General features: G+C 40.9%; 1 protein-coding gene across 4 annotated transcripts; it reads right to left on the bottom strand.

Annotated features, from left to right (window-relative positions):
* Positions 1-34277: 34277 nt before the first annotated feature.
* LOC131251331 (protein EARLY-RESPONSIVE TO DEHYDRATION 7, chloroplastic-like) lies at positions 34278-62674 on the bottom strand. 4 transcript variants are annotated; one of them, XM_058252015.1, is made up of 6 exons: positions 61483-62672; positions 59949-59999; positions 59110-59276; positions 36666-36750; positions 36298-36400; positions 34500-34635 (listed from the first exon to the last, which is right to left on the bottom strand). In XM_058252015.1, the coding sequence occupies exons 1-5, from the start codon at positions 62439-62441 to the stop codon at positions 36346-36348; spliced, it is 1317 nt and encodes a 438-aa protein (XP_058107998.1). In that variant the 5' UTR covers positions 62442-62672; the 3' UTR covers positions 34500-34635; positions 36298-36345. The 4 variants fall into 4 exon arrangements, with proteins under 4 accessions (XP_058107996.1, XP_058107997.1, XP_058107999.1 ...); XM_058252013.1 differs by lacking the exon at positions 36298-36400 and having other exon boundaries at positions 34278-34635; positions 61483-62665; XM_058252014.1 differs by lacking the exons at positions 36298-36400; positions 59949-59999 and having other exon boundaries at positions 34278-34635; positions 61483-62653.
* Positions 62675-72089: the final 9415 nt, after the last annotated feature.

Here is a 72089-nt window from a genome sequence, read left to right as displayed (position 1 = left end):
TGATATAGCTGATAGTATTCATGGACTTACCGCATATTTCTGCATTACTCTGATATTATACACTTGGCACTCGCCTTACACACACTTTCACCACCCTCTAAGCTTTCTATAAGCTTATGCACGATAGATGCGTGCAGGTAGCGTTAGGTTGCAGCAGCGTTGAGCTTGGAGCGTGCAGCCGAGCTTCTGGAGTTTCTTTTACTTTCATTATATTGTATTTTCCTTTCATACGCATTGTATTTAAAGTTTTTGTTATAGTGGATATGTGGTGTTGTTGTTTTGTGACTTGGTTATACTTGTGGTTATGCTCCATTACAAAAAAAAAATCATACTAAAAATCCTCCTTGTAAGATCCCAGGATCGGAATCTGGCGTATGGGCGCTGGGAGCCGAGAATGGGGTAATACGGAGGCTGTCGGCACCGGATTCAGCCATCGGGAATTTTGTGAGCCCGTTTTTCGAGTTTGGGGCGTGACATCCCATTTGCTCAATCTATGTAAATTTCAGTAGTGTACGTGTCCAAGACGTTTGTGCCACAAACAGTCTCGTCTGTCTCGACCATGTAACATGATTGATTAGATGAGCTGGATTCACTAACAATATAGCAGTTTTCAGACGTTCTACGTCCAGTTAGTAGTACTGAACCCTTGTTGTTTAGAATCTCATAGCTTTGATTAGAAAACCATACACTGTGGTTATTATCACAAATCTGAGATATGCTTAGAAGATTATGTTTCAGTCCTTCAACATACAACACATTTTTAATCAAAGGAAGGTTATAGAGTTGAATCGTACCTTGGCCCATAATCTTACAGTTGCTGCCATCTCCAAATGTGACTGAACTGTCAATCATGTCTTTGAGATCAGTGAATAAAGTCTTGTCGCCTATCATATGCCTAGAGCATCCACTATTTAGGTACCACTTAGAATGGCTTGTTGCTTTGAAAGCGGTGTGGGCAACCAAGCAAGTGACCTTTGGAACCCATTTCATAACCATTTTGGGTTTAGGAGGATAGCAGGTCTTCATTTGATTGTAAGAGTTATAAGTATGACCTAGTGAATCAGACTTTAGAAGCTCCTTAAGTAGATCAACTATCTTTTCTGCCAAAGGACTTTGGCTTTGCTTTTTATAGTTGATATGTCTTTTAGATTTTTGAAAAGATTTATAGTTTTTAGAAAACATTTGATCTTTCCCTTTTGAGTTTAATATCTCTCCCTTTACAAACGTGGGAGAAGTATTCTTCAGTTTAAGAGGAACACTCTTGTCATAGCCCAGACCGAATCGATCGCCACATTTTCTCGATCCAGATAAGAGTTTTTCTAATTTAGGATCACCTTGGGAATATTTCCAGGTTTCCTTTAAACTCAAGAGAGAAGAGACTTCATGTTTTGGTTGTTCGTTTTCATATTTAAGATTTTCAAATTGCGAGGTTTTAAAATCTAAATCGCATTTTGTCTTTTCAAAACAGTCTGAAATATAGGACTTTTCTAAAACAAGAGATTCATAAATTTCTTTGAGTTTAGAAAATTTCTCTTTTCGAAGCTTCAATTTCACAGCAATTTTACAACTTTCCTCGTATAGGGCATTATAAGCATCTTGAAGATCAACTTCATTTTCATATTCACTATTCAAATTTTCTTCATTAGTCCAGTCATCATTATCTGAAAAAGTGAATTTGGCTAGAGTCATAAGGGCCTTAACATCACACCCTAACTCAATTTCAGAATCTTCTGATTCAGAAGAGACTTCAGAATCAGAGGTCTCATCCCAAGTAGCCATCATACTTTTCTTTTATGACTTGCCCTTATTAGGACATTTGTTAGCCAAATGCCCATACTCCTGGCAGTTGTAATATTAACTGTCTTTTAAAGATTTTCCAGTTTTAGGTTTAGGTTTCTTTTTATCAAATGCTTTTTGAAAATCAACCCTCTTTTTACTTTTAAAAATTTTACAAAATCTCTTTGCCGAAAGAGCCATATCATCCTCAGAGTTTTCTAAATCAGAGTTTAAATCATTTTCATGAAAACCATTTTTAGAAGTTTTTAAAGCAATAGATTTACCTTTTGGAGCTTTAAAGGTTAACTCATAAGTCTGTAATGAGCCAACTAATTCCTCAACCTTCATATTGTTCGTATTACGAAGTTCCTAGATTGCGGTTACTTTAGAATTGAACCGTTCAGGAAGTGAGCGTAGTATTTTAACACATATCTTGCTTTCAGTAATTTTATCGCCTAGACCCCACATAAAGTTTATAATGTCATTTAATCTAGTATAGAAGTCCATGAACATTTCATTTTCTTCCATACGTATTTCCTCAAATTTAGTTGTGAGGATTTGTATCTTAGATTTCTTGACAATTGAAGTACCCTCGTGTGTCATTTCCAATATATCTCAAGCATGTTTTGCAGAATCACAGGATATAATTCTTTTGAATTCATCTGGTGATAGTGCACAAGTAATTGCATTTAGTGCTTTAGCATTTACACTACTCTCAGTTTTCTGAAGTGTGGTCCAAGAGAAATACGGTGTAATTTTCATAGATTTTGAACCATCAATCCCGGTTACTTCAGTGGTAGGAGGGGTCCATTCATTCACTGTGGATAGTCACACACTTTCATCCATGGATTTGAGGAAGATCCTCATCCTGGCTTTTCAATAGGCATAGTTGGAGCCATCAAAGGGTGGAGGCCTTGTGACTGATAGGCTATCAAAATTTGACATCTTATATATAGCTTAGTTCGTTAGCTCAGGAATTAAATCCAAATAAAAAAGCAATAAGAGAGAGCTATTAGGCTTTGATACCACTTGAAATGGCCAAGCTATATGTCCTAGAGGGGGGGTGAATAGGACTATGCCAAATTAAATTTAAAGACTACGGAATACGAAACACAGAATAAATAACACTATACACCAATCACAGAATAGGAATGGAAAGCAACCTAAAATAAAGAAATAGAAACAAAAATTGTTCTAAGGACAACCTTACACCAAAAACCAAAGTTTATAGTAGGATAACCTTATTTCTAGAACAAATAGAGAAACTGAAGCTCAACGTAAGCGGCGGGTAAGAAAATCTCTCCCACTAACACAGGGCAAGACGAACAGAAGCGGACTAATACTGTAGTCTTCCCTAAGGGCGTCGATACTGTCAATCCCTCACTAGCAGACTCTATCGGCAATCCAGTTGATTGGTAAAAATCCTCAGACATGAATGAGTGCGAAGCACTGGAATCGAATAATAATCGGGCGATGCATGAAGAGACAGGAAGTATACCCTCAACGACTCCTCCGGAGGTCTGCGGGTCCTGCTGAGCCGCATAGAATCTAGCCTGAGCTGGCTGGGGAGGTGCCTGTCCCCTCTGAGGTCTCTGGTGCTACTGATGCCTCTCCTGCTGCTGTCTCTCCTGCTGCTGGGGCCTCGGCAGCTGAGGTGGTTGTGGTCGATGTTGATAGGGTCGCTGCTACGCTGGAGGCTGCTGTTGTGGTCATTGCTACGCTAGAGGCTGCTGTGGCCCTCTCGGCTATAGCAAATGAGGGCGGGGGCACTCATGTACGCGGTGCCTTGTCCCACCACATCCAAAACAAGCCTCTATAAACGGCTGCTCGGGTGGCGCTGGAGGTGCTGCTGGGGCTACTGATGCTCTAACAAGTGGGTGGCTCCTGTACCTCTGCGGTTGTCGATGCTGTTAGGAGCTACTCGAGGGGGCTTGCCTCTTCCGACCCCTCTAATCTCGATCGGCCTGCATGCCGGCCTACTCGGTCTCATAAATCTGAGCCCTCCGCACTACCGCTTGGAAAGTCGGGAGCTCATGTCCAATAACATTGCCTCGAAGACCGTAATGTAAACTGTTCTCGAAACTACGAGCCTTCTGCCCCTATCATCAACCAGATACGGCACAAACCTCGATACGCCACAAAATGGGTCACGTACTATTCCACGGACATATCCCCCTGCACCAAAGTCTCGAATTCTAGTACTCTCTGACAACAAATGTGGTCAAAAAAATACTACTGCTTGAATCGATTTATAAAATCATCCCATGTCCAAACATAATTAAGCCCTACAACACAAGTAATGGAAGTCCACCAATGCTCGGCCTCACCCTGGAGAAGAAACACTGCCAACCGGACTCGCTACTCTGTCGTACACGCTATGGTATCAAAAATCTTCTTCACATCGGAGCACCACCTCTCAGCTGCAGTCGGATCTGGCTCGCCCTGGAAATGCGGAGGATCGAGCTGTTTGATATCTCGAAGAAGGGCGCTCGCCCGCTCTTGCTCGGCCTGAGCTAGCGAAACAATTGGGTACAGGTACGGTTGGATCTGCACCGGTCTTAGGTGGAGGAACGACATCCTCAGGCTGTGGAGCAGGAAACTCTGGGGGTGGAACGGGAGCCGCAGGTGGTAAATCAGAAGCCTCAAGAAGTCGAGCGGGAGTCGATTGGGTCACTCTCCTATGCGGCATGTCCTATAGGAAGAATAAGGACGCCGATCAACCTTGAGAATCGCACAGGGAATTCAATCGGAAGGCTATGCACTCGAAACCTAGACTCATAGCAAACATGTGATGTTGTTCTTGGTTATTCGCAAGTTATGCTCTGATACCAACTTCTATCATACCCCAAACTCAGAAACAGGGCTCACAAAATTCTCGATCGCTGAATCCGGCACCGACAACCTCCATAGTACCCCATTCTCGGCTCCCGGCATCTATACACCAGGTTCCGATCCTGGGATCCTACGAGGAGGATTTCAAGCATGATTTTGATTTAGTATAAGTATAACCATAAACATAGCCCACGAACAATAACCACAAGAACACCATTACAAAATCCACTATGATAAAAAAAACTTTAATACAGTGCGTATGAAGGAAAATACAAGATAATGATAATAATAGAAACTCCAAAAGCTCGGCTGCACACTCCAACGGCGACAAGGCTACGGCTGCGGCCTGGCATCACCTGCACGCATCAATCGTGCATAAGCTCATAGAAAACTTAGAGGGTGGTGTAAGTGTGTACACGATATAAGCATACTCAGAATGCAAGGTCAGAGAAATGCGGAATCATGTTGATGAGTACATGAATGCAATCAGCCATACCAAGGCTATGTGGTACAAGATATGAATGCTATCGGCCATGTCAAGACCATGCGATGCGAGATGCAGTTCAAGTATGCTAATCCTCATCATATATCAGTACAGTTCTCATTCTGGATAATCACTGGGGTTTAGTACACTCTAAATGGCACTACCGCTCTCCCAGCCGCACAATCCAAGTGAGCATAAGAAATCTCACTATCCGCCTAGCCAATAGTCAGTCAATGCCTATCCGACACATCGATAGCGAATCTATTCACGAGCTGGTCAAACTCAGCCTAGTAATGCACCTACGCTCGGGCAGGTAAGGCCACACCCGTTTTCAACCGACCACGACACAGTGAGAGACGCGGCCTCCTGGTATTCAGCCCTCATGCGCTCATGAATCCACTCAGTCTCGACATTGGAGTCATCCTCTGGTACCATCGGGTTTAGAGATTTTCACCCAGGGACATCTATGGCGCCCCGATGCTAGAATCAGTATTTTCAGTATCCAATCCAACCACTTATGATGTGTCTATGGAGGTTATGGCCCTGATGTCGCTAGGGCATACAATAATCATAATCACACAAATGCAAGTGCATGAATCACCCTACCAGACATGCAACAATCCTGTGTGTACCGCGCTCATGTGGGACAACTCCGCCTATCAGGGAGCCCATAAACAATCTGCCCGAGGGCATATGCTATGATCAGTCACTCCTCACATCAGGCATACATATGATGCGTATGATCATGAATCGTGGATCTAAACATGTTATGTGGTGACGGGTTCTGTTCGTAACAAAGATGGGCCTAGACGGCCTATACACTACAAGTGTGAACCTATCATTGGGCCCTAGGGAGAGTCACAATGCGGACATTTAACCAGCATTGTACTTACAATGTGAGCGTCAAACCATCATTGCTCTCAAGGCTTAGCCCGCTATAAAGGTCAACATATAAACCATGGTGGATCATACTACAATGGGCCTTATGTATGTCATATTGGGCCTCGACCCATGGGCCTCCAATACAATTGGGCCTCGAATCATGGGTCTCATATATGTCAAAGTGGGCCCCAACAACGGGCCACAAATACATTAAGATGGGCCTAGTCACATGGGCCTCATATATATATCAAAGTGGGCTTCATATATATACATGAATCACATCAAAAGATTAACAGGACCACACACCAAATAACAGTGGCGACAATGATCTCCACCATTAAAATTCTTAAGGCCCACCATAACATTTATTTTCTATCCAGCCTGGTCATGAGGTCACACAGACTTGGATTAAGGAAAAAAAAGACGATTTCCTAATGATCCAAACTTTTGTAACAACAAAAGAATTTCAATGGTAGAAGCTTAATCCCCACTGTCCTTTTTACTAGGTGGTCCAATTGATCCTAGATCTGTCTCAGCCTGTAGCTCATGCCATAAAATGAGCTTCCAAAATGGTTGGATGGTTTGGATGCAAGACATGCATCATGGTGGGTCCCATAAGGATGGACAATGTGGAGAGAACACACATCATTTAAGGTCCCACAGTCCAGCGGTGTGGACGGTGTGGAAAGAATACATACATCATTGTGAGGTACCATGTGGGGCCCACCAAAATGTCTATCTGCCATCCAATCCGCTGGTAAGGTCACACAGACCCTAGATGGACAGGAAAATAAATTCCATAATGATCTAAAACTGTTGGACACCCAAAAGAGTTCCAATGGTAGATGTTCAATTTGTACTGTTTCCTGCCATGTGGGCCACCTGAGTTATACATACAGCTGATTTTTGGGGTGGCCCACTGCCCCAAAAGGGGCGCCCACCTAATGCAAGGTGTTGATGTTCAACACACATCATGGTGGGGCCTACAAGTGGGACCCATTTCCCTGGCCCCATTCACGTCCACGGCCGCACGAGCGGCAGTGTCCTGCTAACGTTGCAGCAGCAGGCACTACTGCATAAAAAAATTTTAGTAAATAGATTTCTCGTGATTTTTCATAGGTGGGGCCCACATCAGGTAGATCCGACCCAACCATCAACTCCTATGGCTCAATACCAACCCATCAAGCCCAACATTCGATGGGTTTTGGTGTACAGCAACATCAGGGTATATTTCAATGGTAGAAAACTTTGTTTGCTATGCTACAACCCACCAGAAATACGGAATGAGTTCATTTTTCGGCTCAACGCCTAAAATGATCTGAGGAAAATGATGGATGGCTTGGATTAAGTACATACATCAAGGTGGGGCCAGTAGGAGCGGTCCACTCAAACCTTCTGAACTAAGCTTGTAACGCCCTAAAAATCGGAGGTCGAGCATATCTCAGCTCCCGAGTTCCAAAACATCACTTATGCAACATATGTAATGATGAATGTATGTTGTCTGTATTAGTGCATAAAACATGAAGTAGATTAAGCCAAAATTGCAAACATAATCTAGGGACCGGTAAAATATGCAAGTGGAGGACTAAAGGAATATATATATATATATATATATATATATATATATATATATATATATCCCTAAGATATGTATGCTCTGCCAGGTCATAATTACAAGTGTTTGTTTCAAAATATAAGTATCAAAATGAACTAAACCATTATAAAATAAGCACTGAATCCTCGTAGCTCAGGACACGGCTCACATGAACCTGCCTGAGAACTGCATAAAGGAGAACGGCTCCTCATCATCCTCAAACTCCTGCTCTGCCTCGTGGGTTGCATCATCATCTGCATGCAGTAAAAGTTAACATGTTATCAATTCGATTAAGTAGTAATGATAAAGCAGTACAATCAAACATGTCCTAATTACTCTTGTTAATGCAAGGATGTATGTAGAAGTGATGCATGTCCTCGCCTGCACTCCCTCAGCATCTTCATCTAACGGTACGCATGACAACCTCCCGCAGTCCTCCACAACACCAAGGCGCATGCAATGCGGTGCATGAACATGATTACCAAGTTGTTATTAGTCATTTTCATACAGCAAGATTTGGGAAGCTAAGGTACCTTCCTTATATCGATTCCCAAACAATGATCCATTCTAGGGTCGTCAGTCCTAGACAATCTCATACAATCATATGGTTCTAGGTCGCTACAAAGGGCTCGTCACCAATCAATGCATGCCTAATCATACCTTAGTTGCTACACCAAGGCTCGTCACCTCAATGCAGTATCAAGGTATGCACGAGGTCACTACAAAGGGCTCGTCGCCAATCAATGTAGGCCGACAGCACGAATATAGTGTCCCATACTACCATAATCGGCTCACGAGTTTGGTTTGCTCACTGGTCACTACGGGGAGGCTCGTCACCCCAGCGTAAGCCGACAGCTCGACCACGGTGTCCCATACCACCATGCCTGGCTCATGAGTCTTAGCGGATCAAGGTACCAAGGTTAACGAGATTTGCACTGGTAAGTTTGGTACCCTAGATTCAAACAGTAACGTCCATACATGGTGAACATACATCGGGCCAATCGGGTTACTTGAAAAGCTCGACTGGCACGAGCGCACCTTGAGTTAAACGACATAAAGTGTGCAAACACTCCGTGTGGCCAAACCACTGCCGACAACCCTAATACGACTCAGGTTCGTCAAACACGTCCTACGTGGCGAATGAATCTCAGCCACGATTTCAAAGTTGTTACCGATTGCCTGGACCATAACGTGGCCCCATACACATTCAACCATAATAGCAAACATATTATAAGATAAGGGATAACGAGAATCCATACACATGCATTTCATAAGTAAAGCGGTAAAAGTAACAACTTGCATGGAGGAAATCATGCACATAATTAACATGGATAATTAGACTAAGCAATTCATGGAGGAAAAAGTATACATAAGTAAGGTAATTGGGATTTCATATCTCAACTGCCTCATGGTTCACACCTTACTAAATACAAACTCATTCAGACATTTTCATAAATACTTAGACTACACTTGGCAACATACATCACACATGTTGGCCATAGTACATATTAGGGCAAATCCTTTTGACAAGGAGTTGTCGCATAAATAACAATCATATTCCTATGACAATTAATCATGGCAAGCATAACGCCAAATTCCAAATGCATACAAACATTTCAACAAACACATGAATCACACTACTTACAACATAGACTATCGATATACGTAAAATGAAACAGATATCGCATTTGGCATGTGAAATGGCACCTACGTCAGTAATAAATCATTAACTGACATTAAAAGCTTTGAAAACCATAACCTATACAAATATAGTCTGCACCTTAAACTAGAAAGTGCGCAACGGATTAAATTTGGACGATAAGTCTTCGTCAACGACGACTAGATAACCTAAGTCATGAATTAAATTAGCTACAACAACACCTAGACTATCCTAAGCTCCAAAATAGGTTAGGGTTTAATTGACTTACCCAAAAATGAGATTAGAATTGCCGAGATAACGATTCAAAAGCGACGGGTTAGGTACGCAGAGTAACTGGAAGGAATTCCAAGATGATTCACCAACTTCTCTCTCTCTTCTTCTCTCTTTTCCTCTCTCTCTCTCTCTCTCTTAGCTAGGGTTTGGAAAATTTGTATGGAATTATAGGGTGAGGGTTTAAGGTCTTTATATAGGCCTAAAATTGATGGAATTAGCCCCAGGGCCAAGGTATACTTAGGTTATAACCAAATCGGGTCTATTTCGATCCAATGGAGCATTTCTAGAGGTCCTTTTACTGAATGCGGTCGGACTTAAGCTCACTAATAATGGATCTTAAGCAAGTTAAGTTTTTAGTCCAATCGGGTTTCCAGATCGTCCATGGCGGACCAATTTCAGTTCAACGGTTACCGAAACTCGATCAGGGGCACAAGCACTTTGACACGTGTGGGCCATCTTCCCTAATCTGAGGATGAATTTGGGTCAAAATCCAATGGTCAAAGTGCTTATAAATAGCGCGCAAGCAACACGACTCAGATTACTTAAATTCATATTTATTTTCTAAATAAATTCACCTTTCTCACACTCTTCACTCCGGACTCAAGAAAATCGTCTCAGGACATCATCTAAACTTAATTTTTGAGGTGATTGTCAAGTCCAACTAGGTGGTCATAATTGTCTAAGTTCATCACTATCAGACTTTCGACGTGCGGTCCAGGTCCAATACGAAGTTTCAAAGTACTCCCGAGAGCAACTGGGTTTAGAGTTGAATCCTAGGTTTCTAGGTAACGTAGAATTAGTGGTCTTACTCATTTTGGATCTTGTTGTTCATATTTAAAGTGGTTCAAGCTAATTCTACTGAGTATTCAGTTTAGTACTTAACCAAATTCTACCCTAATTATGGTAAAATACGGTCCTAGGGCCATTCTATGCCCCGTTTTTGGTACTTCTAGTTATTATATTATTTTAATTATTTTTTTAGTATTTTATCATCAATTTTACCCTGTCTCCACCAAATTTCATGAGATTTTGTGTTGTTGAAAAATTCTAAAAATTCCAGAAGCAGCAGCTGTCCAACAAGTGATTTTTGGATAGTTGTCACAACAACCTATTTTAAACTATATTAAATATTTTATTATATTTTTTACATATTATTTTATAAAACTAGACTCACTTATATTCAATCTGGTTTTTGAATCACCTAAATCGGAGTTATAACGGGAGAGATATGATTTTTCAAAATTGGATAAAATGCGCAGAAAAATTGTAGAAAACGGGCTACCCAATCCACTGTATGGACGAGGCCTCGCTAAACCGGTGAGCCCCTCGCCAGTCACTAGACATATGGGTGAGGGCTCGCCCCAAGGGCGATGTCCCCCCCCCCCTTCGGGGTTGCCGAAAACACGTGGGACCCACCCCAGGTCCCCCCGAATTGAGTCGTTTGGGCCCACGAGTCCGTTAAGGCATTATCGGGTCTCATTTGCAAACGGGAATGAGTTACGTGACATACAATATATGATTTTGGGGTAGGAGAAGCTAATCTATCCAATTAACCTATCTATTTTGTTATATTCTAAAATTTTAAGGGTCAAAAACCCATTTTATCCATTTAGTTACTATTTATGGTAAGTTTTAGTTTCAGTATTGTTCTTCATCATTTATACCCTAAGATTGGTGTGTATGATGAATGTTCTTAGAAAATTTGAAGGATAGGATAGTGAAAGGTGAGATCTCGAAGGAAAATGGTTAAAAAAGAACTTTACGCTTTGGGATTGAGCTTTGAGAGTGTTATGGTTGACCCATTGCCTAAGGACGTCTAATTCTAGGTTGGCAAAAATCCTCAGTGTTATAAAGCTAATATTTGGTTGTTTTCTTTCTTTATTTTGTTGTTGTGGTACATCCCCACCGTCAGCATATACACTTCAGGGTGGATCCACGTCCAGCGTCCCTAGACGTTGGACGGTCTGCATACAACTCAGGCATCACGGTCGGTCCCACGTGGACGTGGCCCACCATGAATATATATATCTACATATATAATATTAATATGATATAAAATACATATAATATAGTGTATGTCAGTGTGGGTATCTCCACAGTACTAAAAAAATGGATGGTGTGGATCACCACCTGCAATAGGATGGGCCACACTGTTGATGGACATCTATATATAACACACATTTTTGGGGCCCACTCCAATCATGATAGATAGAGAGAGGGACGTGAAAGGGGAGGGACCCCACCACTAATGGGCCCTCCCTTAAACAATGCATACATCATGTGGGTCCCACAATAAGTGGCCCCAAAATTTGAGATCAACGGTAGATCACCCACCTCTAGGCCTTCTCCTTGGTCCCTCAGTCTTCTATGCACCTATGCTCAATATTTAATGGTGGATAATGGAGTCTTGATGGTGGGGATGAGAGATGAGGAGGTGGGCCACACTTGTTGATTTGGGAAAGCTTGGGAGGGCTTGGACGTTTGGAGCTTGGGAGAGTGTTTTGAGAAATGAGAGAAAGAGAGAAAATGATATTTTAAAAAGGGATGGGTGTTATAAGGAAGGGAATGGGAAGGTATGGTTGTGGTTGAAAATTATAAAAAGAGGGATGGTTAGGAGAGAGAGAGAGTGTTAACTTATGGAAAAGGAGGGATGGGTTGTTGTACTTAGGATATGGTGTGTACTTGACTTAGGTAATTGATTGATTGATAGGAAATGTCATAGAGATTCCCTCGAAATTCACAACGCGCAGCATTTCTTCGGAATGAACGTAGGCCCATATCTTCTGACTTGGGTATCAGTTCGGTGCGCAAGTCATGGCGTTAGAACCGCGGCGACAATGCGGTCGCTAAGATACAAGTTTCGAATCGAGCCGACGTTGGTATGAAGGACTCGGCTTAGGATCATGCCCAAACGTCGGATACGGGTCGAGGGTTGCCGAAATTCTACCGGGAGGATCGTGGAAGCCTAAGGAATGGTACGGACTATGATACGGGTCTTACAACTTAAGTTCCAATGCATTTTCTAAAGATATTCGTGTTTCTCACACACTTTACTCAGGGCTCTAGTTGTAGGGTTCTGAATACTATTTAGGCTCGATTCCCACGTTATTCATCAAGCCCAATAAGACGGTCATAACCCTATAGTTTTGCGATCATCAGACTTTCGACATGCAGTTCATGTTCGATACGGAGTTTCAATGTGTTCACGAGAGCAACTGGCTTTTAGGATTCCTTATAGGTTTTTAAGTAGTGTTGAGTTAGTGATTCTGACGGTTTTGGGTCTCGCCACTTGTATATATAGTGGTTGGAGCTAAATTCAGGGATTAATTAGTCCTGCACTTAATTAATTTTCACCTAAATCTCTACAGAATACGGTCCTTAGGGATTTCTGCCTGAGGTGATACTCGGGTCTTTGTACGGATTTTTCTGAAATGTTACAATCTACCCCCCTTAAAGAAAAATTTCATCCATGAAATTAGTACCTTTTTATACTCCTCAAGGATCTAAGGGTAGTTCTTAAGGACTTCAACTTTCATTTCCCAAGTAGCCTCTTCCTCAGTGTGGTGTGTCCACAATACTTTCACAAGTGGGATAACTTTACTGCGTAGCACTTGTTCCTTCTTGTCAAGAATACATGTTGGTCGAAGTACATAGGTAGCATCTTCACTAAGCTGCACTTGCTCCCATTTGATAATATGAGAAGGGTCAGGAACATATTTCTTCAGTATCGATACGTGAAACACGTTGTGTACGCCTGCGAGTGGTGTGGGCAAAATGAGACAATATGCTACCACACCCACTCGGTCTAAAATCTGGAATGGACCAATAAATCGCGGTGTATGCTTCCATTTCTTGCCAAAATGAAGGACTCCCTTCATTGGGAAAACTTTTAGAAATACATGGTCCCCAACTTCAAATTTCAACTGTCACCTTCTGGTATCGGCGTAACTCTTCTATCTGCTCTGGGCTGCGAGAAGTCGACGCCTAATAATATAAATCTTCTCTAAAGTCACCTATACTAAATCTGGGCCAACATAACTCTTCTCACCAACTTCTGCCAAACAATGTGGTGCTCGACATGGGCGTCCATACAAGGCTTTGTAAGGAGGCATGCCAATGCTTGCTTGAAAGTTGTTGTTATAAGCAAACTCGGCATAAGGGAGATAGTCATCCCAACTGTCCTTGAAATCAAGCACACATGCTCACAACATATCTTCTAATATCTGATTTACCTGTTCCGTTTGCTCATCAATCTGTGGGTGGAACGCGGTATTTAACTTCAGTTTCACTCTCATTGCTTCTTAAATCCGTGTCCAAAAAATGGATGTGAATTGTGTGTCCCGATCCAACACAATCTCCATAGGAACCCCATGTAGCCGTACAATCTCCTTGATGTACAGCTTGGTTAAATCATCTGCTGAGTTTGAAACTCTAATTGGGATGAAATGAGACGATTTCATCAACCGGTCCATAATTACCCAAATGGAGTCGTGCCCCTTTTTCATCTTTGGTAACCCGAAAATGAAATCCATAGATATAAAATCTCATTTCCATTAAGCTATAGGCATGGGCTGAAGTAAACCAAGAGGTTGGCGATGCTCGGCCTTAACCTACTGGCATGTGAGACAATGGGATACACAATCTGCTATGTGGGCCTTCATGTTTTCCCACCAGTATGAATGCTTCATGTCTCGATACATCTTCGTACTGCCAGGATGCATCATTATCTTTGAATTGTGAGCAGCTTCTAGAACTTCCCTTCTCAAGTCATGGAGATTCGGGACGCACAAGCGGCCACGATATCGTAACCCTCCATCTGAGCCAAGTCTCCATTCAGATTCTTCGCTGTTAGTTGCTTGCTCCCTCATTTTCACCAATAGTTCGTCCTGTTTCTAAGCCACAATGATCCGATCATCGATAAGTGGTTGTACATGGATGTGTGCAATGCTCTCGAAAGGCTCCTCAACTGTAAGCTTCTATTCGTAATCTTGCACAAACTCTACCATATTGCATTCTTCTATCATCAGCAGAGCTATAAATTATATTGTCTTCTTGCGGCTCAACGCATCAGCCACAAGGTTGGCCTTGCCAGGATAGTAGGAGACCTCAAACTTGAAGTCTTTCAAGCTCTCCATCCAACGACGCTGCCTCATATTCAGGTCTCTCTATGTGAAGATGTACTTGAGGCTCTTGTGGTCGCAGAAAAGCTTGAACTCCTCTCCATAAAGGTAATGTCTCTAGAGCATTAATGCGAAGATGACTGCCACTAATTCCAGGTCATGCGTGGGGTAGTTTTCTTCATATTTTCTCAACTGTCGCGATGCATAGGCAATCACCATGTCCTTTTGCGTAAGAACACAACCCAAACCAACGCAAGATGCGTCGGTGTATATAGTATATCTGATCCCTTCCTCTAGCAATACTAGCATGGGTGCAGTCATCAACTTGTCCTTTAATTCCTGAAAGGCTGCTTCTGCTTTCTCGTTCCAAGTAAATTGAAGATCCTTCTAAGTGAGTTGCGATAACAGCCTGCCTATTTTGGAAAAATCTTTAAGGAAGCAGTGATAGTAGCCAGCCAGTCCGAGGAAACTCCTTACCTCTGTTACTGAACCAGATTGTTCCCAGTCCTAAACTACGGCCACCTTAGCAAGGTCCACGACTATTCCTTCTTCGGAAACCTAACTTCCTCTTTCCAGAAGTCGCATTTTCGGTATTGTGCAAACAACTGATTCTTCCTAAGAGTATCGAAGACTACTCGCAGGTGTTCTTCATGATCTTTCGACTCTTAGAGTATATCAAAATGTCATCTATAAACACGATGACGAATCCGTACAGATATGGCTAAAACACCTGGTTCATGAGGTCCATGAACACGGCCGCTGCATTCATAAGTCCAAATGACATCACGAGGAACTCGTAGTACCCAAAACTAGTTCTGAATGATGTTTTCTACACGTCTTCATCCCTGACGTGCAATTGATGATACCCAGACAGCAAGTCGATCTTAGAGAAATAAGGTGCCCCTTTCAACTAGTCAAATAGGTCATCTATCCTGGGCAGAGGATACTTGTTCTTGACCGTGACGTGATTCAACTTGCGATAATCAATACACAACCGCAGCGATCCATCTTTCTTCTTTACAAACAATACCGATGCTCCCCAAGGAGATACGCTAGGCCGTATAAAACCTGATTCCAACAGATCATCTATCTATCTCCTTAATTCCTCCATTTCACACAGAGGCATGTGGTATGTTGGCAAGAAAATGGGCATCGCACCAGGCACAAGGTCGATAATAAAGTCGATCTCGCACCGAGGAGGTAGTCCAGGTATCGTTCTGAACACATCCATGTAATCTTGAACTACAAGTGTGTCCCCAATTCTTGGACCATCAACATTCTCAAATAAGGAAGCATAACAACTTATGCGGTAGGGCCAACTGACTTGAACTGGAAAAGTAAAGGTCGTGCCCTCAGGTCCATGTGCCGTCACTAGTCGGGTTTCATAGTCGATCTCTACCTTCATTTCAGTAAGCCAATCCATGATGAAGATGACATCATAGTGATACAGTGGGGTGATGATCAGGTCAATGCACACCGTTTTGCTTCCTAAGTCTATCGGGCAACCTTTACAAAGCTTAGTAGCGTCGAAGAAGGTCTCCGTTGCGGTAAGGACTCTCACCCCAACCATAGGGATAGTGTTCAGCCCTAAGCCCTTGACTGTATAGTACAATATTAGCGAAATAGTGGACCCAGTGTCCACCAATGAAATATAAGTGTGCCTTGAATGTGGGCAGTGACTTCAAAGGCTAAAGGCACTATAGTTGCTGACTCAGATGCTTCAACTGCAAGTGCATGTACACGTGCTTGTTGAGAATGATTGGGTTATGCTGTCATAGGTTGTTGAGGCGGCCTATTTTGAGGTACAGGTGGTCTATAGAATGGTTATGCTGTTGGCACAGATCGTAGAGATGGAGCTGAAATAGCCTGTGGCCATTAGCGGTTGATCTTCTGAGGTGGCATAAAGCCGTTGTCCCTCATCTTGGAAAAATAATAAGTATCCATATGGCCCATCTTCTTACAGTAGGTGCACCAAGTATCTGATCGCCTCTGTTGGGTCGTTAAAATCATAAGCCTGGGAGGCGAATCTACACATGGCCTCTTTCCGAGAAATGGTCGGTACGGCAAATCAGGTCGAGGCCTTGGGCCCATGGGCATACGTGTCCGGGACAATCTGTCTCCATCCTGCTCAACTTGCAGGGACATGTTCACCAACTCAGCATAGTTAGGAATGCTAGCGCCACACATCTTCGTGCGGATATCGGGCCGCAAACCCTCTGAAAATCGTCGCATCATCATCCGCTCGTCTGCAAAGATCAGTGGAGCATATCTGGCTAGCTCCATGAAGTGGTTCCCGTACTTGACCACGATCATTCCTCCTTGTCAGAGGTGAAGAAATTCACCCTCCCTTTCATTACGGTAAGTGAGGGGGAAGTAATTTCCATGGAAATAAGTTTCAAATGCGTCCCACATCTACACATATCCTGCGGGGACGGTCCGTAGGATGCTGTCCCACCAAAGACTAGCCTCCTTCTCAAACATATAAGTGACCAGCTCTACTTGCTCTGCCTCAGTACAATGCAAGGGCTTCAACATCTTGAAAATATGGTCTAACCAATACTCAGCCTCCTCGAATCAGTGAGTTCCTGCGAAAGTAGGAGGACGGAAGCGTTAAAAGCACTCAAATAAACTGCTCGTGTTCATAGTTCTAGTGGGCTACACTAGTGGTGTAGGTGGGACTAGGTTCATGTTTTGGGCAATGACGCCTGCAATAGTGGCCCAAACTTATTGTTGTTGCTGCATTAGGAGCATCATGTGCTCCAACCTATCAGGATGAGAAGCTGCCTGAGGCATGTGTGGCGTCGATGTAGACGCACAATTTTGTTCCGGAACCAGTGGTGCACAAGGTATTGGCCCATTGGTGGGGCCAGTGACCGGCTGTGAATTTAGCATTGTGTCAAAGTTCGAGCCCAAGCTAAGGCCCGTCTAGCTATCGTTCAGGGGAGGTACCCCGTCAGTCGATCCGCCAAGTGCGAGACGTGCTATGTTCCGAGTGTTTTTAGGAGGCATTCCCTATATACAACATAGGGTGCAACATGTGTGAGATTAGGATAATATCATCCTCATTTCCAAACATTTTATAAATCTCAATTTAAAAGAAGCTTCATGCTTTTCATTTAACCAAAATTTTTCACAATACATGAGGTGTAGTATTACATGAATCATGACAAAAGATGCATGTGAGCTAAACTTAACAAAAGTTTTAACATTGACTATCCTAACGCCAAACTAAACCAACGAAGGCTATTACATAGAAAACAAACAGATGACAATTGCAGCATACGCCTAGTCCTCTGACTCTGGCAAAGGTGGAGGACCATCTTATCCTACATACAACACAGGAGGGTCTTCAAAGTACGAGACATTTTCTTAAATTTTCATTTCAGATAGGCCTGATTCTCTTTGATCTCCTGCTTCAGAGCGGCCTAGTTTTCTTCAATCCTAGCCATGCGGGCTTCCAAGGCAGCCCGAGCATGGCGGTCGTCATGGGTAGTAGTAGGAGGCTCCCTATTTGAGTCTTGGGCCTCCTCTTCTTCTCCCTGCTCTTCCTCTTCACTGCCTTCTTCACCTTCACTGCTTTCTTCCTCACCTTCACTACCTTCTTCCTCCTCACTCTCCTCTTCTATTTCATCCCCGAACTCATCAAGCCTTGCTTGTCATTGTCTGGGGCCTATGCCCATATTGTTGAGCATTGAGTCACTGATGATATGGATCGGGGTGACATTATCCAAGTGGTGTCTAAAGTCAAAATTTCAGGCATTCTTACAAATAAGTCTACCGAAAGGAAGTGAGGCATCTCCCTACATTGATCATGTAGTACCGATAATCTGAGACAAGATGAACGTAGGCAGGCATAGCTTGTCTCCCTGACCAGCTCTATACAATAAATCCACCATGAGTCAAGTACATTCCCTGCAGTTACTCCACCTAGGATACACGTTGTACATGCATATGTGGTGGAGCAGGTGGAAATCATTTGTCATTTTAGTCGTTGCAAGGCTATTTCCTCGCCTCCACCGCTCAAGCTAGCTGCAAAAGAAATATATGTGGTGATTTCTTTCTTGTTCACTAGTGAGGTTTTTCTCATAGGAATGTACAACTCCACGTTCAATTCCCATGAGGTCAGCTATAACATCCACATTGACTATGGCTTCTTACCTCCCCAAAGGGATAGTAAACTGAAAAGGCTCCACTAGTGGGTTCCGTATATGGGCATAGAAGGCTCGCACAGCACCTTCACTTGCATGAGTATTTCCCTCAAATATGGGACCCCATCCATTTTCGAGGAGCATGTCAATTACTGGATATAACCCGAAAAGCTTTTCATCAACATGAACCTCAAATACAACCTTGCAGTCATGAAACTTACCAAGTTCGGCGCCTGACGGTAGGGATCTTTCGATGGGGATCCGAGGGTTGAGATCCCTTTTTGATCTTCTCTCTCGCTCGATACTTGCGCTAGCCTCGGCGCTCGTCTTCTTCCTTGAATGGGTAGGGCGGCAAGGCCTGACTTCATCCGAGGCCGCTCTTCTCTTTCCCATAAGGGAAAGGAGCGTCGAGATGGAGAAAATAGTAGTGACTAGCTTAAAGAGAGCCATGGGAGTGGAAAGGCTTAGAAAATGATATGGATCAGAGGATTTGAAGGTTATAAGGCACAAAGAGGTGGGTTTTGTGCTCAAATGGGTATGAAATGGGAAGATTAAGAGAAGTAAAAGATGGGTTTAGAGGAATAATGGCAAATTTGAGAGGTGTAAAATGTGAAAGATTTGAGAGTTTTGTATGTATAGAAGTGAGGATTTAAGAGAGAAGGGAGATTTTGGAGGGTTTAGAGTGAAAATAGAGATGGAGGGGTGTGAAATGGGTTTAAACAACCAAAAAGGGGTTTTAAAGGCATGGTGGCGTTGTCCCACATGTGAACCAGGGCCCAAATGGCTAGGCGGTGGGTGACACATTGCAGTCTGCTAGGGAGCTGGCGACGCGCCGCCGTCCGAGCGGTGCAACCGTACCCCCTGGGGTCACTGGCGGTGGCTCTGCTCTGGGGAGGTGGCCACCCCCTCCCGTGGTGCCGTACACATGTGGGGGACCCCCTGGGTCCCACCGTATTTTATGGTTTGAGCTCCTATGCCTGTGAGATGTATTTTCTCGATTCAACTCGCGCATATTAGTGTCTTTCGGCGTGTTTCAAGTTTGGGATTCGCCGACTTATAGCTTAAACCCGTCGATTGACAGCCTAAAAGGTATTAAGATCATTTCACATGATCTCAGATGTGTACGAGCTACATTACAATGGTTAATTTCGCCCGTCGATGAAACTTGGGATCCTATGGTCATTTCTACATTTCATCACCCCCTTATTAAGTTAAAGTGCGTTGGAGAGCATCATGTTACCATAACCTAGGTCTAGTTTAATCCAAACCATGCTCTGATACCAACTTGTAATGCCCCAAATTTCGAGGGTCGAACAAAGCTCAACTCCCAAGATCTAACGCATCGCATATGCAACATAGATAATGATGTTTAAATGTTGTCCATATTAGTGCATTAAACATGAGAGGGATTATACTAAATCAGCATGTCATACTCCTGAGTTAATATAGTTAAGCAAGCGGAAGACTAGGATACATATATAAAGTATATACGTGTTTCACAACCTCCAGAGTATGAGTATATTATAGGCTGAATATATACATGTTCTGTCTCAAAATATACAAAATGTCAAAATGTAAATGTCCGACTAATCCATGTATCCGTGTAATCCCATCGAAGCAGCACGAGGTCTACATAAACCAACCAAAGAGATGAACATAGGAGAACTCTTCCTCCTCATCTACAAAGTCCAACTCCGCTGCATATACATCCTCACCACCTCCATCTATAGTAGAGTCTGGTTGGTGTTTTAAAACACCATCCCAAAGTGGGAATGAGTGATCAGCTCAGTGGTACTATAAGGCAAAGGTTAACATGCTATTAATTCAATCAAGCAGTAATGATAAAGCAATACAACAAGCACTTCTTAAATACTCTAGTCAATGCAAGATTGAAGTGCAGTAATGATGCATGGACTCGCACAAAGCTCCCTCACAAGCGACAACATCAGCCATTCGCGCATGTCTAACTCCTTAATCGTGCCCTTCATCTACAAAGGCGTCGTGTTAGCCGAGTTCTTAATTAGGCTTATTTATACAGCAGAATTAGGAAGCAAAGGTACCTCCTTTATTATCATTAACCCTAATAAAGGATCCATCTAGGGTCGTTAATCATAGCTAACCACATACGATAGGCAAGCTGTAGGGCATCACCCCTTAATGTAAAGTAGTGGATGGCAAATTCAAGAGTTTATACTCGAGGTCACTACGGGGAGGCTCGTCACCTCAGCGTAGGCCAACAACTCAAATACAGTGTCCCATACCACCATATTTAGGTCAGGAGTTTCGGTTGCTCACCAGTCACTATGGGGAGGCTCCTTACCCCAGCGTAGGCCGACAGTTCGACCACAGTGTCCCATACCACTATGCTCGTCTCATGAGTCTTAGCGGATCAAGGCACCATGGTTGAAACGGACATTTACATTGGTAAGTGGTACATTAGATTCAAGCAGAGATATCCATACATGGTAAACACACAATAGGCCAATCAGTTTTGTTGGATAAGTTCGATTGGTACGAGCGCACGCCGAATTAATCGACATGGAGTGCATAAGTACTCCACATGGCCTAACCACTGTCGACAATCGTCGTACGACTCGGATTCACTGAACGTATCAAATGTGGCGAGACAAATTTCACCCTCAAACGAGAATTGTTACTGATTGCCTGGACCAGGGTATGGCCCCAATCTTATCAAATGCAATAGGCAAAACACATGTGATACTCATAACAACATTTAACAAACATCCAAATACAATGCTCATGTGAGCATTATGTGAACACATTGAACATGTTACCAAATAATTACATTTCATCCATTAATTGCGTAATCAAAATTTGACTACATGAAGGAAGTTATACATATAGATAAGGTAATTGAGAATCTCAACTCAATACTCTTATTAAATACAAACCATCAACAAATTCTCAATTAGACATTTTATCAAACACTTTGACTACACCTTACTAAATGTATAGACTAAATTAATTACGGCATGTACTATCTCAATTCATTACACAACATTTGTTATAAAGCATATAACATACATGGATCATAAATTAGAAATCATGACAGGAACAAATCAGGATTTCACACCCATTCAAACATTTCAACAAACACATGGAATGCATCTTATTTCAACATAGTTCACACACACATGTATAATTTATCAAAAATGTTATAACTAAGATCATATGGCAGCAATCAAGTCAGACATAAATCATTGTTAACATTGAAGGCCTTGGAAATCATAATCTACACATTTATAGTCCGCACCTTTCGTCGGAATACCCAATTTAAACTCAGTTCCAACACAACGTTCCCGAAAATGGAACGATGGCCCCTAAATAATGAAATAGGCTAGCTATTTCGTCGATTACTCTATTTGAATTTCCAAAACAAGATTAGGGTTAGGATTTCTTACCCAAATCACAGTTGAAACGGGTCGTGTAGCGATGTGGAAAGGTGATCTAGTGCGTGTAGTCGTGGGAGACAAACACTGCCACGATCTCCCAAACTTTCTCTTCTCTCCACACTATTTTCTCTTCTTTTCTCTCTTCTCTCTCCTGGGGTTTTTAGAAAATTCGTATGAGGGAGAGATGAGGTGGTTTAAGGCCTTTAAATAGGCCCAGAACTGACGTCAATGGCTCTAGGGCCATGGTATACTTAGGTTATAACCAAAGGGTGCCTGTTTCTGACAAATAGGGCCCTTAGGAAGGTCCATTTCTCACCTACGTCATAGACCAAGTTCCCTGACCATGGATCTAATCCAGGTTATGATTTCGGTTCAATCGAATTAGTGGATCAACCATGAAGGACCAGATCAGATCAACGGTCATTGTCACTCGATTAGGGCCACAAGTATAGGGATAGGTGCGGGAAAATTTTCCTAATCCAAGGGTGAAGTTCGGTCGGAAACTGACGGTCTGAAATCTTCAATTTTGCCCATAAGTGAATGGTCTAATTCACTTAAGTTCCAATGCATTTTCTAAAGATATTCGTGTTTCTCACACACTTTGCTAGGGCTCAAGTTGTGTAGTTCTGGATACTATTTGGGCTCAATTCCCATGATGTTTGTCAAGCCCAATAAGACGGTCATAACCTTATAGTTTCATGGTCATCGGACTTTCGACATGCGGTCCAGGTCCGATATGAAGTTTTAATGTGTTCCCGAGAGCAACTGGTTTTTAGGATTCCTCTTAGGTTTTTAAGTAGTGTTGAGTTAGTGATTCTGACGGTTTTGGGTCTTGCCATTTGTATAGATAGTGGTTGGAGCTAAATACAGGGATTAATTAGTCCAGCACTTAATTAATTTTTGCCTAAATCTCTACGGAATAGGGTCCTTAGGGATTTCTGCCTGAGGTGGTACTTGGGTCTTTCTATGGATTTTCTGAGACGTTACATCGCTCTTAGTCGAGTAGGTCGGGGTTGGCCGATGAGTCTTATTACCGAGCTCGGTTGATTGGTTCAGCTCGATCATCAGGTTTCCTTATTCAGATCGGATTCTTTTAGTACCTGCTCCAACTTAGTGTTCAAGGGAGTGTACCAATGGAAGTGACTTTTTAGATGTCGGTTGGTATGTTGGCCTCGGTCTTGGTTGTCCTCTTTCTTTCTTTTGGCGTTAATGACAGAATGCTCCCCTTTTCCCTTTACTTCTTATCCTCAATTAAGTTATTTCCTCTTCGAGCAGCCTTTCGTGAATTAAAGAGGTCATTAGTATTGGAATATTTTAAAGTTCGGTTAAGTAGGTCGGTGAGAGTAGTCGAGGGGGTTCTTACCAATAGAGAATAGGAACTTTCCTTATTTGAGGCTAACCACCATGGCGATCAGAGCTATCTGGTTGGAATAATCATCGATTTGGACAGCTTCGGCATTGAAATGGATAAGGTAGTCTTTTAATAGCTTGTCCTCCCTCTGCTGGATTGTGAGAAGATGAGCTGATGGCTTTCTTCTGTCTCTCCCACCGATGAACTGTGTGAGGAAGGCTTTCCTGAGCTGCGAGAAGGAACTGATGGACCTCAGCTTCAGCTGCCTGAACCATTGCCGAGCAGCTCCTGATAAGGTCAGGGAGAATGCTTGGCATATTACGGGGCCCGAGGCACTATGAAGCTCCAGCCAGGCTTTGAAGGACTCGAGGTGCTTGGCCAAATCGGCGGTTCCAAAATAGGTGGTCATCTATGACATCCGGAACCTGGGCAGAAGTGGAGATTCCATAATGTCGTCGATGAATGGTGGTTCAGTTTCTCCTAACATGGCCTCTACTGAGGTCAGCACTCTGGCACGGTATGCTTGTCTAATGTCGTTAATCTGCCCTCAAATTTTCCTGAGCTCTACCTCCTAAGGGCCCTTATTCTCGGCTACTGATTTGGGGGACTTTTCCATAGCTCTTCCTCTCTAGTGCAGGAGGTCGGAGTTTGTGAGTGTGGTTGCTTCCAAAGTGTAGGAAAGAGCATGCGCTGACAGTTTAGGAGGTTACTTGTTTCTCCAGTGCTTGAGGTGGTGCAATGGTAGCACCCTCCTCTGCATCGCGACCAAGGGGTGGATTCCGTCTCTTTAGGAGTTACATGAGTCAATACATGTTTTTATTCAAGGCTTCGACTCGGTTCTCCAAGGAGACTAATCGACCACCCCGGGTGCGGGAGCGAGGAGCGGGCATTACGGTAGTAAAGTCGGCCCACTACTGGTAGGGATGGGCACCCTGCTCGGCTGATGATTCAGGAAGAGTTGGGATGGCTACAACAGATGATTTAGGAATAACTGGGATGGCTGCAGCAAATGATTCAGGAAGAGCTGGGATGGCTATAGCAGATGATTCATGAAGAGATGGGATGATTGTAGCAATGATAGCTAGAGCTCTCCTTTCCTTTTGCCATTGTAGTTTTCTGGTAAAGCAGGAATGACTTTGATGTCGTTCCCACAGACGACGCCAAACTATTAATGTAAAAATCTAGTCCACCCTTTTTAGACTTTCGAGTACCTACGCAAGAAGAACACAAAGGAGACCCTGGCTAGAGCAAGGGACCATCCGATGCTAAAGTAAGGCTAGGAATCCAGGTCTGGTAGTATCGAGGGATTTTGGGTGAGAGATTTTGCGTACCTTTTACCATTAGAGATGCTCCTATTTATAATTAAGGAAAGGCGGTGATGTAGAGGGGATCTCCCTATTTAGTAGGGATGTACTGTAGAGGGATTCAAATCCCAAATATGAGTGGGAATCTCCCGAGATCCTTGAAGAAGATCTCGGGATCCCAAGCGTGTCATGGATAGCATCTGAGATCTTTGGAGAAGATCTCGGGCGAATCTCTCTTAGATAAGATCCGATTGCTCGAAATCAATGGAGAAGTGCAGTAGGAGGCCGAGGTGATCTTGGCCGACCTGACCTGGGGGTAATATGCCGACTTGACCTCAGGGTAGTATGCTGACTTGACCTTTCTCTCAGTACCATGTAGATTTCCTACCTGCCCCCATACTTGTTCTTAGGACAGTGAGGCCGAGCTCCTTTCCTTAGGAGAATTTGGATGACATATGTTGTGGGGGGTCGAATTCAAGAGTCTAAGGTGGTCTTTACTGACTTGGATACTTGGATGATCTTCGATCGAGCCTCCCCTTATCATTGGGTATATGGTCGACCTGCTGACCTGCCTAAAGAGTCTGAGGTGGTCTTGGCTAACTTGGATACTCGGATGAGCTTCGAGCCTCCCCTTATCATTGGGTAGATGGTTGACCTGCCTCAAGAGTCTGAGGTGGTCTTGGCCGACTTGGATACTCAGATGAGCTTTGAGACTCCCCTTATCATTGGTAGATGGCCGACTTCTCGACCTACCTTCATATGTAGTAAGTGGCCGATCTCTCTTCCTTGGCCATTGAGGAGCTCATAGGTCATGCCGACGCTGGTCGACCTCGTGTCCCGTGGAGAAGTCTGAGCTGACTTCTTCTCTTTACCTAGTCCATTTTTACCCATAACATAGGAAAGTCATTATTCATGAAAATATGTCCATCATATAATATCCCTAGATTAATGAGAACATGCGATTGGGATATAAATTATTTGTAAATAAATATCTACAACTGTATAGAATGTGCAAATAATCCATCTCATTTATATGCAAAAGACATTCCAAAATAATGCTAAAACTTCATATATATATATATATATATATATATATATATATATATATATATATATATATATATATGATGCAAATGTTGATACAGGATAATCATCATCAAGATACTACAATTGTTCAGAAATGCCCAAAGCAAACATAAACTTCTACAAATCTTGTTTTATCTGAACTTGGGTAGCAACGGTGTTGAGTTCGGCTTCGATAATAAGCTTGGCTTAGTCAAGAGCACCAGCCAACTCTTTCTCTAGAGAAACAGTTGTTGCGTTGTCTTTTGAGAGCTCTGACTTATCAAGCTCATCTATGGCATTATCTGCAATATCGGCCTTAATCTTAGCCACCTTTAGTTCCTCTGCTTGCTTCTAAGCTTTAAGACCGGTTATCTACTCGTTAATGTCTGTCAAAGTTTGTTCAGAAGTCTTCAGTTGATCCTAAATAGAATTACACTCCTTATCATAGCCAGAGATAATGGCAGAAGTTTTGAAAATCTTGTCTTTAAGAAGTAGTAATTCCTTGTGACGATGAAGAACTTGTGGTGCGATGACCATATTGTGAGCCAACTCCAATTGAGCAGAGAAGCGCATAAATGAATCAAGGAATCATGCAGTGGTGAAATATTGATCTTGGCCATCTTTGCAGAATTATCCAAAACTGCCAAAGCATTACTCAGGAAAAGCCACTGTTTTTTTATCATGAAACATGCAAGCAGCAGTTGAAAGGGCATTCTTCATCAAGATAAGTTTATATGTGGGAATCTTCTCTGATGAAAGCATATTCGACACCGTGGCCACTGTATTAGAACTTGCCGAACCACTCGAAGACGGGATGACTATGAGAAAATGAAGAAGATAAGAACGTAAAAGAGAAAGCATTATCTACAAATAAATGCTATACAATATAAATAATTGAAAAAGGGATATACCTGCCGCATGAGCTAAGGATATAAGGCCTGATGTAGTCGAGGCTCTCATCTCGAAAGGAGTGGATGATGGGGCAAGTATTTTCGTGGCAATGACATCAACATCAAACGACAATTCCCAAACTCCAGTGCTCAAGTCAATCATTGTAGGGGTTTCCACGCCATTAGGCTCCATTGAAAAATGGATTTCAAAGACTAGTGTACTAGGGATGGTACAAGATGCAAATAGAGCTTCTTCTATCTAGACGAGCTCTGCGTCGATTGTTGCTTCTTGGGTAGATGGTGGAAATACTAATGCGCCCTAATCCACTTCTACACTTTGAGGGGAAATTAGCGCCTCCGCAGCCGTTTGTATCATAGGTGCTAAAACAAGGTAGTCATGAAGGAGACAATTTGAGCATTTCATCATACACATTAAGCATATACCAAACACTTGCACTTTATCCATAAATCGCGTAGACAAAATTAATATTTCATGAAGGAGACTATACATATGAACAAGGTAATTGAGAATCATATCTCAATACCCTTAATAACTACATATCATCAACAATTCCTCATTCAGACAATTTGTCAAACACTTATGTTACACTTCACCTACATACATGGACTAGGTTAGTTACAACATGTATTATGGCAAATCCTTACGCAAAGAGATCATCATGCATATGCCAAACATGAATCCTAGATTAGTAGGCATGGCGAGTACAAATCACGTTTACATGTTCATTCAAACATTTCAACGAACACATAGAATGCATATTTTGTTCAACATAGTTCATATATGTAAAATATATCGAAATCGGCGTATCTAAGACAATATGGCAGCAATCAATTCAGACATAAATCATTAACTGACATTGAAAGCATTGAAAACCATAACCTAAACGTTTATAGTCTGCACCTTTCGTCGGAATACTTGATTCAGACTCGGTTCGAATTCTACGTTCCCAAAAATGGAATGTCGGGTACCTAAATGGTGAAATTGGTTAGCTAGGTTGACAAACAACCATTCCGGATCACAACTACAGTATTAGGGTTAGGATTTCTTACCCAAATTGTAACCGAAACGGATCGAATAGCGTAACAGAAAGGCAATTCGGTGCGTGGAGTCGTGGGAGAGAATCACAGCAACGATATCCCATAATTTCTCCTCTCTCCTCACTCTTTTCTCTTCATTTCCTTCTTCTCTCTCCTAGGGTTTGGAGAAATTCGTATGAGAGAGAGATGGGGTGGTGTAAGGGCTATATATAGGCCTAGTAGTGATGTAAATGGCCCTAAGGCCACCATATACATGGGTTACACCCTTTGGGCAGTTGTTTTTTACAAACGGGGCTCCCAGGGAAGCTCACTCCTCACATACGTCGAAGGGTAAGTTCCGTGACAATAGATCTATGTCAGGATGTGATTTCAGTGCATCGGATAAGCAGATCGACCGTGGGGGACCTGTGTCAGATCAACGGTCGTTCTTACTCGATCGGAGCCACAAATATACAAATGTGCGCAGGGAAATTTCCTTTTCCCATGGGTGAAGTTTGGTCAGAAACTGATGGTCTGAAATCTTTAATTTCGCGTGTGAGTGAATGGCCCAATTCACTTAAGTTTCAATACATTTTCTAAGGATATTCGCATTTCTCACACACTTTACTCAGCATTCAAATTGAACATTTCTGGACACCATCTGGGTTCGATTCCCACAACGGTTGTCAAGCCCAGCAAGGCGGACATAACCCTATAGTTTTGCGGTCATCGGATTCTCGACGTGCGGTCCAGGTCCAATACGGAGTTTCAATGTACTCCCAAGAGCGACAGGCTCATGGGATTTCTCCTAAGTTTTTAAGGGACATTAAGTCAGTGGTATTAATGGTTTTGGGTCTTGCCATTTGTGAAAATAGTGGTTCAAGTTAAATCCACCAATTATTTAGTTTAGCACTTAACTAATTTTTGCCTAAATTACAACAGGGTACGGTCCTTAGGTATTTCTACCTGAGGTGATACTCAGTTCTTTGTACGGATTTTTCCAAGACGTGACACTTGCTGATACATGCACTTCCATGGGAGCAAAAGAGATGCCTTGTTGACCTTGTAGTACTTGAGGAGAGCAAGATCGTGTCTGACACCAAGTTGTAGGAGATGAGAAGCTCTGACTAGCTGATCTCAGCAAAGGTGATGCAATTGAAGAGTGGGGTTTTGCCCTTAGCATTTCCCGCCGCTTCCCGGGTAGGAGTATATAAGGCAGTGGCTGGCATTTGGGCGGTTTTCGATGGACTTGGAGTTGTAGCTTCGGCAGGCTGATCTCCTGACATCCTTAAAATATCCAAAAGAGTTCCATATGCTACCCAGCCTTCTAAAGTGTTGGCTGGCTTCACTTGATGGATGGGCTCTTCCAATGATATCTTCAAACATGCTTGACCAGGGGCAGGGGCATGGTCTTTTTACACTATATAGCCAATTTCTTACTCAGGCCTATAATTCTTCAGTCTGGGGGAGGCACCCAGACTGGGTAGTTTACTGAATGATAGTGGCGGATGAGAAAAAACTGATGTGCCCATCACCGCATCCAGCAATAAGAGGTATGAACAAGACGATTATAGCCTGGAAGGATAAAGTGAGAGCAAGTGTGTATGACCAACAATGGCTTCCATATGAGTGCCTAGTTATATGGGCCCACTCCATACCTTCTCATGATGCGGTTCACGACTCCACAGTCTTCCAGCACGATTTGGTCATAGCCAAATTAGCATGTGAACCTAATAGGGTAGTAGGGTTCGCGCCAAAATTCACTTCCCTCTCTTAGAGGAAGGCTGCTCGATCTGATGCAAATGAAGAATGTCCACTTGTTCGGCAACAATGAGTCATCATCCACCGCATCCCTGTCCTCAACCTGGTTTAAGAGAGGAAACTGAAAGAAGTCGATGGCATCAGTCTTCTCAATCTTGTCGACAACCCAGTCATAAGTCTTCTTTATCATCTTTCGTCATTGATAGTGCCAGAGGGGGAGACGATCCGGGTTGACATATGCCTTCTCAGGTTCATCATATGTCTAGGGAAAATACATGCCTAGCCATCCCGAGAAATAGTGCCATGCCGTGTAAACTTAAGATGCTCCAATCGCTCGACTTTTGCAGTGGGTGGCTACGTCGTCAAAGGCTCTATATAATGAACAGAGGAATGGAGTGGCTAACTATTTCCTACCCTCTGTCATTTCCGTTGGGACCACAAATAGAGTTGGTCGAATAACATCTGCCCACTTTGAGCTAGGAAGTATCACCAGACTAAGCTAATACGTCAGGAAAGTAGCCAGCTCATCGGATGCACAATATTCAGCAGGGCCTCTGATTTTTTGTCTAAGGCTCTCGAGGTCTTGGGAATGGAATGGCTACCTGTGAAACTGCAAAAGAGAAAAAAATATGATGGAATTATTAAAGGAAGATACCGTGAAAATATTCCGAATATAATAAAGAGGATCAAGAAATGTACAGTACGTTTCTAGTGAAATGCGCAAGCCATGAAAGGTGGGGCACTTTCTGAATATCGGAAAATTTTGACATTTCCCTGAATAGCTCTATGTTTGTTTCCGGAATCTTCGATAGTCGTTGGGAAGAAGAGAAATGTGCAAATTCCTCATTTGTGGGCACGAATTCATCAAAGAAGCGACCTGTCACGGGAAGTCCTGTCATCCGATAGAAGTCCCACAAAGTGATACTAACTTCACCCAAAAGAAGATGGAATGAATTGGGTATCGGACACCAATACTTGAGAAAATCTTTGAAGATTGTTTTGTCCTTGCAAAAATACTTTGAAGTAACTTCGATGGCATTAAGCAGATCAATCTTGATTAGTACATCGGCGTGCTTCTTTATTATTGCCTTCGCCCAGGCGCTGTAGTGAGTGCGAGTAGATCAAAAGCCGCGTGTGCGAAAATCCTCATTTCCCCACAAAGAATCTTAGGCGTGAAAACATTGTTGCAATATTTCAAAGAAATGTGTGGGGTAAAGACTATGAGGATTATAGCAGGGTAACAGAAATCGTATTGGAGAGATTCAACCCATCTTTTGCTTTGATCCTTTCTCTAGTAGGGAACCTTCAAGCATCTGGGACTCCTTCATCGCCCACTTGGCAGTATACATAATCCTATTATGTATCATTCGATCAGTTAGTTCGCCATGAAGGATTAATAGATGACGATGGAGGTTCATCGGGATGATTACCATTTCATCCTTAAAAGGACTGGTGAATTTAATCATGTCCTGGTGCACTTTCATGCAATCCCAGGTGTTTTGAAGCCGCTTCTTGTTAATTTCTTTGATCTTTTCTTCAAATTGTTTCTTCTTATTCTTCGGTTGCTTCTTTTTTGTAAAAGAAAGAGGGGGAGTTGATTCTCTTGTGGATGGCTGAGAACTATCTGTTCAAAGGTTGGCAGTCACTTTCAACCAGTCCTCCCAGTCATCCTCATGGCCCTCCCTAGGATGTCTTTCAATATCCCCAATTATGATTGCATGATGAATCGGACTGGCCAGATGAGCTATACGGTTAGAAAAGTCAACAATGGCAGGGGTCGGTTCTCTGAAGAGTGTAGGATTTTTGGTTGTGATCTGTAATCTTTTTTACGGGACGGCCTTCAGGTTGTGCAGATTGGGAGTTTTTAGGGACAGACCGTTGAGGAGTTAAATGCTCTTGAGAAGCATTAGATATTCTCTTTCTCCTAGCCATTGGACAATAGGGGTGAATGCAAAGTGAAGGAAAATTCAGCAAGGTGCTGGTACTTAGGAAGTTTTTTCTGCCTGGGCAAACTATTGTGCAGTGCACAAACAATGTCCTACTACGTGATTGCGCAACGCAGATATGATTGCGCGATAGCTCAACGGAGAGGCAGAGTGTAGGAGTGATCGAGTGAAGAATGGCTTAAAGAAAGAAGGGTTGGATTTTATAAGTAGTTCGGACCCGACAACCGTTGCTTGGGACCCAATAGCGCAATGCGTATTGCACGATTGCGCAATAAGCCATAAGAGGGGATTTTGCACGTAGGATTGAAGATCGATCCTCCATTTGATTCTGTATGAAAAATCAAAGAAGGATCAATGGGGCATCTATTGGAGCACAAAACTCGCAGATTTTCACAAAAAGATTGCCCTATTACGCGGTCGCGCAACAAAGATGAGTTGCACAACCGCACAATGAACAAAGAAGGCTGCAGGATGGGGAAAGAAGGCTAAAGTGGTTTTTTCGCATAGAAGACATGTTGTGTGCACGCTCAACATGGGTACATTGCATGACCATGCAACAACACTTTGTTGTGCAGATTTGGATCATTCACAAGTGATGAGGTCCAGAGAGGTCAGAGAGATTCCAAGAATTCTTCGGGTATTTCGTAGCGCAATACAGAAGAAGCAAGGAGGAAAAAGGAGGTGCAAGATGGGTGCAAGAGAGAAGCTTGTTGCGCGGCCGCACAACAGGGACTGATTGCTCAACCGTGCAATAGAGACATCCACTTGTAGATTTCAAACATTTGTTGATATTTCTCACGAGATTTGTAATCTCCCGTGAGTTGATCTTTTGCACCTGTATTCCAAATATATTAGTACAGAGAGAGGAGTTCTCGAACCGACGCAACTCTTCTATCATTGCGATGGATGCTTTGCAAGCCGAAATGCTGCCGAAATCGTCATTGAATTGTTTTCCTTTCTTTCATTGTATTGAGTAAAATGTACTTTGTTTTGGAATCAAGGGAAACATGAGGGATGCAATACGAACTCAGAATTAATAAAATTGGCAATGATATTCGTTCTTCCACTTTCCTTTGTTATTATTGAACATAAATATTTCAATCCATGATACTTGTTTCTGTATCAAAACAGTGTCACCAACCATTTGAATGATTCAAATACTTTATACATATGTGGGAAAGAAATGATGGTATGTGAAGGTTCATATAACTACATTTGATCGTTACTTTAGGCTAAAATTAAGGGTGTATGTATTTGGTTGCACCAAATAACATTTGTTGATTCATTAGTCTTTGGTGCAAAATATCATGAATTTATGATATTTGGTGCAACAAAATTCTCACTAAGGAAAATAGACAAAAGTGAACATTCTAAGAGAATAAACCAAAGGAGAAGAATAGGGAACATAAACAAGGCTCCAACTAGACATGGCATATGTATGCAAGGTCCACATCTTTCATTTAGCACGCTCTAAAATTGATGGCCTTGGCAAAAAATAAAAATAAAAATTCAGACAATCCTCACCGTTCTCTTGTATTTTAAGTAAAAAAGAATAGGTGGTTAAAAATACAAGTTGATAACTAGTTTATCAGTCAAATTTCCTTCATGATCCTTCTACTTGGATTGTAGGTTAAATAGTTAAAATCGTTTAATTAATGTGATTTTCATTCATTCCTCTAGGGTATTTTTTGGTGGGAAATTCTTTTAATGATTGAACCACGTATCTCTCTCTCTCTCTCTCTCTCTCTCTCTCTCTCTCTCTCTCTCCTTTTTTTAGCCCTTTGGCTTGTTAGGCTCTTTTCTTTCATAGTTTTGTTTTGCCTGCACTGATCGTGTACGGATATTTTTTCATAACAACTGATATTAGACATAAATGTTGATCGACCTTTTTTGACAAGATCGTGTACAATTTTGCTTCAGATAGCTAAATAAAGTTCTATCATATTTGAGATGTCAAAGTTTGATGGATCCAATAGTAAACATTGTGAAAATTGAAGATAAATATAATTTTGGTGAAGGAAAACTGCAATTTAATTCAAGTAAAATAAATGAACAAAACAAAAAGGCATAGGGCCAAACCAAAAATGAGAGACGGGAGACAAAAGTGTCTGGTTTAACAATATGGCCTATGTATGGCCAGCAATATATAACTTTCTTCTTCACTCAAAATAAAAGAAATAGTAGTACAAGACGATATAAGACATCAAATATGTGAAACATCATCTATGGTACAATCAAGGTTAAAAATGATCAAGCTTGAGGATTGATCCATCCCTTCCTCTCTCCACATGCGTTTAATGTGCCATACCCTCTCTCTCCACATGCGTTTAATGTGCCATACGCACTAGTTTTCATAACAGCAAAGTTGAAAACTTATTTAAAACATGAGCCATGCCCATTTCCAAACACACCATCTTCAAGCACTTGACATATATGCCCCCATACACATGTCAACACAGCACGTTTTGCGGGATCCAGGCATTAAAAGTACGTATGCCATAACATACTCCAAAGAGTTCATGTAGCTGGTAGTCATTTTACCAACCATCTATTTCAATGGACCACAACAGGAATTTTCGCCAACAGACATCCCACAGTGAGATCATGAAAACATGTGCCTCTGTACATAAAGCCCCACTAGCATATATATGGGGAATCTTTGTTTTGAGCTAGAAGATAGGAATCTGAAATTAGGAACTACTCTTTAAACAGAGATGCACACAATACATGACAAGTAAGATGAGTACAACAATTCAATCCATTAACTTTACATATATCTACAATCTATATGGCAGACAAGGGCTGGAGTTTTACAAGAGGTCGCGGAACAGGATCATCAAAAGAACATGCAATTCCAATCAACTCAATAGTACATGAAGAAAGAACCACCATTCACTGATTCGCTGCACTACTTCGCCTGCCTAGCCTTCATTTCAGCAGGAGCAGTTTTAGCGGCTAATTTCACTAGGGTTGTGGGCTTTATGGCACTCTTTGGATTCAGCGCTTTCCGTATCTTGAAGACAGCCCAGGCAGTTCCGAGGGCATGCCCTGCTGCATCAAGGCCTTCATTTGTCAACTCAGCTGCTTGATCGCCATACCTGCAGCAGGAGAGGGAGTAGACTTAATTACGGTATAGCTCAAACACACTTCTATAATTAAGGAGTAGACTTCATTAGTCAACTTTACTCACATTTTGAGCTGAGTCCAGCAACTCACTCATCGGTCTGACTCGATCCTAACTCAGGATCACTCATCAAGACGACTTTACATGACTCAACTGACTCAAAACAAGCCACTTGGCAAACTATAGTGTGAACATAAATAAATTGTAAATAGGGAGGGATGGAATCAAACAGGACCTCTACTATGAGAAGGATAAATTTAACCTCTACTATGAGAAAGATGAACTTAACCAATGCACCATTGAGTAGTTGGTCGACAAAATTGATATTTTCTATTACTTATACTGACCTTAACCATGTCAATATCTACTCCATCCCTAATTTCTTCATATTTATATTTATTAGATATCGAGTCAAGTGCCTATGAGTCAACCTGACCCAGCTGAACATTGAGTCAAGTTAACATGTTTTTGAACTATGAGCTCAAAAGGCTCGAAATGTACGGACTATTATCTTTATAGGTCGGAGACACATCGACAGGAATGACCAAATATGAAGATGCAATACCTCATTCATGGGTGACACTTCCCAAAACCCATTAATTGCAAGAACTACTCCGAAAGCTACTTTCAAGTATGAATAGTCCTAATCTCCCCATGCTATGTATGTGTAAACATTGGGGCAGTTCACCAGTGCAATGGATGTATGGAACGAAGATGGATGAATCCAGTCACAGTGTAGGCCATGCATGCAAAAAGAAAATGCACCGTTACAATAAAGATGAACATCAGCCTACATCTGATCACTTTGCATGCCTGATTTTGAAGGTGCCGTGCATGCATGGATGAGACACACTTAATGAACTCCATATCGGCACATGTTATGCAAGAGAAGAACTGCATACTTATTGTAGACACAACCTTAGCAAGGCTCCTTGGTGATGACACAGATCAACAGGGTAGTACATGCACTGATCCATGGCTGGTTAGGCTCCAGCATCTCTTTCAATCAGAAAGAAAGGAAGCTTTTAGGTTGTGCAAAGAAATAGCATATAGCCGATCGAAGAGGATTACGTTAAATGGATCAAATTGTTGGTTTGGCTTATTTTTATGTAAAAGATCTTGACTGTCAATATTAAATGCTGTGGGTCAGATTTTTTAAGATTGTTAGATTGGTGTCATGTTGCCAAGGTATTGGTAGCCCATGACATGAGCATTGAACCTAATGAATAGTCTAGATCAATACAGGGGACTGTTTTGAGGGTCTCAATGCCACTAGGAACACTATAACTTAAGAGTGCTCTAAGAGCACTGGAGCATTTGTCAAAAAAAAAAAAACAGAGAGAGAGAGGAGAAGGGGCATGCTTATCATGATTAATTACTAACCACCGATATTTTCCCTGAAACATCCATAAAATTCAAGAACAAACATAACTGTTTGCCACTGGCTGTCATTGGACATCTAATAGAAAACCATCAAAAAGTGTGACAGCCTTGGATGGTATGAGATATCACTAAAACTACAGACAGTTAAGTAATAACTGCTGCTTGGTGGAAGGTAATTCTAGGCACAAGTAGGAAGAAAAATCAACAAGAGAAATGTGATGTCTACTTGCAGGAGTAGGATTACAAATCCTACCATTCCCAGACAAGCCAATGTGATAAATGTGTAGGATCCAGTTAACCATCAGGTGGAAGAAGCATGCATATACCATGGCAGAAGAATCAGCCCACCTGCATATCTGAAAAATGGGCTGTGGGGTAAAAAAAAAAAAAAAAAAACATCCACATTAAGCATATATTTTTGGCTCCCTGATGAGCAGACCTGTCTTCCATGACATACATGATGGGGCCCACTTCATTAATTGGATCTAGCACATACAACATATTATAATCCAGAATGATAATCTAGCTAGTAGCCCTTGTGGAGCTCGTTCAAGAACATTTGTGTCACTCGCTCAAAAGATGGGCCTATTTTTGTATCGTCGGGAAAATTTGAGCAGTTACCTCTGAGATACTATTCCGGTCGTCACAACTGATGATGTTGACAGCACATTCTTCCCAGCCACTTCAACAGCATCACAGACCTTGCCTGTTTTCACCCTCAACAATAACCCATCGATATTTCACACCAGGAAGCATGCAATTAAGAGATTATATCACTTCAAAGAAAAGAAGAATAGTTGCACAGACAATACTAACTGGAGATACATTGTAGATACAAAACACAATTATTGCGTAGAATTTTAACTCTCGCTTAAAAAAATATAAATAATGTTTCAAAATAATGGAGTCATCAGATATATTTTTATATTGACATAAAGAACCTTGGTGTTTCTACTCTTTGAAAACAAACATCTTTCGAAGAGTGCCAGGTTTTCGTACTAATTATAGCATATACTGCATATGCATTTCTTAAATACTGTTCCAGGATGCTTTAGTAGAAAGCCATTTCTGTTATTATTATTATTGTTGTTGTTATATTGCATTTCACAAATTAATGCATATACAGTACTTGAGGTGTTTGTGGTTGCATACTGGTATTGTAAACTCTTCGTCCAACAAAAGTATTTAATTTGCATATAAAACAGTATTAAAGGTGCGTGCACACCGAATTTTAGACCCTTTGTTAATGAGAATCCCCAACCAGGCTTCTATCTCTGTTTTTTTTTTTTTTTTTTTCACATCCTAATGAAGGACCACCAAAGTCTGATTGCAATCTTTGATGATTACCAAAGTAATGGTCGCCACTACACCAAAGGGTCATCTGGATGAGCATGGAATTGGAACTTAGTTCCATGGCAATTGGAGTTATCTGGATACCCTGGTTCACTCGAGAGAACTTCCACATAAAATGTGTTAAGGAGTATGATGAGGACATCCGAGTACCATAATGAATGAGGAGGGCCAAGGTATCCCATATCGGTTACGTATCGGCCGATACGTAATAGTAACGGCCGTGACCGTTACGCAATACGGGACCGTAACAGTCATAAAATGGTCATTTTTTATTTTTTATTTTTGGCTTATTAAGGTCCGTTTTGTTTTTTTTCTTTTTTCTTTTTTAACTTCTTTCTTTCAAACTCTTCCTAAATCATTCTATTGCTATTTTCGACCACTCTTAGCTTGATATTATAGATAAAAACAACTTATATTAAGGATTTTCTTGATTCAAAGCTCCGTGGGCAATTTTTCAGAAATTGCTCAAAAATAGATATGATTACTTTTTATTGAATGTTTAGCTATTTTAATGGTAGAATATGATGTGTTAATCACAATAGAAGATATTAATGTCCATTTTACAGATTGTTGTTATCATTTTATATTTTTTTATAATTTTTTTCTATTTACGCACTATTTTTGGCCTCTTCTTTTTTTTAATTCGAAAATCATTTTTTATTGAATGTTTTGTTATTTTAATGGTAGAATATGATGTGTTAATCATATTTGAACATGTTAATGTGCATTTTACAGATTGTTGTTATCATTTTCTATTTTTAATAATTTTTTCTATTTACGCACTATTTTAAGCCCTTTTTTAAAAAATTTGAAAAATCATTTTTTATTGAATGTTTTGTTGTTTTAATGGTAGAATATGATGTGTTAATCATATTAGAACATGTTAATGTGCATTTTACAGATTTTTTTGTCATTTAATATTTTTTTATAATTTTTTTCTATTTACGCACTATTTTTTACCCTTTTTTTTAAATTCAAAAAATCATTTTTTATTAAATGTTTTGTTGTTTTAATGGTAGAATATGATGTGTTAATCATATTAGAACATGTTAATGTCTATTTTACAAATTGTTGTTACCATTTTATATTTTTTTATAATTTTTTTCTATTTACGCACTATTTTCGACCCTTTTTTTTTTAATTCGAAAAATCATTTTTTATTGAATGTTTTGCTGTTTTAATGGTAGAATATGATGTGTTAATCATATTTGAACATGTTAATGTGCATTTTACAGATTGTTGTTATCATTTTCTATTTTTAATAATTTTTTCTATTTACGCACTATTTTAAGCCCTTTTTTTAAAAAATTGAAAAATCATTTTTTATTGAATGTTTTGTTGTTTTAATGGTAGAATATGATGTGTTAATCATATTAGAACATGTTAATGTGCATTTTACAGATTTTTTTGTCATTTAATATTTTTTTATAATTTTTTTTATTTACGCACTATTTTCGACCTTTTTTTTTTAAATTCGAAAAATCATTTTTTATCGAATGTTTTGCTATTTTAATGGTAGAATATGATGTGTTAATCATATTAGAACATGTTAATGTGCATTTTATAGATTGTTGTTGTCATTTTATATTTTTTTATAATTTTTTTCTATTTACGCACTATTTTCGGCCTTTTTTAAAAAAAAATTCAAAAAATAATTTTTTATTGAATGTTTTGCTATTTTAATGGTAAAATATAATGTGTTAATCATATTAGAACATGTTAATGTGCATTTTATAGATTGTTGTTGTTATTTTATATTTTTTTAAAATTTTTTTCTATTTTCGAATTAATGACTTTATGTTTATATTTTCTTATATTGAACAGGTTTTGGAGCTTCTTAGGATTTAGAACATAAAATCATCTTTAATGATTAGATTCTAAAACTGTATATAAATTTAAAATAGCGAGTATACTCACAATCTCACATAGACATAGGTCATTAATTAACTATAACTAGGAGAGAGAGCTTGCGTCTAGCTCGTGAAGAGGAAGAACGTCACCGCATATTTGGTACGAGTGGGTCAATACATGATACCGGGGAGGACTGGGAGTGCAACTGCTTCTGCAGGTAGTGGTGGGGGGTAGGTTTGATGGGATACGACATGTGTTTGGGAGCCGACGACAGACATATTCCCGTGATGCCCCTATACATTTGGATAAAAAAGTAAATAAGCCTAGGAGACCCTCTATTGATCTAATTCTATTTAGGAAAGAATCAACTAAACAAAAGAAGATAAAACAAATATGGAGTAGAACTTCGGTTGAAAAGCTAGGTAGGGCAGCAGTAAAGCTATTTATACATGCCAACATACTTCCTAACGCGGCTAATTCTCCATATGGTAGGTAGTAATTGATGCAGCAACAGAAGCAGGTGAAGGAATAAAAGCTCCCACGGCTAAGGAGATTAGAGGAAAATGGACAGATGCAAAGTATGCGAATGTGAAAGCATACATGGCTACCTTTAAACCTATATGACAAGCCAGAGGATGCACAATCATATGTGATGGTTGGACTGGCCCAATCAGACGCAGCATGATCAACTTCATAGTGTACTGCCACTAAGGAACTATATACCACAAGTCAATAAATGCCTCAGAGGTAACAAAAGATTCTAATTATATTACTGGACTAATGGATAAAGTTGTGGAAGAAATTGGAGAGGAGAATGTAGTGCAGATTGTGACAGATAATGAAGCATCATATAAGCTTGCAGGACATAAGTTAATGAAGAAGAGACCACATCTTTTTTGGTCGCCATGTGTTGCCCATTGTATTGATCTCTTATATTGGAAGATATTGGGAAGAAGAAGAATGTTAAGGAAATAGTTGAAAGGGCAAGTGAAGTGACGACTTTTATTTACAACCATAATCGAGTAGTCGCAATAATGAGGAAGTTCACGAAAGGACGAGAGTTGTTGAGGCTTGCGGCGACTAGATTCGCAACAAACTTTATAGCATTAGAGAGTTTATTCCAGCATAGGAGAGAGTTGAGTGAGATGTTCGCTTCCCGGGATTGGCTCAACACAAAACATGGGAAGAAGATATCAGAGACACCAGTTGAAGTTGCGAAAACCATACGGGACAATAAATATTGAAAGAGGGTCAAGTCGATCCTAAAGGTGATGGATCTACTAATGAGGGTACTCAGTCTTGTTGAAACCGACGAAGCACCTATAATGGGCTTCCTATATGATGTCGTGGATAAGGCAAAGTTGGCAATTCAACGTGATTATAGAAGCTAAGAGTCTTATTGGAAAATGATCGACAGGAGATGGACAAGACAACTCCATCACGATCTTCATGCAGCGGGTTACTACCTAAATCCTAGGTATAGATATGCTCAATCATTTATTACGGATAATGAAGTTCGTATCAGGCTAAAGAATATGATAAAGAGATTAGATCCTGACTTAGATACGCAAATAAAGGCGTTGAATGAATTAGATACATTTGGAAATCGCTTAGGTAGCTTTGGAGATGCTCTTACACAACATGCAGTATCTAGGTTGCAACCAGCCGAATGGTGGATTAATTTCGGAGAGAGTACGAAGGCTCTCCAAAAAATTGCATTAAAAGTTTTGAGCCAGACAACATCTTCCTCTAGTTGCGAAAGGAATCGAAGTTGTTTTGCGCTTATTCATTCAAATAATAGGAATAGATTGCAGACTAGGATATTGGACAGACTTGTTTTCATGCACTACAATATAAAGCTAAGAATGCGACGACATCATAGGAGCATTACAGCCACCGATGACATAGACCACTATCCAATAAACTTAGACAATATTTATTATGAGGATGACTCGCTTCTACCTTGGTTGGAAATAAGCAAGGTATCCCGTATCGATATTGGTTGGCGTAACGGTGCTCTCCGATACCGATACGGATACAGGGGTGTAACGGCGATACGGGGACGTAACAGCCTGTAATGTTGCAATTTTATTTTATTTTTGCCAAAAAAAATATGAAAATATAGATTAAATCCAGAATATTCTAAGCATTCCAAATATGCATTCTTTTATAAATTAGAACATTTTTATTGCGATGTAATGGTCCACTCTTTGGTGATAAGTTGTATCGGACTACCTGATTAATTTTTGAACCAGGTAACCTGAATTTGACTACAAAATTCATATATTTAATTTTTTAAATATCTAATTTATATACTTAACAATTTGATTTCATTTCTCTCAAAAGTTCTTTAAAAAAATGAAATTAAATTCAAGTAGATGGCATTGCCAATTTGGGGCTGACTTGGAAGACCAATCTATGCCCCAAATTAGCCTCAAATTCATGTAATTTATTGCCATTATCCCACTTATGAATTGGTGGACATTTATTAGATAGTGAATCATGAAAAAAAATCAAAAGGCCCTATTTTAAAAAATAAAAGTCCACAAATTAACAATTCAAACTATTCAAACAATTTGATTTTGGCATTGTGAGTTAGCAATTGCAGTCCATAATTTAATTGGTAAATTTTAAGTTAATATATGTCTCATGTACAATTTTTTAAGGACCTGACGAATTAGGTGGGACTCGGATTGTGAAGTGTAGCACACGTGTCAAAGTTTTTTTGGGCCCCACCCGTGATGAATGTGTTATATCCACACCGTCCATCCATTTTGCCAAATAATTTTAGGGCATGAGCCCAAAAATGAGGCACATCCAAAGCTCAGGTGGACTACACCATAAGAAACAACAATAATTAAAAGTTCACCATTAAAAATTTATTAGGGGCTACAAAAGTTTTAGATCAAGCTGACATGCGTTATAACTAAACCGTCCATTCATTTGACGAGCTTGTCTTAAGGCTTGAACAGATTGAATGGAAAATAAACGTTACGGTGGGCCCTACGAATTGTTTAACGGTGAAAATCATTATCTCCACTGCTATTTTTGGTGTGGTCCAGACGATCTTTGGATATAATTCTTTTCTTTTCTTTTTTGTGGTGCTCTAAAATGATCTCTGAAAATAGATGAACGGTGTAGATATAATAAATACATCATTGTGGAGCCCACGTAACTTTGATCTCCCTTGAACCGTTTGTACAACTCGGAGCTCGAGGAGTGTCAGCGCTCATCTTAGCATGACACATACCTCCAACAGCTAGCTGGTGCGCGATACACCTGCGAATTAAAAAAAAAAAAAAAAGAAGGGAGAGAGGGAAACTGAAAAGAAAAAAGAGGGAAAGAAGAGAGAGAGAGAGAGAGAGAGAGAGAGAGAGAGAGAGGAAGAAGAAGCAGAAGCAGGCCAACGTGGCCGCAGCCGCAGCAGGGCCACAACCGCAGCTTCCCGAGAAGAAGAAGAAGAAGAAGAAGAAAAGAAAGAAAAGAAAGAAAAAAAGGAAAGTATTTTTTTTCCTATTTTTTAAGGCCCGTAACAGCCGTTACGGGTCAGTAATGGCGTTACGCCCGTAATGGCCGTTACGGTAGCAAAATCGGGGCATCACCCGTTACGCCCCCCTATCGCGTAACGGACCCCACCGTTACCGTTACGTATCGGCCGTTACAGCCAATACATAACCGATATGGGACACCTTGGAAACAAGGGAAAAGCAAATTGAAGAGGATAGTGAAGAATTAGAAATTGATGACCCAGTAATACGCACAACACAACAAGAGATTCGTGCAGATGTGTTGGACCCAGTAAGAGGGGCAGCTTTTATGCCAAGTATGGCTCAAGATCAACAAAAGAGTATGAGCAGTGGTAGCGTGACTGTGTTAGATGATGGTGATAATGACCCCCCTGCCTCTGGTGCTGGCACTTCTGGTGTTGCTCAGCACACCATACAGCTGTCTACAGATCGTGATATCGATGAACATCGACGAGGTAGTACACGAAGTCGGACTTATGAGTGTACCGAGTCACGATACAGCCAGCAGGAGGGTACGTCTAGTGGTGCACCGGATCCGGGAGGTCCGGAACATCAGCAGGCTCATGGTCCTGGTTATTATAATGGATATTCTTATGGTCAATTGGATTATGATTATAGTGATTATACTGAGCCTGTTCCATCACATTCATATTGAAGTAGTCCTCCCTATCCATATCCATATGATTATAGATATCCAGATCCAGATCCAAGTTACTCATCACAGCAGACGCGCTCTCAATCTCAAGATTCTCAATAGCCTGAGTACGGGCATCAGTATGGCTATTCGATGGGCACTGGTGTATATCCTTGCTCGGGGTCGAAGTCGTTGCCTAGTCAGGATCAATCATCCTCTGGTTTCGTTGATCTAGTATTTCCTTCTGACACTAGATATTATGGATATGCAGCACCCCCACCTATTGGACAGCATCAGCTTGATGATGACGATGACGATGATGTGGAGGTCGAGCAACCACAAAAAAACAGATTTTTATTTTGGTGGTGACTTGTGATTGTAAGTAAATATTTGTATTAAGGTAAGTATTTGCTGGCTTGCAGCATATAGCACATAGCAGTATTATTGCAAGAAGCCAAGCATGCACTTGACACTGCCGAACTTATATTTAAAATAGCTCCCCTGACAACCAATCAAGTAATCCTTTATCAAGTTGCAGGGGAGTATATCAGACACTACTTTCTTTTTTTAAAAATATTCTTGACTTGAGGATGACAGGTAGGGGTGTACATCGAGTCGTGACCTCAGCTCGAACTCGGCTCAGCTCGGTCCTAGAGCCTGACTGGCCAACTCGGCTCGGTTCGGTCACCAACTCGGGCCATGTTCGAGCCAAAATCGAGCTGATTTTGCCATTGAGGCATTTCCACAAACACCTGAAGTGCAACTTCAAAATCCCACTGAAAAAGCCACGATTTTGGAACTTCAAAACGAAAAAAAAACAAAAAAAACAAAAAAAAACAAGAGGAAGAAGAAGAAACAGAAGTGCCCAGTTAGAGATTTCTTGAAATTATTTTAAGAATAGAACCGACCACTACCTAGCCAAACTGCATCCCAAATAACTCCCCATAGTGCATGCCTCTGTCAGGCGTGGCCCACCTAATAAACATGCTGCTAGTTTTTGGTATGAGAAACATTCACCATAGGGCCCACCCCACAACGTCCTTGATTCAAGGGACGGGGTTTGCGTCCTAACCCGCCAAAAAAGACTCGGTCCTGTCAAGTGGACAACAAGCCTCAAGTGGAAATCCAATAAATAAGTTGGATTCGAGCTGGATTCGATCCGAGTCGAGTTGAGCTAGGGCCTGCTTGAACTCGACTCAAACTCATTTTCAAGCTCAAAAAATCAACTCAACTCGGCTCGAACTCAGCTTCGAACTGAGTCGAATCGAGCTTTTTCAAGTCGAGTCGAGCGAGCTAACCGAGCTAGCTCAGTTCGTGTACAACCCTAATGACAGGTCACAGGACGGGAATCACAGTCATAGCCACGGGTATGTTAAATTGTTAATAACTTAATATAGAGTAAATTATGAAAAATAATTGCAAACACCTACACATATAAGATATTTTCATATTACATTCATTCTAATATATCTATCATTGATAGTAGATGGTTAGAAAATTAAATATATGAGTTTTGTAGTCAAATCCAAGTTGTCCGGTTCATAAATTCATCAGACAGTCTGATACAACTTCTCACCAAAGAGTGGACTGTTACACCACCATAAACATGTTCCAATTTATAAATGAATGCATATTTGGAATGCTTAGAATATTCCGGATTTAATCCATATTTTTTCGGCAAAAAAAAAAAAAAAAATTTGCACCGTTACGCCCCCATATCCGTATCAGTATCGGAGGGCACCGTTACACCAACCGATACTGATACGGGATACCCTAAGGAAGGCTAAGCCAGTCTCCTTATGGCTAGATGACCATTACAGGAGCCCCACTTGTCCCAATTCACATTCCCAGTCACGTTGAAGACCCCATGTGCATGTTCGTGCATCTTTGAAGACCTCACATTGTGTAGATGCAGGTGGGCTACATATAGGAGCTTGATGGACACATCGGACCGTTGGATCGGGTGGACACAATGATCGGACCGTTGGATCATCATCATCGGACATCTTAATCGTAGACCCTCATGGACCACAAAATAGTTTAGTTGTTTAGATTGTTTACATGCTTCGTTATTTTTGGATAGCTTATATTTGTGTTGAGATTAGGGAGTTATAAACAACTTTTAATTTATTAAGCGTCTTTATGTTGAGAATCTTTTCGTTGAGAATCTTTTCTGTAAGTGCCTTTTTGTAAAAGGTCTTTTTTAATACTATAAAAGAGGGAGAAGGAGCCCTAATGCCGTTATTTTGAAGAAAAAAAAAATTTGTTTTCACTTCTTCATGTGATTTGAAGAATAGTACAAGGGCCTCTTTGGATTCGCGGTTAGAGGTGTATTGTATTGTATTAATGGGACTAATGTGACATGTACACTGTTTGGTTCGGAGTAGCTGACCATGGATCAGCAAGCGCGCGAATATAGCGTCGAACCAAAACTTCACATCGACGGTATTGTACTGTCAGAGGCCTCCGCTGCCATCTGTACACTCTATTCATTGCGTTGTAAACGCATGCTCCAATGCAACCCCCCTCCCTCTTCAGAAGCCTCATTTCGTTCCGGCGATTTCTCTTCCTTCAACTCATTCAAGAGCTCCCTCATCGTGAGAGTCCGATTTTCTTTGCCGTTCCCGACCTCAGAATGCCTGATCTCATCAAACGGTGAGGGTTTCTCCACGTCGTTCGATCTGATCTCGGTCTCTTCTTCAACTGCAGGATCCGGAACGGCTTTTGTAGGTAGATCTGACTCGCTTCCATTAGGAAATTCCGGATTCTCCCCGTTTTTGGGTTCCAGTTCGTCACTGATTGAATTCATTTCCAAATAATAGGGTTTTTGTGAGGGACAAGATCTTGGGATGGGAAAATTACCGGGTTTTCCAGAGAGAGAGAGAGAGAGAGAGAGAGAGAGAGAGAGAGAGATCTCCTAGCACTGCCTTCAGTTCATTCGCAAAATAGAGGAATTCTAAGGGAAATGGTACGGTGCCCACAATTGTATTAGAAATCCCATGCATCTTATCTCTAAAACGTACACGTGGTTGATTGAGACCATCCGTTCTTCATAGATGAACAGAATCAAGGTGCATTCCACGATACCAGGCATCCGATTAGTGGATTTAACTGCATGGTGAAATCAAAATAATTGAACGGTTGCAACACAGTAGCAAAAAAAGAAGAAAAGAAGAAGAAGATACCTGAAATTCTCTGATCAGTGTTGTTTCTTGATTTCCCACCATCCATTGGCAGGGACACTAGATGGATGGTCTCGATTTAATATTATTTCTTCCAATTGTATTGTGGGAGGTAGGTTGTATGGGAATTCTCATAGTACACAGACTACCAATATCTATATGTATATACAATGTGTGGCCCTTATACGTCATTTCCAAACATTAATCTGTACTAGAAATTGTATACATACTAGGACAATACCTCCTATCCAAACATTGGTTAGTGGCATGTTTCTAATGGATGTATTCTGAATATTGCCCAACGTATACATGAACAGTACCCGAATACAATACAATACACCCAAAATGCGAATCCAAATAGGCCCCAAGTGATTTGGAGCTTAGGTGTGATGTGATTCCATTACCCATTCAACGAAGGCGAGAGGCTTCCACCTATCATCTTCCTTCTCTCTTTCCATCCAAAAAGAGGTATTTTTCCAAAAACTTCATCTCTCTTCTTCCCTTCCCATCCAAAAGCATCTAAATTATCTTTTTCTTCAACTTTTCATCATCCAACTGAAATCAACGATTAAGGACCCCAAAAGCCCAGCCAACAACCCACACGTGTGACCATAGGACCAGATTTGCGAGCCCCTATGCTGACCATACAAACAACTCCTCGATCCCTTGATTTCCCCTTGCTTCCCCCATCAAAATCATTTGATTCCCCATCCCTAACTCTACCTATAAACCCTAACCCTAACCCTAGATTATCTAATTCCCTAATTTCTCCAAATTCTCAAACCCTAAATCTCTAATTTCCTTAATTGAACCAAAATCCCTAATTTTCCTTCATCCAAAACCTTTATTCCCCTCTACTAATACTAAAATCTATCAATCCCCTCAACCAATTCACCCAATTTAGCCTTAATTTCATCTTTTCCCCAAATTGTGAAAATCCCTAATTCCAATGAACCCTAATTTTCCAAATTTCAGATTTTCCCCTTCCTAACCCTAATCATAAAACCTACAAGTCAGTCCCTTAAGTGTGGAACGTGCCTATGCTAAATTGGTAGTTTTATCCTTTCATCGAGCATAGTTTTAATTGGCATATGTGATTTCTTAGCATGCAGGCGTGTGATTTAGGTTAAATTAGATTTTATTTCCTATTGTTTACTCTTAATTACGTGATGGGTTAGAATCTTTTGTTAATTAAATTACTTTATGGACTCTTCTATTATTTCCACGTTGCATGCTAGTATTAAATCACAAGTCTTGCATCAAATTTAGTATTAGAGCCATAGGTTTAGCATAGGATTTTTGTGTTACAATTAGGATATATTTAGGGTAGAACTTACATCTAGGGTTGTTAGAACATACATTACATATAAAATCCATCTTGCTGAATTTTGTTCTTAGTTTGGAATGTCGCATTACTGAATTTTCAGCTTGCGTTCTCTACATTACCATTGCTGAATTTTCAGCGTAGTAATCTCAAGTTGTCGCCTCAGTGAATTTTCAGTTTGTAGTTTTCAGATTACACTCTTGCTGAATTTTCGGCTTGGTACTCTTAGATTGCTATCCTGCTGAATTTTCGGCTTGGTACTCTTAGATTGCTATCCTGCTGAATTTTCAAAGTAGAATCTTAGGTTAACGGCTTGCTAAATTTTTATATTAGTGTCCCTAGCATGTCCAACTTGATTTCTATGTTGGTTTTGTCTTTATGATAACATTACCCTAGAATTTAGGTTTTCCCCTAAGAGTTACCTTGTGTATGCCCACTCGTTCTAGACGTGATTTTGGCCTACATCCCACCATGAATCTAGAACAGATTGTCGATGCCCTTAATGCTATCAACAACCATTTGACGGCCATTGAAGCGTACAATAGGACCACCATGACTCAATTGACTAAGACCCATGCGCGTGTCAATCAGCTTAAAGCCCCCCCTTCAGGCGAACCCCGACATTGGAGAAGATGTCCAATCAGAAGCCGGGGATCAAATTGAAGAAGTTGAGACCGTGCTACTTGCAATTGTTAGCCGCCTTAAGCCAGATTGTAGAAAGTGATGATTGGCGCAAGAATTCTATTTTCCACACTTATGTCAAGTGTGGAAAAAACTGAAAGATGATCATTGATAGTGGCAGTTACACCAATATGGTCTCTGCTAGCACCGTGGACCGCTTAGGTATACTAGTTGTTCCTCACCCTCAGCCCTATTGAGTCTCATGGGTTGATGCATCTTCGATTCCGGTTTCTCAGCGTTGTCCCATTCCCATCTAGTTTGCTTCCTATACGGATACACTATGGTGTGATGTTTTTCATGTGGATACAAGCCACATCATTTTGGGTAGGCCTTGGTTGTATGATAGGGACGCAACAACATTTTTGCTACAAATGTTGTCTATCAGTTTGCTTGTATAAAGTCGAGTACTAAGAACTCGACTAACTCAACTGACTTGTAATATTCTAAATATCTAATATTAATACATAATTAAGATTATCTTAAACAAATTTACAATATAAATTTTATTTTATTTTAAAGGATGAATAGTTTCAACCCTGATGCATGACAATTAACCACTTGATCTAAAAACTCTAACTGTTAGAGTATGGCGAATTAATCCATTTATCTCATAGCCCAAGCCTCACATCTCATAGGTTAGGAACTCGGATGAACCCCCCTCGTGAGCTCGTGGGCCCTAAATCACATGGGCCATCCACCCCGAGTGTATCCCCGCATCCCACGAGCTACCCCACTCAGCCCGGTGTGAAATACCTCTGCATTAATCACCCTCGGTGAGGAGTTTCGAACACAAGGGCTCCCCCGTGGGCCTCAAATCACATGGGTCACCCACCCCGAATATGTCCCCACATCCCACAAGTTATCCCACTCGAGCCCGATGTGAAAATGCCCCTGCATTAATCACCCCCGGTGAGGAGTCTCGAACACAAGACCTCCCGCTCTGATACCAATTTGATGTAGGACAATCAACCACTTGTTTTAAAAGCTCGAACTGTTAAAGTATGGCGAATTAATCCCTTTATCTCATAGCCTAAGCCCCACATCTCATGGGTTAGGACCTCGACCAAACCCCCCTCGTGGGCTCATGGGCCCCAAATCACATGGGTCGCCCACCCCGAGTGTGTCCCCGCATCCCACGGGCTACCTCACTCGAGCCCGGTGTGAAATGCCCCTGCATTAAACCCATTTTGGGTAAACGCTAGAACGGCCTGAAATCTGATTGTTGGGATACATCCACTAATGCATATCCCTAATCATTATACACCATTTCCCTGAAGAAATTTGAGGAATTAATTTTGTTTTTGTTTTGGTTTTTTTTTTTTTTTTTTTTTTTTTTTTTTTTTTGTTTAGGGTGAATATCCCATCATGACTACACTTGAATGGCCCAAAAACGACCCGAAATTCATGCAATCCATGGAATTCATCCCACTAATGCATATCCCTAATCATTCTATACCATTGCATTAAGAAATTTGAGGGAGAAAAAATCAGGTGAACAGCAATCAGGTTACTATCCCTCCCAAAAATGGCCAAAGACATCTTAAAAAATAAAAAATAAAAATGCACAAAACAACTGATTCAATGCATGAAACTATAGACTTAGATTACCCTCATGTCATTCATGCATGATAGTAAGAAACTTCTGAAAAAATAGAATAAGAAGAATAAAATCGCTAGAAATTACAAAATTAGTGAAAATCAGAAATTTCCGAAAATTACAAAATAGTGAAAATCAGAAAATTCAAAAAATTAACCAAAGAGTCCCAAATCGAACACATCAAGCATGATTTGGTTGATTAGGTCTTATTATATTCAAATCATAAAAAAACAGAACAAGTAAAAACACTAATCAAGGAGTTGCAATTTCTGAGTATCGATTAACCAAAGAGACCCAAACAGAACACAAATCAACCTCTTCTTATTCTCCCCAAAATATGGGCACTGCAGCTTCAATTTCTCAAATCAAGGAGTTCTTCGTGTTTTGGTCTGGACCAACACATGCTACCTTTAATGGTAGGAGAGGTAGAAATGGAAAAAAAAAAAAAAAAAAAAAACCTCCAGAGGTTGTATACGTGTATTGGTCTGGACCAATACATGCCGCCTTTACGGTACCAATGCATATACACCCTGTATCAGTTGATACAGCTGATACTAGGGCAATATGGCCAATTCATCAGACTGGCATACTGCCACAATGTATATGGGGGTTGATCAATATGGCTACGTATCAGCCAATAAATAACTGATACTGAAAACCTTCACACAAACCCTAATTCCATCTTGAAACACCCTTGTCCGGCACTTCAATATCCTAAGACCCCAAAACCCAAACCTGGTGACTATTAGAACCTAAAATACCCAATCATACAGAAAACCCTTGTACAGTTCCCAAACCATAATTTCTAACAGCAATTATAACCTAAGACCTCTAGATGTACAACAGCTCCTAATTTCATATCCAAACCCTCACAGATTCCTAAACCCAATTTCCTACCCATAAACGTACTCCAATAGGAGACCCTAACCTTCACTCAACCTCTAAACCCAACCGCACCATCTACTGGTCCATACACTTCAAACACAACAAAACTATCCTTCAACAATAGCCCATCCTCCCCAATTTTCCAAATTCCTTTAACCCTATTCCCCAATTTTATCAAAATTATCAATTTCCTCCAAGCGCAAAACACCAAAAAACCAATTTCCCAAAATCAGCGAATGATATACACCAAAAACATAAATTCCCATCCCTGAATCCAATCCCAACCTTGATACAAACCCAAAATCTTCAGGACCTTGTCCAGCACTTCTATACCTTGAAACCCAAAATGGCAACCATTAGTACCTAGATTACCCAACTGTTCCCTATTACAATTACTAATGCCAGATACAACCACTACATAATTCCCTAAAGTCAATTTCCAGCCCATAAACATACTCCAATCTGTAACTCTTAAGTAGTTGCATGCATTGTTCCGAGTATCCCTGAGATTATCAACAATATCCCCAAAATTATCGGTATCTCCAGCTCGACGATGCCAATAACACTGGTAAGTATCAAAAATTTCAGGTATCAGCCATATATCACTAAGTATTGCCAATATCTTCAACTATCTAAATTCCAGGTGTTTCTTGTATCGCCAATGTATCGGCAAATTTTCGATAATATTACTAATGTATCGATATCACCAAAAAAAAATCTGTTTATTAAAAAAAAATCATTTCAATTTTGTTAGGGTGCATGGTAGTATGATGAAATGCATGCTTGTATGTGTGTATGCATGCATGCATGCATGCATGGATGGATGTATGTATGCACATATGCATGGATGGAAGGTTGGTTGGTTGGATTGATAGATGTGTGTGTGTGTGTGTGGATGGATGAATGGGATTATGCATATGTGTATATATGAATTTGTCATGTATGGCATCCATGGATGGTTGGACGGATGGATGGATGGATCCACCATTTTTCCCATGTTTCGCCAATGTTTCCCTGAGTCAACAATACATGCTTTTATGCCCCCATTAAGGAAAATGTATCATTTGATTCCTAAATATTCATATATGCTTTGTTTTCACAATTATTTGATTATTAAATACGTAGATGTGTATTTTAGCATATCTCCTGAAGCATCATAGAAAAAATCCACCATTTTCCCCATGTTTCTTCAATGTTTTCCTAAGTCAATGTTACATGCTTTTAGGCTCCCATTAAAGAGAAATTTGTTTTGTAAGCGTCTTTTTTGCAATTATTTGATTCCTAAATATGCAAATGTGTATTTTAGCATCTCCTAAAGTTTCTTTGTGAAATTACATCATTTTCCACGTGTTTCCCCAATGTTTTAGTATCGGCGATATCGATACATGTTTCCATATCCACAACTAGAGTAGATGAAGGTTGTAGAAGAATGAGATGATTGGAAGAAGTGAGAAAGAGACAAGAGAAAGGTTAGGGTTTTTGTGTTGTACCCTCTCTCAACATTCCTCTTAACTTATATTGATATAAAGGTATAGTACACAATAGAGTATATAGACTATATACACACACATATCAATCATGCCCAACTTGTCCACTAGGCAACATAAGACAATTGCTCACTTGAACGAATAAAAGGAGTGGAAATTTCCTTAGCAGCCACCTTTTCATGAATGAAATGACAATCTATTTCAATATGTTTCGTGCGCTCATGAAACACATGATTGCTAGCTATATGAATAGCAGCTTGATTATCACAATGCAGAGGAATAGGATCAGGAGAGTAGCCAAGTTTTCATAAGAACGTCTGAAGCCACATAAGTTCACACATTGCATGCTCTATTGCCCCATATTCGACTTCTGCAGAGGACCAAGGACCAAGCAACTACTAACTGCTTCTCACTCTTCCAAGTGACTAAATTCTCACCAACAGAAGTACAATAGTTAGATGTAGACCTCCGATCATAGAGGCTACCCGCACAATCAACATCATAGTAACAAGAGATATGAAGTTGACCATGTCGTTGAAATCGTAAGCTTTTACTAGGAGCCAGTTTGATGTAACGAAGGATCCGATATACGGCAATGAGATGTGTTGTACGAGGAGCATGCATAAACTAGCTCACCACCCCTACTACATATGATAGATCAGGTCAAGTAATAGTCAGGTAAATGAGACGACCAACCAAATGACGATACATGCTCAGATCTAATAGGAGGTCGCCATCATCAATGCTAAGCTTTTAAACAACCTCCATAGAGGTGGCAACTAGACGACACCTAAGCATTCCAGTTTTAGATAGGAGGTCAAGAGCATATTTTCACTACGATAGGACAATGCCATATTTAGATCTAGCCACCTCAATGCCCAAAAAAATAGTGAAGAGTACACAAATCCTTTATTGCAAAGCACACTTGAGGGAAGGATTTAAGGTCAGTAATGACCACGGCATCATCACCAGCCAAGATGTCATCGACATAGACTGAAAGAACCATAATCCCACAAGTATGCCGAAAAAATGAAGATAGTGATCCGAATGACTATGAACAAAACCGAAGTCTAACAATGCACAGCTAAACTTTTCAAACCAAGATCAAGACTGCTTAAGGCCATAGATAGACTTCTTGAGGCGACATACCCGATGTGAGCAATTGGTTAAAGAAAAACTGGTAGTGGATCCAAATAAACTTCCTCAGCAAGGTCACCATGTAGAAAGGCATTCTTCACATCCAACTCAAAAAACAGCCAAGACAAATTTGTGGTCAAAGAGATGATTACGCGAACTGAATTGAACTTTGCTATGGGTCAGAAAATCTCAAAGTGATTAACACCATATGTTTGAGTGTAGCCTTTAGCTACTAATCAAGCCTTGTATCTATCAATCAATCCACCTAGGAGGTATTTAATAGAATAAACCCAATGGCATTCCACGGTCTGCTTGTCCTTAGGTAAGGGAAACAGTTCCCAAGCATCATTCTATTCAAGGGCATGCATCTCTTCTATCATAGCTTCCTTCCAAATTAGGGTTACTGAGCAGGGTGTCCCAAAACGGTTACGTATCGGCCATAACGGCCGATATATAACGGTAACGGTGGTACCCATTACGCGATACGGGGCTGTATCGGCCGAGTCGCTTTTTTGTACACGTAACGGCCGTTACGGGCCCGTTACGGGCATAACGGCCGTTACTGACCCGTAATGGCTGTTACGGGCCTTGGGAAAAAAAAAAAAAAGAAAATAAATAAAAAACCCTAACCTTTTTCCTTTCTTTTCCTCTTCTTCTTCTCTCTCTTCTTCTTCTTCTTCTTCTTCTTCTTCCTCTTCTCGGCCTGTTATGGCCCTGCTGCGGCTGCGGCCTCCTCCTCCTCCTCCTCCTCCTTCTTCTTCTTCTTCTCTCTCTCTCTCTCTCTCTCTCTCTCTCTCTCTCTCTCTCTCTCTGTTCTTTCCCTCTTTCCCTCTTTTTTCTTCTCTTCTTTCCCTCTTTTTTCTTTTCGGTTTCCCTCTCTCCTTTTTTGTTTTGCAGGCTGTCGGTACGTGTCACGCTGAGACGAGCGCTGACACTCCTCGAGCTCCGAGTTGTACGAACAGTTCAAAGGAGATCAAAGTTTTATAGGCTCCACAGTGATGTATTTATTATATCCACACCGTTCATCTATTTTTAAATATTATTTTATAGCATTACCTAAAAAATGAATCGTATCCAAAGATCGTCCGGACCACACCAAAAATAGCAGCGGAGGTGATGATTTTCACCGTTAAACAATTCGTAGGCCCACCGTAACATTTATTTTCCATCCAATCTGTTCATAAGGTCAAAAAGACCCGAATGAAGAGGAAAAACAAATTTCATATTGATCTAAAAGTCATGTGATCCCAAAAAAGTTTTCAATGGTAGACGTTCAATCCCCCATTGCTTTTTGCAATGTGGTCCACTTGATAATTAGATCTGTATTATTTTTCGTGTCAAGTCTTAAGACAATCTCGTCAAATGAATGGACGGTTTAGATATAACACATTCATCATGCGTGGGGCCCAAAAAACTTTGACATGTGTGCTACACTTCACAATCCAAGTCTCACCTAATTTGAGGCCATAAAAAATTGTACCAAAGACATATTAACTTAAAATTTACTAATTAAATTATAAACTGCAATTGCTAACTCACAATGCCAAAATCAAATTATTTGAATAGTTTTTAATTGTTATTTGGTGTACTCTTATTTTTTAAAATAGGGCCTTTTGGTTTTTTTCATGATTCACTATCCAATAAATGTCCACTAATACATAAGTGGGATAATGACAATAAATTGCATGAATTTGAGGCTAATTTGGGGCATAGATTGGTCCTCCAAGTCAGCCCGAAATTGGCAACGCCATCTACCTGAATTTAATTTCATTTTTTTGAAGAACTACTAGGATAAAGATATTAAATTGTTAAGTATATAAATTAGATATTTAGAAAATTAAATATATACATTTTGTAGTCAAATTCAAGTTACTTGGTTCAAAAATTAATCAGACAGTCCGATACAGCTTCTCACTAAAGAGTGGACCGTTACATCACCATAAACATGTTCCAATTTATAAATGAATGCATATTTGGAATGCTTAGAATATTCCGGATTTAATACATATTTTTTTATATTTTTTTGGCAAAAAAATAATTTTACGCCGTTACGGGCAGTTACACCCCCGTATCGCCGTTACGACCTCGTATCCGTATTGGTTTTGGAGGTCACCGTTACGCCAACCGATACCGATACGGGACACCTTGTTACTGAGGGCCTCCTTGAGAGTCCTAGGAATAGAGGAAGAAGAGACCAATGTAGCAAAGGCCCTGAAGGTAGGAGACAAACATTGAAAAGAGACACAATGATCGATAGAATGACAAGTACATGCACGAGTAGACTTACTTAAAGCAATAGGGAGATCGTTACAAGATAGAAGAATCGTACCTAGATCTCCAGAGAGGTGGATGGTATGATGGGACTCTGAGTAGTGGAGGATTTCTTCCATCGTTAATACACACGAAATGGTTTGAGATGTTCAAGAGGATGGGAATCTTCATCAAGAGAGGGCATTGGAAGAGGATGGGGTGATTTAACAAAGTCTCCTCGTGACTTACAAGAGGATCATGTAGCGAATTCCCTTCAAGTGAATAAGGAACATCCTAAAAGAAAGTGACATTCACTAACACATATTTCTTGCGAGTCGGAGGGATTAAAGCATTTATAGCCCTTCTAAGATCGAGAACATCCTAGAAATACACATTTTTTTCCGATCAAGGACTTAATTTGTCATTACCACCATCAAGTTTATGAACAAAACAAGTGCATCCAAAAAATCTAGGGGATAATGGAAATACTTTGTCATGAAGATGGAGGTTTTCAAAAGAAGATTTATTTTGTAGAATTCGAGATGGAAGTCTAATAATAAGAAAGGCAACAGTAAGTAAAGCATTATCCCAAAAACGTTTCAGAACATTCATACTGAGGAGGAGAGCACGAGTAACTTTGAGAAGATGGGAACTCTTCCTTTCAGCAACACCATTTTGTTAGGGAGTCCTTGGGCAAGAAGTCTAAGAAAGCATACCATGACCCTGCAAAAAACTCAAGGAGGATTTTGATATATCGTTGTGATTGTCAGAGCGAAGAACATTAATGGAACATTGGAATTGGTTGACAACTTCATTATAAAAAAGCCTTGAATATATCAAACACTTCATGTTTAAATTTCATAAGATGGATCCATGTCATTCGGGAATGGTCATCAATGAAGGACACAAAATATTTGTAACCAAAGGTAGACTCAATAGGTGTCGGCCCCTAAACATCAGAATGAACTAGTTCAAAAGGTCTGAGCTTCCGTCCAGTTGAGCTAGAGGAAACACAATTCTATAATGCGTAGAAAATTCACAAGTATCACAACATAATGGTTTAAGAACATTAATAGAAGGAAATATAAGTTTTAGTCTTGATAAAGATGGATGTCCTAAACAATAATGTCATCTAGATACAGAGTCTCTAAGAACAAAAGGCTCATAGGACCCGCATGAGTATCATCGAGAAAGTAAGCCCGAGCACATTCACGACCCCCACCAATCACCTACTTCGTTTGGAGGTCCTAAGAGACAATGAGAAGGGAAGAATGATGCCGAGCAATTTAATGACTTGGTAAGAGAACTAACAAACAATAAGTTCAATGGAAAAGAAGGAACATGTAGAACAAAAGACAACTGCATGTAAGGAGATAGGGTAATGGACCCAGTCCCAGAGATGCAAGATCAATTACCATTTACAACTATAACAAAGCTAGGTTGACTAGAAGTTTGACAAGAGTAAAAAAGGTGGAACTTACCGGTCATGTGAGATATAGCCCTAGAGTCAATGACCCAAGAGGGACACAGAGGACACATGGAGCATAGTACCTGACTAGGCCAAGCTATAGCTGGAAGTAGAACTCGCGTCTTGATTATGACGATGCATCAATGCATCATACGCCTCTCTGGATATAGTGACAGAGTCGCCTGAAGTAGACATGTCGTAGGGCAATGCTGAAGGCACCGAGCGAGTCTTCTCAGAATCAGATGACATTGTACTAGCGCTGGAAGTAGAACTCACGTCTTGATTATGAAGATGCATCAATGCATCATATGCCCCTCCGGATATAGTGACAGAGTCGCCTATGCAATTGTTTTTTGTGACTATTTTTATTTTTAAGTGTGTTGGCGTCTTTTTTTAACAATCCCTGAGGTTTCATTGAAAAATTCAACAAATTTCCCAATGTTTCCCCATGTTTCCCAACAATAGCAATAAATTACACGATACAATTGATTTATCCCGTGCGATAACCGATATGTATCCATATCCCAAGGGTGAGATTCATTGCGACAACGGTACAGAAAACATTGGCCATAGCTACATAAATCACTAACTAATGCTAAAACTAAGGAATAAAACCTTATTAGTGCACATGGACTTGGCCATTTATATCAATTGATATAAAAGAATCCTTTGCAGTATGGAAACTAAATATTAGAGACCGAATATTGCTACAAAAATGCATATCTCTATGTGAATAGACCCTATACACAACCTTATGGTTTCTATAAGCCATGCGGATGGTATAAAATCTACAAATAGCTGCAACCAATTGTGTAAATATTAGACAGCTATTGCCAACTTTGTATACTTCCAATAATAGCATCTGATTGCTATAAACTGCTGGAAATTATCTATATTTGCAGGAAATAGAACATAAATCCCAAAAGTGAATCTTGAGCGGACCTATGGCCCAACAGTCCAATCAACAGGCCGATACAGCTATCTAATTGGATTTGTGGACCTATACAAGACTGGATCTACATGTTTGTCAATTGGGGTCTGATCTGAACCTCATATGGTGCCCCATCAGACATGTGGCTTGGATGCAACGGGATTTGAGACTCCAAACTCCCACTAACTTACCACAGACATCTGATTGACATAGACTAAGCAGCTTGAACAGAACTTAAACAAAAAAATGGCAACGACTATGCAGATATGCACATTCTACCACATGGCGTAGCCTAATGCTCCTCACCATTTGCATCCGAGTCACCTGCCTCTACATTAGCTAGGTCAATTTGTGAAGACCAGCAACTTATGGATGAGAGACTCCAATTACCAACAAATATACAGCATATTTCACAGAAATCTTCTTCGATAACTAGGATTTGCCTCAAATTAAATAAAATAAAAAAATAGTCATCTACAAGATAACTAATATCTTGATGAAAGAAAAAGGGAATGAAACAAATGAAGGCATGCAAATAGTCATCAGCACCATTTAGCAAGAAAGATCGTTTGTAAGAGGAAAAAATATAAGCATTTAGATGAATAGAAATTTGCGAGGTCGAGATTGTAGACTATACCAATCAGTTGTTCATGAGCAAAGAAATGCAACATGTAGGCTGAATGCAGATCATCAATATATAGTTTCTTAACAACAAAAATAATAGTTGACCACGAAAAGAAAAAAAAACAACCACTTACTAAATCCATCCAGTGAAGCAAGGATAATTTCCCCTGGCAAGAGACTGAAGAACTTCTTGCCTGCTTTTGAATTTACAACAGAACTCGTGAAAAATCCAGAGACCTTCACCACCCCACTTAAGACTCCAGTAGCCACTTTCTCTGACATTTTTGTTACTCTTTTCACCCTACAGAAGTCACTCACGTTAAATTCAATCTTTCTGTTTTAAAAGAAATAGAGAGAGAGAGAGAGAGAGAGAGAGAGAGAGAGAGAGAGAGAGCAAAACAGCGGGGATTCAAACTACTGATTTTCAAAAAGAAATAAATAAATACCAGAGTAGAGATGGCAAACTACAAATATCGAACTGGATAAAATAGGATGAGCTCATATTGTGGATGTAGGATACTTCAGCCAAACAGGAAAATAGTCAACAATTTGTGGATTTCTCATTAGATGAGATTTAGCTTAAAATCCAGACCAAGTGTCACCATAACTGATGTCATGAGGTAGTCTTGAAGTTCTCAGTCTGACAGAAGGTTTCAAGTCGGGCAGTTTTTTGCCCTAATCAAGGGAGGGGAAATAGGGTTAAGACAAAATCATGTTCAATCCAACATGTGAAAGGTGAATGGTATCCATCCTACACACATAGAGTTACTTCCTGAAGTCCAACACAGATTATCTTACCCAATGTTTTAATAACTTGAGAAAACTGCTAAGAGATTAGAAAATAAAAACCTAATACAATAGGATGCCTTCTAAAGACTTCATCTCTCACATCCTTCCATTTATTATCTGACATCAGCCTCAGAATCTACTCACAATAACAGATACCCTGAGCATATACCACTGGGAATCTGACCTTTTACAGTTGTAGTAGGACAAGATTGATGCTTTGGGATGATAACCAGGGCTGCAAGAATCATTAGTAACATGTTTTCCCCAATTAGCTTATCATCCATTTGGGGAGAGATATTAAGCGTTATGAGAAGAGACATAATACAGTTGTGTGGTGTCCCCAAGTTGGGGCGGTAATATCAATGTTGTCAAATCACGTATGCGATGCAACTGCATTTTTATTTTTTTTTTAATATATATATATATAGGGAAATTTTCAAAAAAAAAAAAATTTGTAAAAATATAAGAAACTAAAGGGAACTTTTCTAAGTTAATAGATAACTAATTTTACATATTTAAAATACATTTGAGAGAGAAAATCAATTAAACAATGAATTAAACATCAAGTCATCGACATTCAACAATATAGTTAACAAAAGTAACAACAAAATCAATAAGCTATTTATTTATTATTGTAGAAAATCAACAAGCTATCTTCCTTGAAACTTAAAAGTGCTTGAATCTTGATCTTCCAACTTCCAAGAGAGGCAATGTAGGAGAGAGAGAGAGAGAGAGAGAGAGAGAGAGAGAGAGAGAGATCACTTGGAAGTAGGAAATACAAGAGAGAGAGAGAGAGAGAGAGAGAGAGAGAGAGAGAGAGAGAGAGACCACTTGTGATTAAGAAATGTAAGAGAAGAAGAGAATAAGAGAGTTTTGGAGTAAGAATATTGCAAATGAAGGAGATTTGGAAGCCTTTTATAGGCAAAATGTTGTTTTTTTTTTCTTCCAAAAATAAAATAAAATTTAATGTGCCATGGCCAGTATGCGATCGCATATGCTGTATGAGATCGCATACATTGCATATGAGATCGCATATGCCACATATGCGATCGCATATGCAATTTGCATATGGATATACGCGTACGCGATCGCATATGCGGATATGCGGTCGCACATGACAACACTGGGTAATAGCGATAATTACTAAAGATAATGATGCTACTAATTTCCTCTTCTTGTTTTTTTTTTTTCATTTTCCCATATGCACAAAAACTGCAAACAATGGAGGAGGAAAAATATAAACCTACATGAAATGAAAAACAATTAAAAACAAAGCACATTATGTTGCAAGTGTGTTAGTATGACTCATACCATGAATCATAGTCTCCACCATCTTCACCATTCACATCTCACATGCACAGGGTGCGGGAGACCCTTGAACTACTGAACCATCACATGGCAGAATAACATTCATCAATCAGGCGATCTTACCAATCCAACCAATGGCCTCTTAATGGACAGTAAGAAACAATAAGCAACAATCTAAACCATGGTCCACACACAACAGGATCAGCATGACTTTTTGGTACATCCATGTAATGGACTACTAGATCAAAAGGCCCTGATCAGTGTACTGGTGGCACTGCATGGTAGAGACTGCCAGTCATAGTGCACCCTGACTTGCATAGGTCAACTACATAATTTCTTCAAGTAAACTTCAGAACCAGTAAAGGAACATATAAAAACCAACAGTCAACCTAAAGCAACAAAACTCAAACCTTTTCATCCTCTTCATCGCCTCACGACTGACCTCCGCAGGCTTTGCATTCGGTTCCATCCTCCTCTTCAATAGCTCATTCCCCCAATTCAAACTATCAACCGTTGCATCCCCACACCACAGAATCCCCTTTATCAGTTGCCCTGACCCTGCCACAATTGCCCTTGCCACGGACCCGCTGTAATCCTCCACATTCGGTGCCAGCGTCGTCCAGTATGCAGCTGATTGCTTCTCCATCATCTCCTTCTTTGCCTCCGACTCCATCTCTGCCGGCGCAACCTCCTTTGCCACTGATCCATCCAACACTTTTGACTTCCCTGAAACCCTCTGGACCGAAAAACTGCTATAATTCTCCAAAATCCTATCCAGCTCCTTAAACATCCCCCCCTGCCCTTTCGACGCAAATGTCAGGCCATAATTAAGCAGATCCTCTGAATCCATGCCACTAATATCGTCAGCAGAGCCCGGCCCATCATAGGCCGGGACCCGGAGGGAGAAGAAGTAGTGGGAGTCATCGAGCTTCACAGTGGCCTCATCTTTAGCCAGCGGCCACTGAATTTCGTCACCAACACGGGCAAGGACGGCAACGACATTCCCACCCTGGCAGAGATTGACGATCGTGAATTCACCCGAGGCAAGTTCCACACTCCGCTGCTTATCAATAAGATGGACCATGGCGCCGGGGATCTTGATGACGATCTGCTCCGATGATTCAACAGGGGCGGGCGGGCCGGTGTCGGGGAAGAGGTTCTCGGCAAGGTCTGTCATGTCGATGGATGGATATAAGGACGAAGATTGAGATGATTGAGAGATCGGCTGCTGCGACGAACCGACAGTGGGATAGAGAGACGATGATGATTGATTAGGGGTTGAGATGAAGGGGGAGTTCTGCTCTGGGTTGGATTGGATGACTTCTGGATAGAGGGAATTAGGGTTTCTAGAGCTTTGCTGAGAGTACATTTTCTAGGATTTTGGATCTTCTTCTTATTTCCTGACCAGAGAGAGAGAGGGAGAAAATGGAAGGTGGCAGGTGATGTATTTTTAGGGTTCTGGAATGCTTTGGGGTTGAAGAAATGAAAAGATACGCGTCGGAAGTTGAAGACGAAACGTGTAAGTTGCAGAATTCCAGTTTGGTACAGCTCTGCAAGAGAAATACCGTTCGTTACCGTCTCCGCGGTTTCGCCGCGCTTTTACCGGCAACCCGGATTTTTGCAGCCGTACGTTTTACGACGGAGTCCTGACGCACGTGAAGACGAGTATGTACCATCCTGAATTTCGTGTGAATGCGACTGTGTATCACTGATCCACACTGTTGATCTTGTGCACCGCATGGGAGATGGGAGATGGACAAAAATATTCGGTTGGACGTTTTCGGATGAGAAGTTTTTAATGGTCAATCACCCCTCTTTCCTGTTGTGTGGTCCACCTGATATTTCGATAGGCTGAATTTTTTTTAGCCAAAATGCATGATAAAAAGGATATGAAAAAACGAATGTACGGCTTTATATAAACTACATGCGTCACAATGGGCCCATAGTCGGGGATACACCGACCTCGGTCCTCGGTGGACCAGGGAATCCGCCGAAGCCTCCTCCCAAAAAATCAAAGTGAGCATTGCAATCACTGTCCCCTGCTCAGACCGTTAAATCCAGGGGGCCACTTTCGATGGAGTGCCTACCAAAATTTGCATGGGTTGAATGTCAAGCCAATGGTGGAAATCACAAAGGAAAGGCTCAGCGGTTCAGATTCAATGAACAAAAATAAGTAGAATATGTTAAGTATGGACAAGTGGGCCCATGTTTTGTACAATCTTGATTGCATATCTGCCACGTGTACAGTGAGTGGTTAGTTATGTTGAACCTAGTCTGTATTGAGGGCCTTGGAATGTTTGAGGTCGTTCAAGCATCATCGATTGCAGATGCACCAAGCGTGCGAATACATGCTACGCTTCACGTACGTCCAACTTCTCACAAAAATCATGCTCGTCCACTTATCCGGTGGGCCACACACGTAGAATGAAATGGACAGCCATGTTGATGATAACCAACGGCCTACACTCAAGATGCATGAATGGTGGCTTCATAGAACGATCTGGTTGTGAACTGATTTTAGTAAGGAAACGTGGACGCCTATGCCCATCAGATGAACGACACCGATCCATCTCACAGGATCCTAGTCGTCACGTGTAGTGCATTGCTGGTGGTCGCGTGAAGATGGGATGGGTAGATTAACACGTCGATCTTGCTTGAATGATGCTGGAACGCGTCTTCGACTGTCAGAGCACAAAACCTTTTTGAATTATTTATTTTTCTAATGGGTTAGTCGGTTGAAATTTAGAAGCGTCAAAGGATCTGATTCGACTTTGGCGTATTGTCGTAAATGCAAGTTGGTTGTATCAAACGTCCTTGTCTCCACTTAATGAGCGTAATGGGGAGACTGGCTGTGGCTTGCCGACTACTACAAGTCAGATCTCACCATACGATTATGATGACTCGGACTCCTGGTCAAGCTCCATCTGAATCCAATTGGATGAGTGAGTCACCCCTTGCTACTCCGAACTAGATAAGTCCGTCCTAATCTCCCAATCAAACCCAGTCTCCCAGTCAAAACAATCCACCGCCAGAACCTATGTAAAGCAATTGCAACGATAACATCATCATTTAAGCAAGAACACATTTGCAATGATAACTCCATCAGGAAAAATATGAAAGTCAATAAATTAGCTTATGAAATGGACCAACTCTACTGTTTAGACTCTCTACGCATTGAGCCTAACCAAGGCCACATGTCCAGAGCCAAAAGGCGAGACATCCAAGATTGCCAATGCACCTTTAAGGACACTCAAAGGGCCCTTCAGAAGTAATTTAATACCGTCTCAATCTCTAAGTCGACTACTGATCAGGTACAGACTGATTAGGCCTCGGTCCGACCCAAGTCCAACCTACTAACCTACCCTCTCGGTCAACCTCAGTCAGCAGTAGGTCAATCACGGATCGACCGTGCCCTACCTAATAGCTGATTAAGGGTTGGCCATAACATGGTCAACGCACGAATCGGCCAACATGAGCCACTCGGATATTCCTACTCTACAAGGTCAGTCGACAAGCAGGAAGTGAATCCTAGGATGACAAACCAAACCCCGTCGGCTGTTCCCATCCGGATACTTGCCGTCATGTTCAACCCGGAGTCGAGCCAAGGACTTGGCCCAATATTGAAGATCCATCCTCCGTGATCCTCGGAGGATAATCTCTAATCCCGGAAATCTAGGAGATCGAAGATCTCGGGATCGTCTTGAATAACGATCAATCACCTCCCGGGAAGGATCCCACAACCACGGGATCACATCTCCTCTATAAATAGGAGACACCTAACAGTGAAAGGTACACACACTCATCTCCTCACCCCTAAACCTCCATTAAACTATTAGACCCAGATTTCAGGCTTGACTTTGGCATCGAAGGGTCCCCTACATTAGTTAGGGTCTCCTTTATCCTCTTCCTGTGCAAGTGTTTGAGTAGCCAGACGGGTAAGCCAAAAACTGCATCAACCGTTTGGCGTCGTCTGTGGGATCGACATTGCAAGTCGTTTTTACTCTACTAAAAACATTACGGGACCCGTTGTCACTCCCCAAACCCGAAAATCAGACTCACAGGAATTCCGATCACCGAATCCGGTGCCGATAGCCTCTGCAGTACTTCATTCTCAGCTCCCAGCGCCCATATGCCAGATTCCGATCCTGGGATCCTACAAGGAGGATTTTTCCAATGTACATTTATCTCGTAAGAAGTATAACCACGAGTTTACCCAAATCACAAAAGCAACATCATTATTATATATCTAGTAATATAAACTTTGAATACAATGCTGAAAGGGAAATATATATGTCAAAATAAAATTAAAGCTCCAGAAGGCAGCTGTACGATCCAAGCTCAACGCCACTATTACCAACGCCTACTTGCATGCATCTATCATGCATAAGCTTATAGAAAGCTTAGAGGGTGGTGAAAGTATGTGTGCAAGATAAGTGTCATACACACAAATACAAAATCATAATCATACAATGTCCGAAATACTGGCGAGGTTATAAATCATACGATATCAGAGTACGCAATACAAGTCAGCTATGCAAATAAGTAGTCATAAAGAGTCAAGTATCAGATACCGAGGATGCAATGCAATATGCGGTGTGAATGACCATGCAGGAGTGTGAAGTCGGGATGATGGTACGTAGTATCGCAAGCTATGGGGTCCACCACAAGGGACTTCTATCCAAACCAGTCTCATACCTTAATTTGGATAGTCAGACTCAACGTAGTAAACTCTTGATCTCAGGTTAGTCGCGCGCCCCAACCGAAATCCTGACCAGACATAACAAATAATTGCACACCACCAGCCCAAGTGAATAGTAAATGAATAAATGAATGAGTATGCAACTCCTGCTCAATAAGTCCACATATTAGTATTGTATATCTTTGGGATTGTCACCGAGGTCTACTATACTCTACGCCAGCTTGCCGCCCCTATCCGAACTCACAACTGGATAAGTGGAAGACCTCACTATCCGCCTAGTAATATTGGGCCCGGCTCGTCGATAGCGAACCCATTCCTCAACCTGGTCAAACTCAACCTAGATATTTCTCCCTCACTTAAGCGAGTTAGGTCACAACCCCTCCCAACCGACCACAATACAATGGGAAACGCGGCCTACTGGTGTACGACCCTCATGCGCTCATATATATCCACTCAATCTAGACGTTGGGGCGTCCTTTGGTACCAAGAGGGTTTAGAAATTTTCACCTAGGGTCATCTATGGCAGCTCGATGCTAATAACATATTTCTGATGTCCTATCTGACCATCCACGATATGCCTGTGGAGGTTACAACCCTGATGTCGTTAGGGCATACAGTAATCACAACACACAATGCAAGATGCATGAGTCATACAATCCAGTCATGCATTAATATTATGCATACCGTACACTCATGTGAGATAACCTCCGCCTATCAGGGAGTCTCATAGCAACCTGCCTAATGACATATGCAATGGTCAACCACATCTCATAACAAACATGCAAATAATGCGTATGGACATGTATCATGATATTATGTTGTCACATACTCATAATTGATATCGATAACTGGCACTAATAATCGGTATCGATAATCATCCTCAATAATCAACCTATACAATAGGCTTCGATAATCGGAATCGGCCTCGACAATCGAAATCGGCCTCGACGATCGGAATCGGAATCGACAATCAGAATCGGCCTCGACCCTCGATAATCAGCCTCGACAATTGGAATCGGCCTCGACGATCGAAATCGGCATCGACCCTCGATACTCGGCCTCGACAATCGGAATCGGCTTCGACAATCGGAATCATAATGACAATCAGAATCGGCCTCGACCCTCGGTAATCATCCTCGACAATTAGAATCGGTCTCGACAATCAGAATCAGCCTCGACAATCGGAATCGGCCTCAACCCTCGATAATCGGCCTTGACAATCGGAATCGGCATCAATGATTAGAATTGGCCTTGACGATCGGAATCGAAATCGGCCTCGACCCTCGATAATCGGTGAGAATGGGCCTAACAAAGCCTAAGGGAAGGTCACAATGTGGACATTTAACCATCATCACCCATCAATGTTAACATTTAACCATCATTTCTCTCAAGGAGTGGCCCACGTAGGGCCTAACATAATATATTGTGGGCTCATGGCCTTACATACAATCATGATGGGCCTCACTCAAGGGTCATATCTACATAACATCAGGCCTCGCTATATAGGCCTCATATACATCACATCGGGCCTCGAATACATAATAGGGGAGCCCTACGCCTGGGCCTCAAATACATCATATGGGCCTCATCACACGAGCCTCAAATACATAATAGGTGGGCCCTGCCCCTGGGCCTTAAATACATCACATGGGCCTAATCGTATGGGCTGAAAATATATCATAATGGGCCACAGCATATGGGTTGAAAATATATCACAATGGGCTACGGCATATGGGTCGGAAGTACATCACAATAAGGCGGGCCCTGCAAGTCCCAAGTGGGCCCCATACACATCATTTGAGCCTCACGTGGCAACTAAAACAGATGGACGGTGTGGCTGTAAATACATACATCATGGTGAGCTCCACGGCACACCATCTAGATAGACGGTGTGGAATACAACACATCTGTAATGACTCGAAAAATTTCGTGCAAAGACCCGAGTACTACCTCAAATTCTTTAGAAGTTAAATGTGGGTTAACTAGCGTTAAACTCGATTGCTTGTGAAATTAGCACCAATCACTTTAAATTTGATCTGCAAGACCCAAAACCTGTAGAATCGTTAGCGCTATGTTACCCTGAAATCTAGGATTCAATGCTAAATCCAGTTGCTCTCGGGAGTACTTGAAAACTTTGTATCGGACCGGGACCGCGCGTCGAAAGTCCGATAGCGATGATTTTAGACAATTATGATCACCTTGTTGGGCTTGACAATCACCTCAAAAATCAAGTCCAGATGATGTCCTGAGACGATTTTCTTGAGTCCGGATTAAAGAGTGTGAGAAAGGTGAGAAATTAAATATGAATTTATAAAATTTGAGTCGTATCGCTTGCGTGCCAATTTTAAGCATTTTGACCATTCAATTCTGACCCAAATTTACCCTCGGATCAGGGAAGATGGCCCAAACATGTCAAAGTGCAGGTGGACCTGATCGAGTTTCGGTGACCGTTGAATTGAGACTGGTCCGTCACGGCTGATCTGTAAATCCAATTTGTACAAAAACTCAGCCTGACCTGGATCCATGGTCAGTGAGTTTAAGTCCGACCGTACGTGGAAAAGGGACCACCAGAAGTGCTCTGTTAGACCGAAATAGACCTGATTTGGTTATAACCTAGGTATACCTTGGCCCTGGGGCTATTTTCATCAATATTAGGCCTATATAAAGACCTTAAACCCTCACTCTCAAATTCCATATGAATTTTCTAAACCCTAGCTAAAAGAGAGAGTGGAAAGAGAGAGAAAGTGAGAGAGAAGTTGGTGAATCATCTTGAGATTCTTCCCCGTTATTCTGCGTACCTAAACCATCACTTCTGAATCGTTATTCCGGCGATTCTAAGTTAATTCTTGGGTAAGTCAATCAAACCTTAGCCTGTTTTGGAGCTTAGGATAGTCTAAGTGTTGATGCAACTCATTTTATTCATGCCATAGGTTATCTAGTCGCCGTTGATGAAGACTTATCGTCTGAATCAGATCTGTTGCACACTTTTTGGTTTAAGGTGCGGACTATATTCGTATAGGTTATGGTTTTCAAGCCTTTCAATGTCGGTTAATGGTTTATTATTATTGTGGGTGCAATTTCACATGCCAAATGCGATGTTTATATTGCGTTCCTGATATATATGAGTTATATTGAGATTTGTGTATTCCTTGTATATATAGAAAGTATCATATACGTCGGAAATATGAACATGTGTTTGCCATGATTAATTGTCGTGTATTTGTGCTAGTTGTATGTGTATCAATTCCTTGGCGAAAGGAATTGTCCAAATGTGTGTTATCACCAATATACGTCATGTATGTTGGAATATGTAGCCTAAGTGTTTATAGAAATGTCTGAATGATCAAGTGTGTAATATATTATCCTGTTTACTGGCGTTGAGAAGAGATTCTCAACTATCTTATTGGTGTGTATGATTTCCTACATGCAATTTACATTCTTTGTTGTTTAAATTCAGGCACTACTTATGTGTAAATCCATGTTAAGTTGATATTCATCAAATGCTCACATACTGTATAATTAGAATTGTTAATCCATTATTGTTCTGAATTGCTGGTATGAATATCTGTTATACTTGAATGTATTTGGGACTATGAAATAGTCCAGGGAATCGGTAATAAACCTTGAGTTCGTGGCTGAGGTTGTTTTCGCCACGTAGGACGCGTTTGACGAACCCGAGTCGTATTAGGGTTGTCACCAGTGGTTTGGCCACACGGAGTGTTTGCGCACTCTATGTCATTCAACTCAACGTGTGCTCGTGCTAGTCGAGCTCGTCAAGTAACTTGATCGTCCTGGTGGATGTGCACCACGTATGGACGCTATTGTTTGAATCTAGGGTATCAAACTTACTAATGCAATCCTGTTAACCATTGTACCTTGATCCGCTAAGACTCATGAGCTGGGCATGGTGGTATGGGACACCGTGGTCGAGTTGTAGGCCTACGCTGGGGTGACGAGCCTTCCCGTAGTGACCAATGAGCACACCAGACTCGTGAGCAGATTATGGTGATATGGGACACTATATTCACACTGTCGACCTACATTGATTGGTGATGAGCCCTTTGTAGTGACCTCGAGCATACCTTGATACTGCATTGAGGCAACGAGCCTTAGGGCAGTAACTAAGGTATGATAGACATGCATTGATTGGTGACGAGCCCTTTGCAGCGACTTAGAACCATATGATCGTATGAGATTGTCTAGGACTGACGACCCTACAATGGATCGCTGTGTGGAAATTGATATGAGGAAGGTACCTTAGCTTCCCAATCCTGCTGTATGAAAAGGACTAATAACAACTTGGTAATCATGTTCATGCACTGCATTGCATGTGCTTTGGCATCATGGGCACTGCAGGAGGTTGTCATGCGTACCATAAGATGAAGACACTAAGGGAGTGCAGGCGAGAGCATGCATCATTTCTACATACATCCTTGCATTAACAAGAGTAATTAGGACGTGTTTGATTGTATTGCCTTATCATTACTGCTTGATTGATTTGATAACATGTTAACTCTTACTGTATAGTTCCACTGAGTTGATCACTCACTCCCACATTTTGGGACGGTGTTTCAACACCAACCAGACTCTGTCTTAGATGCAGATGATGATGCGACCCCCGAGGCGGAGTAGGAGTATGAGGATGATGAGGACGCGTTTTCTTTTATGCAGTTCTCAGGCGGGTTCATGTGAGTCGTGCCCTGAGTTACGGGGATTCTTGTAAGTGCTATAGTTTATATCCCTGTCTGTTGTCAAATTTGTGGTGCCAAAATCACTATTATATATAACTTGCATAAGTGAAGCTCTCTCAAGGATCAACATTCATAAACAAGCTAAGCTCACAACAAGCAAAGCTCACAAGTACAAGGATCAATCTTGAATGCAAGAACTGCTCACAAGACAAGACTCAAGCTGCAAGACTTCAAGAAGAGTACAAGGCAGTTTGTAAAGAACTCAAGACTTCAAGGCTCATACTTCAAGGTCACTAGTTCTTAATGTTTCAATGTCCTTACTTCATGGTTAAGGTTTTGACTGACCTTAGGTTGACCTTAGAAGTAGGTCATTTTGGATACATAAATCGAATGTTTATTTTACATAAGTTTGATCTGTTCTTCAACTAGCCCTAGGCCTTCTTCGACTAGTCCTAGAGTTGCTTCGACCAGTCTAAGAAATTCCTCGATCAGTCATGAGTTTGTTACAAATTTCGGATAAAATCTGTTAGGCTTCGACTAATCCAGGAATCCGTTCGACCAATCGAAGGAACAGTGTCGACTGCATCTTCGACCAATCGAAAAACTTCGACTCAAAATCCAGCGATGTTTTTCAGGTTCTTCGACCAGTCGAAGGTGACCTACGACCAGTCGAAGGAGACCTTCGACCAGTCGTAGAACGGTCAAAGCTTATCGCGCCTGATTTTTTAAATATCTGTTATTGCTTTGATTAGTCGAAGAGCTCCCTAGACCAGTCGAAGACGCGATCTGCTCACCTATAAATAGTGCACGAATCTCAGAAGAAATCATCGAATTAATTAATCCATTCAAGCCAATCTTCGTCGAACTTCTGAAGAGATAATTCTGTGCTCCATCTAAGCTAAGTGTGCTTATTTAATATTCTCTTTCCTTAGCTTTATTTAATTGATTTTGTTTCTGCTATTCCAATCTAATTTGATAAGAGGAATTGTTATTCCCTTTCTTTGGAATCAAAATCAATTAAGGCAAGCCCTATTTGATTTAATTTAAAATCTATTAGAATTAGAACCATTGTAATCGAGTACTGGACATTGAACTTGGACATTCAATCATCTACTTTGATTTGGTTCTACCGGGCTGCTACAACGAAGGAGATAATCAGGTATTTTACATTTAATTGTAAATTCCTTTCTATTTTGGTTTCTTTCAAGATTTGCCAGAAAAATCTTGTTGTATTGGTTATCTGAGGAGAGCTAGAAAAACTCAGAAGTGGAGTTTTTTAATTGTGTAAGCCCACAGACAAAGACACAATTGTAAAGGTTTTGGGTGAACCTGGGAAAACCTATTTTGTTAGTGAACGCTAATATCCCCTGTGTGAGGATATTAGGAGTGGAGTAGCATTTCGTGTGGCTGTTGTTTAACAGTTGGTGAACACACAGGCGAACCACTATAATCCCTTGTATTGTGGTTGAATGATTTATATTTCTGATCTTTAATTATTCTTTTGTGGGATGTATGTATGGTGGTGAATGTTGTAATCATTTAATTCAAGCATTGTGAGAATTTTGTAATAGTTTAGAATTTTTTTTCTGCTATTCTTTTATCAGCTTGATATTCAATTTCCTTTAAA

Source organism: Magnolia sinica, chromosome 7, assembly GCF_029962835.1.
Source record: "Magnolia sinica isolate HGM2019 chromosome 7, MsV1, whole genome shotgun sequence".
In the NCBI taxonomy this organism is placed as follows: Eukaryota; Viridiplantae; Streptophyta; class Magnoliopsida; order Magnoliales; family Magnoliaceae; genus Magnolia; species Magnolia sinica.
Note: the sequence above shows the minus strand (reverse complement) of the source record. Positions and strands in the feature narration are given on the sequence as shown.

Bases quoted from the DNA above. Each gene is read 5' to 3' on its own strand.
- LOC131251331 (XM_058252013.1), bottom strand. From the start codon at position 62,441: ATGTACTCTCAGCAAAGCTCTAGAAACCCTAATTCCCTCTATCCAGAA. The intron at 59,277-59,948 runs GTCAGATTCCCA...TGACTTCTGTAG, and splicing joins TCCTACTACAACTGTAAAAG to GGTGAAAAGAGTAACAAAAA. The intron at 34,636-36,665 runs GTAACTGCTCAA...CTCCTGCTGCAG, and splicing joins ACCGGAATAGTATCTCAGAG to GTATGGCGATCAAGCAGCTG.